Source organism: Camelus ferus, chromosome 7 (genome assembly GCF_009834535.1).
Source record: "Camelus ferus isolate YT-003-E chromosome 7, BCGSAC_Cfer_1.0, whole genome shotgun sequence".
Classification (NCBI taxonomy): domain Eukaryota; kingdom Metazoa; phylum Chordata; class Mammalia; order Artiodactyla; family Camelidae; genus Camelus; species Camelus ferus.
Window position 1 is genome coordinate 22174824 of NC_045702.1, and position 72089 is coordinate 22246912.

The following is a 72089-nucleotide window of genomic DNA, read 5'->3' on the forward strand; positions in this document are numbered from 1 at the left end:
ATATATTAATCCCAGACTCCTAGTTTATCCCTCTCCCCTACCCTTTTCCCCTTTGATAATCATAGTTTGCTTTCTATGTCTGTGAGTTTATTTCTGGTTTGTAAATAAGTTCATTAGTATCATTTTTTTAGATTCCACTTATAAGTGATATCATATATTTGCTTTCTCTGACTTCCATCAGATTTCTATGTGAGTTTCTTGTGATCTCTGACAGTCAAGAAAGTAACCAAAGAAGAAATTATACCCTAAATCACAGCTTCTCAAAGTGATGCCACATGTGTTTCTCTCTTCCCCCCTCCACTCCCTTTCTAGTCCCTTTCCCTCCCCCTCTGCTTTTTGCCAAATAATATCATGACCAGTACATATGTATCTATTTCTTATTTTAAAGATGTACCACAATTTATGGGGACACCCCTCACTTGGATAGTTTTATTGTTTCTAAATATTTACTGTTTCAAATGCTGCTCTATTATATATCCTCAAAGATGTTTCCATATCTGTCTTCTTATTTGGGTAGGAGAGATGCCTAGAGTGAACTCCTAGATGATAAGGTAATGCATTTGACATTTCAAACATGCCCCAAATATTGTACCAACATACACTTCTGCCAACAGTGGTTTTAGACTATTTTCCCTGACCACTATCAATACTGCATATATTCATATTTTAAGAATGCCAGTTTGATGGGCAAAAAGAATTGTTGCTTTAATTTGCATTTCTTTTCTTTTTCAGCTTTCTTAAGTAATAATTGACAAAATTGTAACATATTTAAAGTGTATATAACATTGTGATTTGATGTACATTGTGAAAGGATTCCCCCATTGAGTTTATTAACACATCCATCACCTCATGTATTTACCTTTTTATGTGTGTGAGAACATTTAAGTTTTACTCTCATCAAATTTCAATTATACTATACAGTGTTATCAACTATAGTCACCATGTCATACATTAGCTCCTCAGACCTTAGTCATCTTAGAATTGAAAGTTTGTACCTTTTTACCAAACTCTCTCTATCCCCTCAACCCTAGCCCCTGGGAGCAACCTTCTTACTGTCTGTTTCTGTGAGTTCAATTTTTTTTTCTAAGATCCTACATATATGTGATGCCATGCAGTGTTTGTCTTTCTCTGTCTGGTTTATTTCACTTAGCATAATGTCCTCCAGGTTCACCCATGCTGTCACAAATGACAGGATTGCCTTCTTTCTTAAGGCTAAGTAACATTCCATCGTGGATCACGTTTTCTTTCTCTGCTCATCATCAGTGGACACTTAGATTATTTCCATACCTCGGCTGTTGTAAGTGATGCTGCAGTGAACATGGGAGTGCAGGTATCTCTTCAAGACAACGATTTCATTTCCTTTGGAAATAAACCCAGAAGAGGGATTGCTGGATCCTATGGTAGTTCTAGTTTTGATTTCTTGAGGACCTTCTGTACTGTTTTCCATGGTGACTGTACCAGTTTCCATCCCCACCAACAGAGAACAATCATGTCTTTGAATGAAATGAGGAGAAATTGTTTTAGCCAGCTATATTTATTGGGTATCAGTTATGTTCCAAGTACTGATTTTTTGTTCTTTTAAAAAATTCCTTCATTTAATTACCACAGCAAACCTGTTAGTTGGCTATTATTCTCTCCTGCTTTACTGATAATGAAGCTGAGGTTCAAAGAGGTCGTTAACATGTCCAAGGCCAGAGGTTGTTAGTGACAGAGCCAGAATTGAAACCCACATCTTATGCAAAAGCCCAGCTCCCTATATTAGTCTGTGCTTACAATTAATGAACTTGCAAGGCCAAATGCAATAAATGTTTTCATTGTGGTGCAAACTGCAGTCAGTGGAAGAGAGACGTTTTAAGCAGAGGATGGTGGAATTTTGTAAAGAAGTTGGTACCTCTGTTCTTGAAGAGGGTGGGCACATGTCAGCAGACTGACAGGTCCTAAGGAGTCCTTGCAGCCCGTGTCATGATTTCAGGTTACGTTGTTATTGGTACTCTGTTTCCTTCCTTCATAAGAACAACTTGAACAGTTTGCTTTGGTAACAGTTTTCCTGCAAGTGGTGTAGTGACATTTACAGGGCGTCAGCTTCCGCCTAAGAACTAAAGGAAAACGTGAATTGGAATCTAGATTACAAGTCTCTTTGGCATCATCCCTTTAGTGGATTCATCAGAATTAGCCAGAGAACTTCAAAGTTCCAGTCTTTAGACATGAAGGGAGGAAGATGGTCATCTAAATGGTCAGATGGTCGTGACACGGAAAGAAGCTATTAAAGATCATGGTTGAATAACCTCAAAATCCACTTACATATTAGCTTTGATAATAGTGGAGTAATCTGTCACCCTCTTTTGCTTTAATATTTGCAAATGAATGTAAGAAAGTGAACATCAGAGACCTGCCTCTCCCTGCTGCAAACTGCCAAGTGACTTGTAATTAGGGCACCTGTTTGGGACAGTCCTTCACCAGTCTTCTGTCCAAATTCTTCATAGTTCTTCTGTCCTGGCTCCTTGTGTGCCTGCGCCTGACTTTTCCTGAAAAATGGCTTTCTTTTTCTTTTTTTTTTCCCTTTCCTTTCCTTTCATTTTAACCCCAATTTAAAGAATGCTTATTTCTGAATAAGCCATTTCCTTAAATTATTCAAGGAAACAGATTTTCAGACATAAGGAAATTTGCATTCTGAAGTTGTTGAGAGTTCTGAAGAGTCGTGGCTCACCTCCTCCAAGTCACCACAGCCCTGCGTGGCATTTCATAGCCTGTCCCTAAGAAGACTCATTTGAAGTCTTTTAAGTTTCATTTGCACCTAAATCTTGACCTCTCTTGGTATAAACAGAACAGAAAACCAGTGCGTAAATTAGCAAAAACTAGTAATGCATCATTGCAATTATTCTTCCCACCAATGTTCTATGATTTAAATTTTCTATTCTTATTTTTCGCTTAATTGGCTCTTGTGTTTCTAGATACTCTTCATAATAATTTCCTTAGACCTTCAGACAAAAACCTGAGACTGGATTTTACTATTTATACTGTACAAACCAAGGGCTGAGTTCTGTCACATAAATAATGCAAACAAGCGAAAGTCAACTTATTAACAAAGGCGCTACTTTTATAAGAAGTGGAAGGGAGCCAGTTGCACAGATGCAGAATGCTCACTGTCTTCTCACTGCCTGCTCTTGGGGGCCACACTTAACTCTTCATAAGAAAGTTTTATTAAAAAATTACAACTCTGGAATGATAGATTAGCATAAAATAATTAGCAAAGAGAAAAATTGCCATTAAAGAACATAGGAAAAATATATAGATATCTCTCATAGGCTCTTAACATGCAACCAGGTAAAACTGAAAAATGAATCAAACATGGACAAGGAGCAAAATTCTTCTCCATGAGATTTCAGGAACACACAGTTTTTAAGGTTCACCAACCTGATTGGTAACAAAACTGGTTACAAAGGCCAAATATAGTTTTACTGAAGAAATATAATTCTCATGGCATCAGCTGAAAGTCTGTTTCTTGAAGAATTGGGACATCTAATAACTGTTTTACTTACCTCACTGAAAATGTCATCTCCTAGAAGATAACGAAGATAATGCGCTCTCTTTTTTGGTCGCGAGAAGCCCGCAGGAGCCCACATGCCGGGCAGGGACAGGCCATTCTCACTGACCTCTCTTCCCTAAGCCCTAGCCTGGGTTCTGGTGCCCTGAACTTCCGGGACTAGCTGTGTATCCTGTTCAAGGCCAGTTCGGCCTGGGCATTTGGGTTGGGAGAAGAACACATAGCAAGGGTCCCTGAACTTGGTTTCCAGTAGATGTCATCCCAATAAAAGAAATCCTTCTTAGTTTCCAAAGAATTCCACTTATGAAGGTAATAAGATATTTTTATTACCTTATTCATTGAGTTTTCCAGATACTACTACTCATAAAGCCGTGAAGAAAAGGGAAAAAAAATTTCTTTTTCTACGTTTATGTCTACTTACTATCCCCAAGGACAGTCTGATCTCTTGTCCTGTATGTAAACCATTTTATTAGTAGATTGTGCTTTTGCTCTCTGATTAGCTTTTGGTTGTTACAAACAGACATGGAATTATTTTTTGGAAAATAAAGTATGTTCCATGTAAATATAGTAATCCATTTAAAATCTTAGTTCCTGCAGCCTGTTTGTCTAGGCTAGTCAAAGTATTCTGAATCCCCTAAGACAGGTCCACTGTGTAAATTTTTTTTTCTAATATGAGAGAAATCTTAGACATGGGTTATTTATTCCACATAAAACAAGGGAATTACTGACAGACCAATGCTGTTTGAAATGAGCACCTATAGCCTACTATTGTGGAGGAAATATTAAATTTACTTTCAACCAAAATCCACGTGTTGTTTGTACAAATGCCCATTATTCATTTAAATTAATTTCCAGACCTGAGAAAACACAGAGGAAGAGTGTCAAGTCACACTCAGATAAGCAGGGGTCTTACCAAGTATCAGACTTAACTAAAAACCCACAGGATCTGGGTCAAAACCATGGCAATGCATGGAAACACCTGAGGCCACCAGCCAACTCCCGACGTCCTTCTGTGCCACATTAAGAGGTGATCTGGTCCAGATTTAGTGTTTGAAATGTCTAAGTGACGCATGCAGTTATGAAATAGCTCCCTCTGATACTTGGATAAAAATTAGGCAGCTGACCTAACACTTTCCAATTGGCCATATCCCACAAATCCGTAAGTTCCTCATCTGTTTGCTATTAACAACCTACACAGAGTAGATATAACCTGTTAGAAGGATACCGCAGAAAACATTCTCATTATCTCTCTGCTAGTAAGTACCATCAGGAGGGTCTGATCAGCAAGTTTACAAAGGAGTCTTTACTGGGTCGTCTGTTTCTGTTTTCCCTCTCTTGCTTCTTGGGCATTCCCTGCGGGATGGAGATGGTTACAAACAAGCTGCAAATGCTTTCTTTCCCGCGACCCACCCCTGTAGCCAATGTTGTTGTGTCCTGTGTTTTTAAATACATGCTGCTCTCTGTCTGGTGATTTATCATTCATGACACACACACATACCACGTATGCAAACCTTCGGAATCACTATCCAACACGTTGCATCACTATTGACAATGATAAAATTTGGGCTTCACTAAAGAAAAACATTCTCGAGGAGCTTCCAAAGAGCCTTCTCCAGCCTTCGTTACTGATCGCCTTCATCATCCAAGGAGTTAACGTTCTCTCCCTTTAAGCCAGCCTGGGGATTATTGCTGAGCCTCCTGTTAATTTCAGCATCTTCTCTCCACCCTAAATCTTCAACATTTTCCCATACTCTCAGCCATTTAGAGTACAAGAAGATACATCATTCAAGTGTGGGCAATAATTGGAAACAAATTAGATACATTAATCATTTGTACCAGAGTTACAAAATCTTACTTAACAAATTAACAAATTGTTCGCTGATTTTCCCAGCTCTCCCTGTTTGGTGCCAAGACATCTAGGTCATGTTCCTAGCCCTTTGGTTCTTAGGGCGACAAAGTCCCTTGAGCCTGAAACTCCAGGCAAACCTCTTAGTTGAAATCAAACTAGTGAACCAGGGTCGTTCTGGTCCATTAATCCATTAATTGAACAAATTGTTATCGGACCCCTACTCTGTGGAGAGGATTATTCTAGATGCAGGGATGCAGTAGGGAACAAGCCATTCATGGTTCCTGCCCTTTTGGTCTGACCTCTTTATAAAGATACACAGAAGAATTTGAAGAAACAAATTCAACTGAAATAATTACAAATTGTGATAAGCCAAAGGATCTTTGACTTAGGCTTCCTATGGCAGTTATATTCTTACGTAACTTATCTTTCAACAAAGATAACTAGCCAGCAAAAGAAGACTGCGCTGTGGACTCCAGCTGCTGGAATTATGCTATATGGCTTAGATTAACTCTTCACCCGATTTAAGAATGAAATCAGTCTTCCAGTATCATAGAAAATCAATAAGCGTCAAGCTGCTCTGAAAATACTAACATAAGAATGTTAATGCTTTGATTATAAAGTTATATCAAATGATAGATAATGACAAATGCCTCCCAAAATGCACACTGGGGACTTTCTGAATTCACGCTGACCCTGATGTGATTTTTTTTTTCTTGGCATAATTTAATCTTTAGACAGTAGTTTCAAATTAAAGATTTTCTATTCAAGGCATGGGGTATGCATACTGTTTTCTGAAGCCCAGTCACCTTTCTTTTTCCTGTTCTTCTCTTCCCAGCTCCAGGCAAGAGAAATTTCCTGTCCCTTTGTATCTTTATATGTAAAAATGCTGCTCAAATTCTGTTTTGAACATATGGAGGCTTTAGAAGCTTCTTTCAAACTGAAACTGTATGAAGGGGATAAAGGATATTTTGTCTTCTAGGTCCTTAAACTGCCCCTTTCTGGGCTTCCTCCTGTTCTTTGACAGTCACCGTGTTAAGTGCTTGCCCTTCATCCAGTCTCTGGGTGTCAGCCCAGCCCTGTAGAAGATCCATGGGAAAGTATTGTTCTAGATCCTGCACACAAGGAGGTTATAACCTTATAGGAGAGATAAAAATAATCACAGCACCATGAAGTTGTATCTTACCAGATATTGGATTCTAAAATCAGAGAAGGGAAAAATTATGTATACTCAAAATGACACTTTTTTTAAATTCACTCCAAAAATGCAGAATATATCCATACTCAGGAGACGGATTAGAAATGAACAAATGAATCCAACACAGACAGATTTTTCTTTAGGATTAGAACAGATAGCAGATTCTTCAGCTGAGCATCAAGTAAAGTACATGGCTTATGTTTACGGGCCATATTGCACGAAAAATGCATGCAGGTTAGACTCTGTCTTGGCACAGCATTCTGTTCACACAATGAGAGACACAGAAAACTATGGAAAAAATCAGGCAAACAGAGATTTGGGACTTCCATCCCGCACTCACTAACACTTAAGGCAATATTCACTGAGTGGGTGCTAAGCAGAATTGTCTGCTTTACTTAAATCTTCCCCTCTTACACACACACACACACACCCCATTATGGTCAACAGTAACTACATAAGCCAAGCTTCAGAAAGGATAGATTATGTGATAGCAAGGGAGCAAAGAATATATGTATTCTTATATATAAAGTTATATATAAAGTTACTAGAAAATAGTAACAGTAGAATAGTGTGGCTGGGAATTCAGTGTAGAATGCCAAATATATTAGGCAAAAGAAACTGGACCATATTCAGAAGTTACATAAAGCCACTGAGGATTTTTGAGACAGAGAGTAACGGTACTATTTTGCTGGAAGGCAAACACGGTGGGTTCAGTTCTGACCCTACTGAATGGCAGCTGTTCTGGGGGCACTCAGAGCTGGGTGACACCCACATCTAGTCGCTGGAGACAGAGCCTGTTGAGCCATTTCCAGAGATACCGTTTTTATTGCTGTATCTTCAGCACCTAGAATGGTTCCAGGCAATAGTGTACACTCAATAAATAATTACTGGATTAACAGTACTTGGCTATATTGAGGTGATGACGAATATATGGTTATCAAATACTGTATGGATAAATGGATGGATGGATGTGTAGGAGGGCGGAAGGGGAAGGAACGGAGGGAGGAAGGAAGGTAGGTCATTTTGTTTTTCTAGGTAGGTTGTCCCTAGTCTGAGAATTTCCACTAAAGGTCTGTCGTGTTCACAGACAGTTTTTGTAGATGTAAGGTCAGATTCTGGGCAGCTGCCAGCATCCCAACAGGATTTTTTAGGTGCTGTCAAGAGTGAAGGAGCCGCATGTAAGCAGCCAGTGAAGAAGAGACCAGCTGGGAAGCAGTGGGCGCCCCTCGGGGCCGCGCTGTGAGCTGCGGGTCTGCCAGCCGGAGGAGTGGCGCCTGGCTCTGCAGAACTGAGCTCTGCACTGCGGGCGCTTTGGGGCTGAAAGCCGTGAGAAGGAGAGGAGAGTGCAGTAGTCTGCTTGGTTTGTCCTCTTTTCTGAGACCAGAGCGGCCGCGGGGACGGGAGGAGCGTGCAGGCGGGCGTGCGCCCTGACGGGGGAGGCGGGGCGGCGGCAAGGAGGCTGGCCGTCGAGCAGCCTCCTGTCTGGGGCGGCGACGCGCCCGTCCCGGCACCAGTGACGTCTGAGGTCAGCGCTGGGTTCGCGCTGGGTTCCTCCAAGGACGTCACGTGTGGCAGGTTCTCCAGCTGGAGAGGGGGTCAGAACGGCATTCGCTGAAAAGCGCAAGACAAGCCCTTCGGGCAGCGTAGGTTCCCGCGGCAGGACTGCGCTGAGACGGCGGGCGCTCCCCGCTCGCCGGGAGGGAGGGGAGGCCGGGAGGGGAGCTGAGCCCCGAGGGGCGCGGCCCGAGGCGGGCAGCCCGCACGCTCCTCCCCTCCCCGCCCCTCCGGCCAGGGCTCAGCCCCAATGAAGCGATCCCGAGGAGGCTCGTGCCTTTTTAAAAATTTTTAAGTGATTTATGTTTATTTTTAAAAATAGAACACAGATAAACTGAAAGAAAATGCAACTATAGTTCCATTACCCAGAGATACTCACTGTCAACATTTTGGTTTATATCCTTATTCACTTTTAAATTCTTTTTATTTACTCGGAGTTTTTCCTAGCTTTCCTGAGGTACAATTTATCCCCACTCCAAAGTACATATTTAAGGAGTACAACTTGATCATTTGATATATATTTAATGTGCAGTGAAATAATCACCACCATCAAACTGATTAACATATCCACCACCTCACATAGTTACCATTTTTTTCGCTTTTTCCTTCCTTCCTTCCTTCCTTCCTTCCTTCCTTCCTTCCTTCCTTCCTTCCTTCCTTCCTTCCTTCCTTCCTTCCTTCCTTCCCAGGCCTGCCATCTTCCTGTGACCTTACCTTATGCATTGACTTCTTCAGCCACTGTGTTCTTAGCTTTTAACCTGGTTCTGAATGTCCTACATCCTTTACTCCCGCAGAACCCTGTCTCGCTAGAGGTCATTCTTCTCACTTCTGGATGCCTTGCCCTGCACCACAGCTCACAGCGGCCAGAGGCCCCAGCCTCTTACTGTGTAGGGGTCAGCCCCCCCAGCTTCCCAAGTGCCCCTCTGGCCCTTTTGTTTGGTGACCCTGTCACTCCCGCTCAATATCTCTGGCCCTTCTGGACCACGTGCCTACTTTTGCTTCTGAATCTTACAGATGAGAGCATGTGTGAACAACTAATTTTACTCTTTTAGGCGCTTCTGATCTTTCCTGCCTGTATCTTCCTCCATCATCACCTGGCCACAGACTGATGTAGAGGAAGCTGTGACATGGTTCCCTCTTACTCCTAGTGAAAGGAAGAGAGCACTTGAATCGAAAAGCTGTGTAACCTTAGAAGGAAACATAGAAATGTTTACATCAATTCAAAAGGTTGAGTGTAGGGAAATAGGGATGGATCGGTGTAATCTTGGTTTATCTTTGTAATATATGCTATAAAAACTCACTGAGAAAGGTCACTAGTGAAGAATATTGTAGTTTCTGGTAACTGACCTGCTGGTTTTGCTGAACATAGCCCACGAGTAAATCAGAACATCTAAAGGGTGTGCTTTATGCATAATTCTTAACTTAAAAAAAATCAGAGGTCACTGTTTCGCTTGCTCAGTGCCAACTGAAAGCCAAGAGGTTAGTCAGAACAAATGTAGTTCGTGGACCCATTTGGTTTGTTTGCTCAGAGTGAATCACAGCATTAGAGACTCAGGAATAATATGCATAAACACGAAGCCGTATTTTATGGCTTTTTTAACAAGTCATTTCTAGTAACTTCATAATGCTGTTGAAGCGGATTGAATTTAATTACGCTTGTAAAGTCTACCTTTTTGTACACTAGTGAGTCAAATACTGTGTGTTTAAACAGAATAAGAGTACTTTCCTAAAAATACATGTTTGATTCATGTCGCGCCTCTGGCTATACTGCTGTTATTTTTCTGCACGTTCTTTGAAGTTCCATGAAAGAAAACACTTGGTAACTATTATATTTTATCATTTCCAACATTTCCAAACCATCATTCATTTATCTAGAGTTGACAGTACACGTGAGTGGGTGAGAAAGTGTGAACCCTGCATCCACTCTGCACCACTAGCACCTGCATGGTGCACAGGCAGTCACATGATGAGCGAGTGAATGAATAAATGAAAATAGATGAACACGTCCCATAACCATTGGACAAAACAGTATTTTCTGGCCGATACAGCCATTTTTATATCTTTATCATAAAGTAATTTCAGAGCTCTAAGATTATGGCAATATATCAGGAGATCCACTATGAGGAATTTATAAAAGTAAAAAATCAAGGAAAAGCGTATGAAACATGCTCAGTATCATTAGTCAGCAGAGTAACGTTTATTGAAACTACGATGACCGACTGCTAAGCACCCAGAATGCCTGAAATTAAGAATATTAACAGCACCAAATGTTGGCAAGGATGGAGAGCAAATGGAAATCTTATATGGTGACGTTTGTAATGTAGACGTTACAGACACTTTGGGAAACAGTTTTCAAGTTCTTATAAAATGATGCGTGTAATTAGCATATAATCCTTCAATTCTACTTCCAGGTATTTACCCAAGAGAAATGAAGGCATGTATGGACATATGGTCTCTCTTAATTCAAAATACCCCCCATTTAGAAACAATCCAAAGTTCAATTTAAATCAACAGGTAAATTGATAAACAAATTATAATAGATCCATACAACAGAATACCACTTAGCCAAAAAAAAAAAAAAAATAATCCCAGAGTGGAGTGAACTATTGCTAAATGTAACATGGATGGATCTCAAAAATATCGTGAGTGAAAGAAGCCAAACTCAGAAGAGTAAGAGTTGACACTGAAATTCCGTTTATGTGAAATTATAAACTAAGTAAACCTAATCGACAGTGATAGCAAGGAGGTGAGTGGTTGTCTGGGGCCAGGAGTAGACACGGAATTGACCACAAAAGAGCACAGGGAACTTCTAAGGTGAGGACAGTGTCTTTTTTCTTGATTGAGGTGGTGGTTGCACAGGTACGTGCATTTGTCAAAACTTACTGAACTATCCCCTGAAAATTAGTGCATATTCTTTTATGTACCTTATACTTCAATAAAGTTGATTACAAACTAAAAAAAATTAGAGGTAATTTGAAAAATTGATGCCTGTTTTTATAGTTATAGACGTTTACTTAATGTTCTATTAATTATCAGTGATGTTTTTAGCCTGTTGAATCAATTCTTCATAAAAACTTGTAATGCAGCTGTCTGATACTGCTAGCAGTCTTGCTCCTTCGTTACCTGCGCAGTAATAATAACTGCAGATAAAGCAGAAGAGAGATTATAAGTTCACAGAATGGTGTCCAGGTTCCACTGTATTAATGATGTACGCAGCGTTTTGTGTGACAGTAAGGGTAAGGCAGAAATTCTTTCAAAGGTCAGAGTTATCACTTGGGAAAAGAATGGCTTTCACCCTTTAACTCTGCAAGCGACTTTGCGTAAAACTGGTTTGGTTATGTTCGCTCAGATATGAAGCCGTCAAATATCATTTATTCATCACCTTGGAAAAAAATAGAAAGTGATTCCAAAGAACACTCACCCTAGATGCTTTTTAAAGAAAGCAAGCTCTAGCGCCAAGGATGATACCAACAGCCACCCAGCTCTCTGCCTCATCCCGTCAGCGCTGCGTATCTGCGGGGCAGCAGGATACGTGACTATGCTGAGTGAGCAAGAAAAGGATAAATTGTGCTGCGGGTGCCCTCGTAAGGCGGAGAAATACACAGTCATTTTGGAAAGACTGTCTCGAAGAGCAGTTGAAATACTGCAAGTGTTTGCCCTTAAGACATTGCCCTCAAGTTATCCGGCAAACTTACTTGCCCAGAACAGAACATTTCTGATAATGCCAAGTAGCCAAGGTGTCACAACCCGAAGAAGACAGTTTCACAGGCAGAGTGCCAGAATTTAGGGTGACCATTGGACTTAGTCATCCAATCAGGACGTTTTAGGAGAGGAGGCACTATTAACAATTGCTGGGACCAGGGCTGTCCTAGCCAACCTAGGACCACAGTCACCCTAGTATGTAGAGTTTCTGAAGAATGTTTTTAATGTAGTACCACCGAGGGCTAACCTATGGGAAAATATCCAAAGAATGTGTAAGGAACACAAATGAATGTTTCCAATGCAATGTCATTCATTTTAACCCAAGTTTGTTTTTTACCAAAGACAGGACAGAATGTGTGTGGTTTTTTAAAATATATTTACTCCAATGTAACATGGAAGACATCCCCTCTTTCAGTCTACCACCATTTTTTTCTTTTCTTGTCTTTTCTTTTCTTTTTTTTTTTTTTTTTGCCTTTTAGGAAAGAGCTGTATTCTACCTGGGGGGACGGTCTATCTCATAATTTTGAGCTCCCCCGAGACCCAAGAGTGTGAATAGCCTGCCTTTTTTCAGACACGCTGTTTAAGGAAAGAACATGTGACCCAGAAAGGAGGGAGGTGGAAGCAGTCAAGCGACTCGGGGCTTTTGCTGGAGGCTAGAGGAGGACTATTGGATCACAAATCCTGAAGGTGATTTGTGCCTGGTACTACTGGTACCCAGTTGTTTCAACATGGGGGAAGGGCATTTAAGACTGAAAACGCTGCAGTCAGAGCAACAGCAGAGCAAAGGAGAAGGGGAGGAGGGGAGAGAGAGAGAGAGAGAGAGGAGGAGGCAGTGCTAACTGAGCTCCTGGTTTATTTTGTGCTTATTATCAGTCCTGTTCCTACTTCCTAACTCTGAACTTTTCAAGTACTTGAACCAGCAAGTTCTGTTTTTCCTTAAGTTAATTTGTACTGTGTCTCTGTCCCTTGGATTAGTTCTGTTGTATAAAATTCAAAAGGAACAGAAAATCTAATACATTAATGTATATAGAATTTGGTAGATTTATTCTCAAAACTGCTACGTCTTGTCCTTTCTCCTAAATCAGCCATGTGTTCCAAGTAATCAACTGGTAGCCTTTTTTTTTTTAATGAGTAAAAATTAAGTGTTTCCTGTCTTTATTGAAATACTTCAGGTTACTGAAAATTTGGCAAAGAATTTCTAAAATATGCGTAAGTTTTCATTCTATGAACTGTGCCAATATGTATCGGCTAGTTATCCGTTGCTAAATCATCAATATACTGTGACATACTATTATTTATTCCCTCATGAGTTGTTGAGGTTTAAATTAGTAATACTGGCAAAGAAAAAGCCAATATTTGAAAAGATAGTATTTACAATGGAACTAAAATAGATATAAGGTAAAATTTCTCAGTGGGGTAACGTGATAGGGAGGGACATTCTTTGCTATTGACAGGATGGGCAACTGAGAGTGTACCTTTGGACTTAAAGATGTAGAGTCTACTAGTGGTTGCCATTCACGTTTCTAGGTGAAAAAGCCATGTATGGCTAGTAGGGGGCTTTTGCCCTGTAGGATATCCATAAATAATATTGTTTGGCCTATTTATCATTTTGTTTACAGAGTCTGGACTTGGAACAGCTTAAGACATGTGCAAGAAATGCTTATATATAAAACACTAGACTAACATTGGGAAAGTAAGAGTGATGGAGCTTTCTAGATCAGCCAGTGTGCTATGGCCATGGGTGAGGTCAAGTGATGGGCTTTAGGGGCGATCTGCCTCTCATATGTGTGACCTTTACTAAATAACTTAAATTTGCTGAGCCTCAATACTGTAGAAAGATGCAGAGTGGCTAGAGGATTGACAATGGACAGTTGTCATTTAATCTTCAGAGAAACTAGAATTCTGTCAAATGATCCAGCAACCCCACTTCTGGGTAGATATCCAAGAAAAACAAAATCATCGTCTCAAAGAGAAATCTGTGCTCCCATGTTTATGGCAGCGTTATTCACAGTAGCCAAGATACGAAAACAACCTAAGTGTCAGTTAATGGATAAATGGAAAATGGAAATGTGGTGCACACACACATCCCCTCTACACACACACACACACACATACACACACACACACACAAGAATATGATACAGCCTTAAAAAAGGAAATCCTGCCATTTGCAACAACATTGATTAATCTGGAGGGCATCAGTGCTAAATGAGCTAGCTAGACGGAGAAAGACAGTTACTGCATGGTATCACTTATATGTGAATCATAAAAAACAAGGTCAAACTCATAGAAGTAGAGAGTAGAATGGTGGTTGCCAGGGGCTAGGGGTTGGGGGAATAAGGAGAAGTTATAAAAGGAAGCAAACTTTTAGTTATAAAATGAATAGGATCTGAGGGCCTACTGAATAACATGGTGACTCTCGTTGGAAACAGTGTGTTGTATAATTGAAATTTGCTGAGAGTAAAGCTTAAATATTCTCACCAAAAAAAGAAAAAAACTGAATATATCAGGTGATGGATGTGTTTATTAACTCAATGGAGAGGAATCCTTCCACAATGCATGCTTATGTGTCAAATCGTCATGTTGTACATTTTAAATATCTTACAATATTATTGGTCCATTTTACTTCAATAAATCTGGGGGTGGGGAAGTAGATTTCTAAGGGTATAGACTAGGAACTTGATACTGACCTTGAGAATGAGCCATGAATGGATTTATAAAGGGACAGAAAAAAGTAACAATAGCAACACACACAGGAAACCAGGAGCAGCAGGAACTGGCTGTCCGTGTTACCAAGGTATCAGCGTGTACTCACAGCAAGTTTGGGAGACAGAGGTGATGCGGGAGCCTGGTGTCACCCTCAGCCCTAAATGCACAGTTCCGTACAGTGGTCTGGGCCACCTCAGAGGTTCTGCTGGTAGGCAGGGCGTCACAGGTGAAACACGATGTTCTCCCGACAGGCACTGGTTGGGGTGTGAAAGTTCTACCCAAGCACCCCACTGCGGGCAGAATACTGTACTGCCGGGTAAGCAGCCATTTTCACCAGGGTCCTGAGCACAGAGGTGAAGACCCTCGCCCCTGGTCTGGGCCCAGGGAAGAGGCTTGGTTTCTGCTCTGGGGAACCAGCAAGAACCAAGCAGGAAACAAATGCCAGTGTAGACGTTACTGATACACGGATCCTGGAATAACAATGAAAGAAGAATTCAGTGTCTTGAGCTCGAACCATTAAAAGCAAAAATGGAGAAGAGAGCCACTAAACACATCAACAGAAGAGGAGCATGACATGAAAGGGAGGGGAGGGGCAAAGACAGTGTGGTCACAAGGCAAAGTGTAGTAGCCAGGGCGGGCTGCCGGGACGGCTGAGCCTGTGGCCGGATGAGCCTCACCACCAGACCCGGCAGGGGGGCCGGAGGGGAGGATGGTCTCCAGCTGCTGCTTTGAAGCCACGCTGAATCACGCTAGCGCCCTCCCTGCAGCGCCCTCCCTGCATGTCTACAAGTGGACCACTCTCTTTTATTGTCTTCACACCTTTGCACAGACTGTTTCCTCTGCCCCGAGTGCCCTGCCCTCCAGGTTCTGTCCTCGTGGTGAACTTCCCCGAGGCTTAAGTCAAATGTTAGAGGTTCTGTGCAGCCTTCGGTGCCCCTTCCAAGGGAACTTAAATGTTTCCCCCTGTTTATCCTTTAACACAGCACACATATAACCGGGTCTGCCTTTTGCCTGCCTTCCTAAATCAGCAGTGAATAGTAACTCCAGCTCCAGGACTGCAGGAACAGATCTGTTCCTCTTTAATTCTCCCAGAGCCTGGCTCATTTCCTGGCACAAGTTAAGTGATTAATAATGTTTGAATGAATGAATGAAGAATGAAAGGAAGTAAGTCTGGAAGAAGATAGGAAGGAAGGGAGATTACTCCACTTACATGGAAACTTACACTTACATGGACAGAAGTGATTTAAAAAAACACAAGAGAGAAAGACAACGACAACTACGATGGAAGAGGAGGAGGAAGAGGCAGGAGAAGACGGGGAAGAAGCAGCCACAACAGCTGGACTGTGGCTTCAGTGTCCTGAAATTCTGAAGGAGCAGAAGATGGAGGTGAGTGTCCTCTGTTTTTTACTGAAGGTCACGACTTTGGAAAACAAAGCTGGTTGGCGAGTAACAACCGGCCCCAAAATGGAATGAGGGAACCAGAGCATTGGGCTCCTATAACACCAGCCAGAGCCCGTCCGACGAGGGAGAGAAACGGCTTCAGGGGAAGACTTGCCGAACTGATGAAGATGGCTGTGCATCGACACATGAGGAGTGGAGGGAGAGGAACGGGTAACACCGCGCAGCTCGGTGCTCCCGAAGAAAGCCGCGGGCACACAGGGAGACGTGGCGAAGCCAGTGCCCTGTCGTCTCAAGAAGGAATAACCAGAAAAATAACTTAGAAATGACTCTTGGGACTCAGATTTAGATTTGTAATGTAAAGAACATGATAAATAAAGAGAAAAGTATTTTAAAACCTATGTATTGTGTTAAGAACTTTTGGAGTGCTAATAGAAATAAAAGACATCATTATCACCTTGGTCTAACAAGTTACCTATTATATTTTTTAAATGGTTTTTAAAGACTTAACTATGTACTAAATGCATACATTTTTGAAATACCAACAAAAAAAAAAGTCCTGTAAGTTCCAAGGTAATGTTTTAGGTACAGGGATGTGCACACCTCTCTCTCTCTCTCTCTCTCTCTCTCTCTCTCTCTCTCTCTCTCTCTCTCTCTCTCTCTCTCTCTCTCTCTCTCTCTTTCTCACACACACACACAATGACATACAATAATCACTCAAAAGATAGAATGTTTTTCATCCTGCTCTTTTATTTAACATTATGGTGATAACTTCTTTATGCCAATACGTAGTCTTTGGAAACATATGTTTTGATATATATAAAATATTTTTGTCATATACATAGACCACAGTATATTGCAACATTCTTCTATTTTTGGATCTTCAGAATTTTTCTGGTTTTCCTTTTTAGTAGTAAATTGCTTGTATCCGTATAAATTAATCTTTGAATTACTCCTCTAGACTATATTCAGAGAAGTGGAATTACTGGGGAAAAAAGTACAGAACATGTTCAACATTTTAATGCTTCTGATTATAATAGTCGTATGCGTATGTTACAGAGAATTTGGAAAACATAAAAAGATACAAAGCAAAAATATAAGCTTCCAGCTCTGCTCTTTACTCCCTCAAATACATATTTTAATTCTGTAATGATATTTTAAGTTTCTTTAAATGCCCTGTTGATTGTGTCCACCCCCATGGCCCCCCCTTTTTTCCCGTCTCATCCTGCTCTGTCTCGCGTGATGGGCGTTGAGTCCACCTCACAGGGGTTTGTCCTCCTGCCCTCTTGCTCCCATGCTCTCTTAGAAGTGTTTCCTTTAGGTTGATGTTCTTTTTCTTTTGTTCCACAGCAAGCCTTCCTTCGGGCAGAGAGGCGCGAGAACACAGAGGTCAGAGCTTCTCCTGGGCTACAGCCCTTGGGTTTGAATCCCAGCTCTGCCGTTTCTGAGCAGTATGATCATGGCCCCATTATTTAAAATATCCCTGGGCTGCGGTTTTCTCCACTGCAAAATGGAGAGAATCCTAGTTAATTTTGAAGGTCATTGAGAAGATTATATGAACTAGTACGTGTAAATCATTTCCTATACAGATGGAAACTGTTAAATCTTATTTTGATCTGTATTGGCTTTTTTCTATTTATTTTTCCTTAAGGAGGAGAAACCTGTAAAGATTTATTAGTTATCAGCATGTGTGTATGAGACATTCTGTACACCTGTCCTGTTGGCAGGAGTCAGATCCTCATTGAGGTCAGGTTGATGGACATAGTTCCTAGCTCAGTTCCCATTCATAGTCACCTACTGTGGCTCTGCCACACCAACATGAACTTGCCTGCTGCCTCCAATACATGATGGGTCACAAGATGGTCACAGATGACCTGTGACAGCCCACACTCTGTAGTGAACACGGCCACCAAAATGGCTTCCGTCATTTCTCTACCTAATTCCAAAGTTGCAGCACAGCACCACCCATCACCTTCAACTTCCTGTCCAACGGAATGAGAATGGAAAAATAGAGGAAAGGGTAGGTGAATGCATAAGACAAAGACAGCAAAAGTGCCATGAGAGAATTAAAATACACACTCAAAATGATAGAGTAGTGATAGAAAATGTTTACGCTTTTGCTTTGTAGCTTTCTATATTTTCCAAATTCTCTGACTTTCTGTATCAGAATAGATTTAGAAAGAGAGGTCATGAAAGCAGCAAACAGAAAAAGAGATCTTTAAAAATACCTTTTACAATAATATCAAAAATATCAAGTAATTCTCCATCGTCGAATGGATATGTTAGTACTCCAGAGGGGGAAAAATTGTAAAACTTAATGAGAGATGTAAAAGAAGATCTAAATAAATAGATTAAAAGGCTGAATATTTTAACCGTGTTACTCTTGCCAACTTGATCTGTGGAGTTAATGAAGTAGCAGTCTTAATTCCAACAGGCTTTTCTTTGGTAAAACTAGATAAGCTAGTTATAAAGTACCTAGATGTAAGCCAAGGGGTCAGGAGCAGCCAAGACATCCTGAAAGGAGAAAGTGGGACTTGTTCTCCCATCCGTAAAAACCATTTGTAAAGAAGTTGTAAGGAGACCATAATCTGGGGATAAGAGTAAGCTAGTAAGTTAATAGAGTGAGGCAGAGAACCCAGAAAGCAACATGTGCAGTGAAGGACACTAGATTTATGGCAAAGGTAGTGAGAAGGAGTAGCCACAGTGAAAATACTGTGTTTTGAACGAGTAGTTCTGGGATCACTAGGTATACATATTTAAAAAAAGAAACATTGCTTCTGCATCACACCATATGCAAAAAGTAACTCCTAGTCGATCATTGAACTAAAGGTGAAAGGTGAAACTGTTAAGCTTTTAGAAGGTAATACAGGAAGAAAACCTAATAACCACCAGATAGAACATATTTTGGACAAGAAGGCACAAATCACGAAGAAAAAAATTTAAGAACGTCTGTGCATGAAAAGATGCTGTAAATAAAGTGGAAAGAAAAGTCACGGAAATAAAGGTGATATTATTATATGACTCTGACAAAGAAGTCTCACACCGTAAGGGGCTGAACGAGCGCTTTGTGGCAGGGAGGCCACAGGGAGAAGAGCAGGGTACCTTTCTAGTTGCTGGGCCCTCGTGTCTGCTGTGTTTCTAGCTGGCGTCGGCGTGGAGGCCACACGGGTGGCGTTCTTTGCAGAAGTTCTGTTCCTAGTCTGACGTTGTGTAGGGGCCATTCCTCCTCTGCAGTGCTCTCATTCGTTTTCACTCTTCTTTGTGTCTTTGTAAGTATGTTAGGGGGGATTTGAAGTTGTCTGGCCCAAACTCAGGCCACCTGCCATCTGAACTCTGTTTTCATTTGCCTAAGACCTTTTATAGCCTTTGCTGCGTTGACTCTTTAGCATCGGCGTAGATGTACGATTTAGACATATTTTATGTCCTTTATTTCCTGGAAATTATATCTGTAAGTTTACATATTGAAATATCGTCTTGAATAATATTTCTAATTGGATAATTACAATTCGTTCAGGTTGTAATCTAATTAATCTTCCATTCCACCCCCTGTGGGGAATGGAAGATTAATTTCACTCTTTTATAATGATTAAAAAAAAAATTCAGTGAGAGACTTCTTGGATGGAATTTATAAGCTATAGGATTATATTTTTAGATAAATTCTCAGGGGTGAGATAACTGGGTCAATGTGTATACATTGTTTTATGCTTTTAAAATATATTGCAACACTTTTATTGCTACCGACAATATTTGAAAGTACTAATGATCTTGAAATTTTATAATCAGAAGAAAAATATGACCTAATGATTAGGACTGGGATTTAATAGGGGGGAACTCTGACCTAGATGTGCCTAACTAGACATGATTTTTCCTCAAATCAAAACAAAACAAGTTTTTCCTTTTGTCTTCTCTTTCTCAACCTGGAGAGTTAGTGCACAGAGGTACAGTTTAGGCATCTGAATTGACTCCTCCCTTAATCTAATTCCTCACATCTGATTCAGCTGCGATTCTGCCAGCTTTGCTTTCAGGTACGTCTAACCCCAGCCCCTCCTTTTCCCCCCTCTTGTCGCTTACTTCTCCACTGAACAGGCGCGACGGTGACCTAACTGGTCTCCAGCCTTTCAGACTCTTCCTTACACTGCCCCCGGAGACGCGTTCTCCATCACAGAGACAGCCATGCCGCTCCACGGCCTGTCACCTGCAACAGCTCTCACTCTGCACACTAAACAGCCAACCCTTAGCATGTCAACTGGAATTTTCATACCCGACTCCAACCTCGTCACCAGTGTCCTATCCTTGCCATCTTTGACCTGTGGTCACAGCCTGACTAGTCCAGTCCCCTAAAATGCCTTTATTACAGACCACATCTCACCACCTTTGTGACTGTGCAGGTTTTCAGCACTTCTTTAGGACAACTGCAGGTGAGTGACCCCACCCTTACTACCACCCCCATGCCTGGCACAGGACCTGATCCCATGGGAGATGTTTAGCAATGACAAACTAAAATGAAGAGAACGGAACTGAACTCGATTCGGTTGATGGATGTGCAATTGTTACTTAAAGGCTATTGAGTTGTTCGCATTTAAAAGTGGAGGTGATGTGTGCTGGTGCAGAGGGCCCCTGATGGGCGGAGCCCATCTGGAATTTTGCAGGAACATGTAGATAAAGATAAAAGTCATGTTTATTACAGATGCTGAAAACACGAACTAGAAAGCTGTAGCTGATAAGTCAGCAAAAAATAATTGGAATTAAAGATAAATTGGCTAGGTCTGGTTAGAAATACAGAATCCAAAACAACAGCAAATTCTGCCGTCTCTATTTTCAAACTGGAGAACGTGACCACCTCCCAACCCCTTCACTGCTGCCGCATAGTTTCAAGCCTTTATCTCTCGCCTGGACTACGGCGGCAGCCTCCTGGCTGGTCCCGCTCCTTCATCCTTGCTCCCTCCAGACTATTCTCGACGCCCCAGCCAGAGGGATCCTGTTAAAGCATGAGTCAGATGCTGTCCCTCATCAAGGCTTCCTCCCTCTGGTCTGTTGATACTTGCTGTTCCTTCTGCTCAGAATACTCTCCTCTCAGATACCAGCATGCCTACTTCTCTCATTGCCTCCACTGTCTCAACTTCCAACACCCCATCCCAATATTTAATAGCCCCTTTTCTGCTGTACTTCGGTGCCGTAACTCAGTACTATTTGGCATATGATATGTTTTACTGCCATGCATTGTCTGCTCCCCAGTAGAGTATGAGCTCCATGTGGAAGTGGATTTTTGTCACTTTTTATTTATTAATAATGTCCCAAACCTAGGACAGTGTCTGATGGATAGCAGAGACTCAGGTATGAGCTCAATTAGGAACAAATAAGAAATTGCAGGGAGGAAAAGAATAATCTGCTTTTTGGGTCAACATATTCCTTATACAATAGGACAAAAATGACTTAACATGGCCTTTCTGGGGGTAATGAAGGTTAAATTAGGCCATAAGGGTATGTCCCTGATCCAGTGGGATTAGTGCCCTTCTAAGAAGAGACACGGGAGAATTAGCTCTCCCTGTGTCTCCACCACATGGGGACGCAGTGAGAAGGTGGCCATCTGCAAGCTGGGAAAAAGCCGTTTTTAGGAACCAAATCAGCTGGCACCTTGACCTTGGACTTCCCAGCCTCCAGATCTGTGAGAAATAAATGTCTGCTGTTTAAGCACCCAGTCTGTGGTACCGTGTTGCGGCAGCCCGAGCAGACTAAGGCAGGATCGTACCTTAGAAATCATCTAACTGAACTTCCTTGCTATACAGATAAGGAAACAGCCTGAGAGTGAAGCGACCTTCCACAGGTCACGAAGTCAGTACATGGCAGAACTAAACTCAGCGTCCAGGCTGCAGCTCGGTGCTCTCCCCGCGTACTGTGCTGACGCCCACCCCGCTCTGCGGAGTATGCAGCCGGTGTAAGGCAGCGTTTCTCAAACGTTGTTCTCACAACTCTGTTCGTCCAAAGACTGCACCAAGAGTTTTGCTATTAAAAGTTAATGATGGTGATCTTTTCACAATATTCTAAAGGGGGTGAGAAACTGTTTAATTTCATTTCTCTTTCCTAATTTTTTTGCCAATTAATTTTCTTACCCCCATAAAAAGATATTAAGGGGGAAAAACAGCTATTACTGGGAAAACTCTGAACCATGATTTTCTGAAAGTAATTCTGCCCTTGGGAAATGTAGAGGGGTAGATATATTTAATATGGGCATCTTTTCTACCGGCACAATTGATCCTGGTTCAAAAGATAGAATGAATGCTACTCTGAATTTCACTGTATTCCAGAAAGAGCCCCATGACTTCTCAAAGCCCTGCTTCCTGGACACATTTGGAAACCACCGATAGGACAGCAGGACACAGTAGCTCAAAAGGCCATTATGAGGCCATTAGACTGAATCAGCAGAGGAGAGGCGTGTGAATCAAAGAGATCTCAGTCCCTCTGTGCTCGACCCTTTTAGAACATACACATGGTGTCATGTGCATTGCCTCTTCCTGGGCCCCGGATGTACGGTGTTACTGACCAGCAACCAGAGGATGTTAAAGGAATGCAGGAGATGGTTACTTTGGGGAGTGAAGACTTTGGGGAACATAAAGCTGTTTTCAGAATTTTTAAGGGCATAGTTCTCCGTGCTAAACCAAGCTCTGTGCACAGACACTGCAAGGAAGTCAGCTTTGACTCAGTTTGGGAACAATTAGAGTTGTTATCTTGGGGAAATATTCCCTAGTAAATGTATAAAAATGTATTGAAAGGTACTGGAAATGTTCCAGACATCACCCCAGAAAATGCAGAAGAAATCCTGTTTGGGAAGGAATTTTAGACAGAAGACCTCAAAAGGTCATTCCAGCATGAAGATTCAGCCATTGAAGGAGGGCAGGAACTGGATCATTACTTATTATAATGAGTGGGTTACAGTCAAGTGCAAATGGCTGGTTCCTTTCTTGTCTTGTAAAGGGGAAGCTGGTATAAGCAGAAAGGCCTTGGGTAACTAAAATGAGTGTGTGTTGGGGGCCGGGGGAAGACAAAAGAGACTTCAAATAGAGCTTCACAATTGGCTTAAGTCCTGGCCTGCTTTTCAGCGATGAACTGTGCACAGAGATAAATTGTATTCATGGTGCTGCCCCTTCAGTGTGTGGACTGATGCCCTGGCTCTGTGAAAAAGTCAGTTACAGTCTCTGAGACCCTCAGTTTTCACTCCTCTGCTGAGATGTTCAAGAGTGCTGTGAAAACAGACAAGAAAACCACCAGGAAAAAAGCCTTTAAGGATGGCATTTCAAATTATAGCTTATTGAAATTAATATTACTACCTTAAATTCAAAAGATAATGAAACTAAAAAGTGTGAAAAATTCCTTTGATGTGTCCCTAATTACCACTTTTTTCTTTTAACATTATCATCTGAGCAGTGGAATTTTTACCTTGATGTTTTCCTCTTTAATCATCTTTTTCGTTCCTTCAGTCAGTCTTCATGGTGTTCTGTTTCTAACGTAACTATTGAGTTTTCTCTGTTTGTGGATACTGACAGGCACCTTTTCTCTTCCTGTAAAATCTTTTATCCTTTCTTTGAGAGGTCATACCTGAGTAAAGTGCAAGTCCTTAAAAAAAGACAGGGCATGTTTTGAATTTCACCCTTTGATGCCTCCACATTCTAAACTTCTCAGATTGAGAGGAATTCTGCACCGTTCCATTACTTTATAATGACTATGCTTAAGTTGATATACATTAGAATAGAGCAAGTCAAACCCAAATACAAATTTGCTTTCTGTACTTTGGGAATTTTTGAAGTGGGAAAAGAGAAAAATTTACCTTCTTTAGGTCTAAAAACTCATCACATTTGAGACATAGAAACCCCCATCTATCTCTTGAAGGGCAGTATTTTATTTTAAACACTAGAGAAGACATGTCTAAAGGAGAGTGAAAATAAAGTTATCTTGTCCTTTATATGGAAATGAAAGAGAGTGGTTTAAAGAATAATTTAGAGTGAAAAACATTTGCTGTTATAAATTTTCAAAGAGGTTCCCCCCACCCTGCTCTCCACAAATGGTGTCCCTAAGGAGCAGCCCTGAGCAGAGTGATCCCCGGCCCACTTCCCAGCAGCCTCGCCTCCAGGGCCAGCCCCGTCCCCTCCCTGGGGCACCACTGCAGGCCAGCAGCTTGTGCACTGGGCTTCTGCCCTCCACCCTCTCCAGCTAACCTCGGTGAATTCCTCGTTTTGTCCAGGGTTTTGTGAGTGACAGTAGTAAAACTGATCATCTAATTCGTATCAAAGCATTAATGATTAATAGTGGCCTAATATATATTTTCCCTCACAGTTAATATTTGCATGCCAAGGGTTTTTATGACTTCCATTGGTGATGGGACTTTTAGGCTCCTATGCATATAGACGTATGCACATGCCTCATCTTTCTCACAGCAATCATATACATTGACATTCTATTTACTTGCTGCACTCTTCTGCGAGTACATTACTTTGTTCCATAGTCAGTGTTTTAAATAATACATTTTCATCCTGATGTCAAATATTTGTGGATCTAATCCCATGTCTGTGACAGAGCCTGCTTATACACACACGCTTATCTTTTTTCTTCCTACCTTAATCCCTTTTCCTTTATTCTTTCTTTGTTCCAGTTTAGTCTTATGGGGATCTTTTGCCATTTGGAGTGAATGGCTATTTTAAAGAAATTTGAAGATAATAGGAACTTCAGAAAATGCTCTCACCAGACTCATACTTCAGCATCAAGTCCCCATTCTGTCCCCGAACTCTTCTACATGATTACTTTTCAAAATTATGTTTTCTACCTTTTGATTACTGCGCCACTGAAAATGTACGTTCATGCCTTTATCCAAAGCTCCTTAAATAGAGACGAGTGGCGCTGTAATATTTTTCTAATATGAGAGTCACAACTTGGAATAAGCAGAAGACAGACTATTTGTTGAAGAAATTAATGTTGAAACACAGTTTACTTTATTGTCGTCACACTACATTCTTCGTGTACTTGAAACGCTCAAGAGTGATTTGGGGTAAATATAATTAAAACTGAGACACATGTAAAATTGTTTCTTGGGATGTATATTATGGGTGAATTATTTGATATTAATGCCATGCTGGAAAAGCTGGGACTGTTGTCTGTGGAACTAAAATGAGGGGAAAAGAAGTGACTGTCAGCCCACGGGTAGTGCCTTTAGTTTCAGTGAGGCCACAGCACACAGGAGATGCCCTGGTTTCTTGATGGGAGAGTATGTTCCCCAAAGGGATAAATCTATTATAAAGTCTAAGCAAGTATTATATTTTTGTCTTCTGTAACACACATGAGAATTCCCTTCCGGGAACAGAACTGTGGTCTGCCCCTCCTAGCACTCTGTGTGTGGAAAGGAGAAACCATTTGTAGAAGATTCCAGTTGTACCAAATCACTACAAAAACTTAAAGACACACCACTAAAGGACTTTTAGCTTCCCTTAACAGCCTATTATAAATAAGATATTCAACTCAGTTTCTTAAAAATCATGTATTTCTGGGTTGTGCCGTCTTGTACAATCAAAGCTTATAAAAAGGCCAGGAGAAATACCAACATTATTCTTTTCCTCTTATGAAATTAGCATGCAATCATTTTTTTCTTGTAAATAATGCAGCCATTTGAAAGAGGATGCACCCTCTAGATAACAGTGAATAAAAAATTTAGGGAAAGAAAGTAAGCTTACAGCTGCTGTAATTTTCAGAAGCATTCTGTGTCCTGCCGCAGCTGGTTTTGCTGGTGCTGAGCACATCCTCCTGGGCCATCCTCTTAGTATTTATGAGCGTAAAATAAGGATTGAAGGAAGGAGCTGAGAGGGAAAGTAAATGTCTAAGTACACACAAGATTTTAATAAAAATTTGTATTGTGTGGCTGTCACACATGATTTAGACCAATGGTAGTTTTCATGTTAGTCATATATATTTATAAATTTGGGTATATAAGTGAAGGAAAAACCTGGAGTAGGAGAAAAATATCTCTCTCTCTCTCTCTGCATAAAAGGGCTAAAACAAATAATAATCCCTTAACACTTTGATGGTTTGTGGTTTGTATTATTAAGTTTAAATATCGTTATTTCAAGTATTTTCTTGGTAACAGTCCCCAGAAGAAAGCAGGTACTCTTAGATAACTGTTAAATGACTGAATCAGAACCCCTAGCCTTGTGTTTCGACTCCAAAGCCTGTATTTAAATTTCCGCAGCATTCTTTGAAAATTCCAGACTCAGAGAAGTTAACGTATTTAATTGAAAGTAAGCTAGGAACGTGTTGGCAGAACAGCGGACGTTTTAGCAGAGTCATAACGTTCTGAAAAACCTACCTGTGAGGCTGCCTTAACACTTGCTATCTCCCTGCGAGTCATCAGACGTTCTCCAGAAGCCTACCTTCCTCCACTGGTTTCCTTCCATGGGAACTTTAAAACAGAAAAACACCACGCTTTGCATTTGAGAGATTTGACGGGTCCTTGAGAACATAATTTATTCCCTTTTAACAAGTACCTGTCTCACTGTAACCTGCTGTGAGATGACACAGAGTGATTTCAGATGTAGTTATTTTTTCCTATTTCCCTTTGCCACAAAATCATTTTTCCACATACCTTGTGAAATGTCTACAAAATGATTTTCAAGGGGTCTTTTGGCATGTGCACTTATTTATCATCAAATATTTGTAAATGAAAGTTCGGGGATGAGGACAGAATATAGACAGCTAATCTTAAGGCTGCTCCGGATGACAGGCACAGAGGCAACACGGACCCTTCCAAAGGAGGAAAATGTCAGTCTGGAAAATTGCCTTTCCTAGCTCCACATGGGTCCTCACTGTTCAGAAATGAAGATGGAAATCATTTCAAGGCGTACTAGTAGAATTGGCAGCCGCTGTTTCATTGTCTACAATCCGTTAACACATGTGCATACTTTTAAAAAAGCAACAGAGATTATTTAAAGATTGTCATGTGTAGGAAGAAAGTTTCAGTATTGTAAGAGTGTTTCTGAAGTCAACATTTAAAGTTATATAAATCTACATCTGGCCACTGAAATCCAAATACAGTTTACTTTAGAAATAGAATTTCTTATCTGCTAGTTCTTAAGAGTAATTGCCTGTTTTGGTTTGAATTGTTGAATGATATCCAGGACAAAAAGAAGAAAAATTAAAAGATGCATGAAAAGACATTCATTGCTGCTGTCAGCAAGTGAGTGATTCGGTTTGAGTTGCCTCAAGTTGCCTTAGAGAACGCCTGCCCGAGCTCATGGCAGGTGCACCTGGGAGGCTTTGCTGTGCTCGTCTAGTGAGCAAGTGGGATTTATAAGTTTAACTCACAGAACAGAAGCATTAGAAGCGCGATCTGCTAAATAACAAGGCTGCGGGGCACGCATCCCAGGATGTGTGTTCACAGTCTTTTGTTTTTCCGTGTGAAAGGCTTAGTCCAGGAGAGGGAGGACCATTTAATGAGCACCTGTAATTTCCCAGGTCCTGTAAAAAAAGGTATTCTTTTCTCCAGCTTTAAAATGAAGAAACAGAGGCCCAGAGAAGTCCTGTGCTCACATGATAACTTTCTGGGGCAAACTCTGTTCTCTCTTTACACGTGGTTGCAGACCATCCCCAACAGCTCAACATCCCCTGAGCTCCAGTGACTGAGTTGCTAACTTTGCCTTCTCTTTTACCAAGATATCGGAGTGGAAATAATGAAAAATACGCATTTTTATATTTCTGTGAGACCGTGCTGATATTGTCTTTCTTCGGGTCATTTTTCTACTATTAGAGGAACTCTTTAGGTTATCTGCATAGCTGCTGAATTTTAGTGTCCTTAATGCAATCAATGTATTACTAGCAGACTGTTTTCAAAAGAGCTGGACACTTAAGTGGAAGGTTCCGACTCAAGTCTCAGATCTGCCCACTTTGCTTGTAGTAACAGCAAACTAAGTCACTTAACTTCTCTGGTTCATCCTTAAGAGGAAGAGCTTGGACGTCCAGCTCCTCCAGCTGCAGTGAATGTGGCCCAGGTCCAGGCAGGGCCAGTGGGGAGTCCTGGGCAGGGTGAGTCTCTGGAGACAGCAAAGCTGGCTGTGTATGGGCTCCCCAGTGATGGCAGGGCCCTGAGGAGTGTCCTTGCAGCATCTCCAGTCCCAGCCTTCCTAAATGGCTTTGGAGAGGAGGATCTACCAAAAGAACGGCTCCTTTTGCCTATTGTTCAGAATCAGACCAGACCTGAGATTAAATCACAGGGAAAAGAGAATCCTTAGGCTCTTCACAGTGGGCGCAGGCTTTTATGTACCTGATAGACTGTCTATCCAAGTCTGGACGACTGTGAATCTCAGTCTTTAACAAGGGCCAACATACTGATTTTATATCAGTGTATGTCCAACACCCACTTGGAAGAATATGATCATCTATCTCACTATAAGAGTGAATTTGAAATAAAAATATATTATAATAGAAAATTTGAAATTAAAGAAAGAATTTGCATTCACTGAGCTCTAATGTCTTTTCTAAGTTCAAGTAGTTAGGTAAGATCCAGAAAATGCGAAAACAAAGCAAGGGTCTCTAAATTTGGCAGGTGTTGCTTGCAGCCAGAGGATTCTAATATTTTGCCTGTTTATGTCACTTCCTCTTTGATGCCTGACCATTGCCCCACCCACCCACTTGGGTGTCTCCTCTGCCCTCCCAGGTACCTGCTGTCAGGTTGTATAATACCGATGTATGTGCTAAACATCTCTGGTTTTCACTGAAATAATCCTTAGGGTATATATAATCAAGAAAATAATATATAATGTTATAAATTAATATTGAACTCTAAGTTATATCCATATTATATTTCCTAGGCAAGTTGGGATTGTGGGACCGTGTTAAGTAGAAGCAACATCTTCTTTATCTCTGAACATCCAAGGTGTATATAGTGTCACCTACATTAATAGCCACCCTAATATTTGCCAAGTCAATCCTTGAAGCAAGCAATTGTCTAAGGAAAGAATTTAGTTTTAGTTTTCATTTGAATAATCCTTAGGACATAATCAAGAAAAGAATCCATAAGGTTGTAAATTAATACTGAATCTGATTTATGTCCTTTATTTTTATTTTTAGATAAGTTGGAACTTATAGGACCACATAATTAGTAGTGAGTTCATGGAACAGCATTTTAACTCCTTTTCCTTCAAAATATAGATTTTTCAGAGAGTTTAGTTGTTACTGCTGTTTTGGTATGATCTGTTTTTTTGCTTATGAGTTTGCAGGTATATTTTAAGGGTTTAATTTAAGAATAATTTTTTTTCACAGAAATTTAAAAGATTTACCGAAGGCTGAGCCTCTGAGCAGTTTGGTTCCTCCAAATGAGATATTGAGGTCAAAACCCTTTTTGGTACGTATGTTAGTTTCCTGGGTAGCTTCAACAGAAATTTATTCTCCCAGAGCTCTGGAGGCTAGAAGTGTGAAATCAAAGCGTTGGCAGTGTTGATTTCTTCTGAGGTCGTGAAGGAGAATCTGTTCCGTGCCTCTCTCCTGGCTTCTGGTGGTTTACTGGCAATCTTTGGCTGTCCTGTAGCGTGTACACACGCCCCCCGATATCTGCTTTCGTGTTCACATGGCCTTATCCCTGTGTGAGTCTTTGTCTCTGTATCCAAATTCCCCCTTTCCATAAGGACACCAGTCGTCCTGGGTGAGAGCCCAGCCTAACGGCCTCATCTGCGTTGAGCCTGTTTCCAGATACGGTCACATTCTGAGGATTAGGGGTCAGGATTTTGACATATGAATTTTGATGAAACACGATTCAACCCTTTACAGTGATCACGTATCACAATGAAGCCAAACAAAAAAGAAAAATTTAAAGTACAAAGGAAACTTGTATCCATATCTCTCTACAAGCTGAAAACAATGGTTTAAAGTAGCAATCTGTGAGTATATTATGGAGAGAAGATGACCTTTGAATTTTTTTTTATAAAGCAGATGGTTTGGTATCACTTCTACAAATGTGCAGTCACCTGTATCTTCTTCAAGGAGCTCAGATTTGCCCCTTTTCTTTTTATGACCACGTAAGTCATTCGCATCTTCGTCCGTTGATGCTGTAGATACGTATTGAGCATCCGCTGTGCTCGGCATTGTTCTGGGCACTGCAGATACTGCCCGGGGGCTGAAAGGGGCTCTGGCCCTGTTCTGTGGAGCTTACAGTCTAGGGAAAAGAGAGAGGTTAATCAGATAATCATATTATTAAATGTAAACCACTATTTGGACAGCCATATAAAATAAACTAGGAGTGGTGCTGTGAAAAGGTGTAAAATGGGGATTTAAGCTCATGAGGTTGTAAGTGAGGGCCAGTCAGTGAAGTCTACCATGCAGAGGTGATGTCTGAGCTGGGATCGGAAGGTTGCGTAGGTGTTAGGTCTTGGTGAAGCGGGAAGGAGCCTGTCAGGCAAAAGGAAAGTAGATTCAGGGTGCTCAAGAAAACTCCCCTCCAAAAAAAACAGAGAAAAAAACTTGAGTGTGGCTGGAGTGCTAAGATCTAGGCTGAGCAGCAGAGTGGGAAATGAGATGACAGTGGTAAAGGGTCTTTATTTGAAGACGGGAAACCACTGAAGTGTTTCTAGGAGATCTGTGGCATGATCAGATTTGAATTTTTAAAAGATTATGCCCACAGCAGCATTGAGAACTGGATGAAACTGGGCTTAAGTGATCAGGCAGGAGTCCAGCTGAGCGATGACCGTGGCTCCCACTGCGGTGTCAGTGATGCTGCTGAGAGACAGCCTCACCTTCAGCAGGTGGTTGGTCGGTGAGATGGGCAGGATATTGTGACCAAGTGGGCATGGGAATTAGGATAAGAGAGTCACCAGGAATGAGTCCTGGCTTCTGGTTTACATAAACAAGAGTAAGAACGCGGAAAGAGGAACCAGTTTTGTGAGGTAAAACCGTGTTTTTTGTATTTGAGAATGTTGAGTTGAACGTGGCTTTGAGATACCACGATGCAGAGAGCAAGCAGGCAGTTGTATCCGTCCGTCTGGAGCTCAGAAGCAGGTCTTGGCGAGATGTGCACATTCTGTGTATAACTGACAGAGCTCAGGATGGGGTGGGCTGTCACCTAGGGAGGGAAAACAGAGGGAGAAGGGAAGAGTGCCTAAAAATCATCTTTGAGACACCCCAACATTTAATTCCTAGGCAGAAGAACCTATTTCAACAGGCAGAGTAGTAAAGGGAACTTCAGGAGCCTCTGAAGTGAGTAGAGCCAAGAGATAAAGGTGGTTCAGGAGGAAGGAGCCAGATGCTGAGAGATCAGAGGATTCAGTAAACTTGGTGACAAGGAGCAATGTGGAGCCCTAAAAACTGCCGTTTAGGTGGAAGAGCAGGTGAGGAAGCCAGAACAAAACGGGCTGAAGGAGTAGAAACTGGGGAGTGGAAAATGGGCACAGCAGGTGTAGGGTAGACAAGCAAACACGCTGGAAGCTAGGAGGTCATAGTAAGAGTTGGAGATGCTTGAATTCCAGGGTGTGGAGATGGGGAAATGCAAGGTCAGTGAGACGGAGGAAGGATGTAAGGATGAAAGATGGACTGAGCTGCTGAAATGGACAGGGAACGATTGTTCAAAACAAGGAGGGAAATGATTAGAAACTGTGTTCTTAGGTGAGCGGTCTGTGTACTGTAGGATGGACAGGTCCAAACCAGTGCCTGAGACTTTAATCAGTGAGAAGGCAGGAGGGATCAGGATGACAGCTAAGGTGACAGCAGAGAAGGTGATGTGCCAGATGGCATGAGCATCCTAAGAGCAGGTTGTAGACAAGGAATCCAGGCGTGAGGACATGGAAGCAACAGTCAGATCTCAGTCCCACCAACAGACCTGGGTCCCCTGGGGTGGGAGGGAGGAGCAGCCCCACCTTGAGAAGGCACAGGGACACCACAGCCTGGAGCGTGCAGGTGGGGCACAGAGCAGCGGGGAGACTTGGAGGGGACGGATTTCAGGGAGCTTTATGGATTTTAGAAATCACAGTGGAAGGACTTCAGGTGTCACTGGGCAGGCGGCTGGGTTCAGGGAAGGGAGGAGCAGACCAAATGATAAGGGTGATGGTGTCGCAGAGAATGAGGCCTGGGTACGGGGAAGGTGGGAGGACTTTCAGTGAACGTATTAAATGATGAAAACAGGATTGCAGAGCATGTGGACACGGCGGGGTAGTGATCCTAAGGGTTGAATGGCAACTCGGTGTGACGGGGATGGTTCTCGTTCACCCGGGTGCAGCTCCCAGGAAACATCCGCAGGGGCAACCGGACCTTCATGACAGTTCTTAGACATGATTATGTACAGAGTGTGTTCATGGGAAAAGCAAAACCAGGGGCACCACACGGTCACATCCAGCCATCAATTCTGTGCGAAGAAATTCCACGAGTGACTTAACGCCAAATGGTTAAAACAATTAATTAATGGCTTGAATTATTCATTATTTCTAGCTGTTTTCCTATCGTGTAGTTATAGCCTGGGGCTGTACTTCAACAAAAAGCTACAATATTTACCTATTTGAAGTAGTTATGGGAAGTGGGGATTTGAGCTGGTAATTCTTGAAGGTGCTTGGGAAATAGGCTTGTAAAAGAGCAGACTTCTCACACACACAAGCATGCACGCCCAAAACACTACCGAGAAAGTGACTTATTAACATCCCATTAGGAAGACTTCTTTTCATTTTATAACAGGTAATTAGCCAACCACATTAGGCGATAATGAGAGTTAGTAATCACTATTTTTTTATTAAAGAAATTAGACTGGACTCATTTTAAAACAACATTTAATGCATATGTGGCGATGAATATGCAAGAGGTGTAAGTTTCTTAAGCGAAAGGTGTGCTTATCGGTCCTCCTGCAACCAAGATAATGACTCAGGAAGGGCTGAAAAGCAGAGTTACTTTTCTCAACTTACGGAAGTACGTTCTGTCTGTAACTCCTGAATGACTGAGCTGACATGACAGTTGGACTGGATTTTGTATGCTTTAGAACATATTCTGCATGGGCTGCATTTCATTTTCATAATACTTTGCCACCAGGACTGGCAACAGAAATTGTCTCTCCAGGTATGTGCTTTATCATGGTCGCTTAAATTGATTGTGGCAAATTTAAGAAAGCCACAACTGAGGCTGAAGTTTCAAACGTCTACCTGAGTGTAGATCGCTGTCCACTGTGACGTTTGATGCAAGCTAAACCCTCCTAGGCGATTTTTGCATTCTTCTGAAGATCTTAAATAGATGAAGTAACCTTTATAGGAAATGAAATATCCTGACTTCACTCTCGATGAAATTAGATAATTCTAACACGGTCCTTTCAGGCTGTGGGCGACTTAGCTGTTGTTTCCTGCCACTGATTTTCCAGATAAGCTAGCAAATGCTTGGGGAAGGTAGGAGACCTGAGTTCCCACCCCCAGACTGTGCTTCACTGATGCTTGTGCTCTTTGCTGCCAAGAGTCTTGATGTGAAGATCTTCACTGTAAATTGCCAGTAGGTGGTCTCTTCATTTCCAGGGCTTTAAATGCCATCTATATGGTAATGCCTTCCAAATTTGTATCTGCCCCACCACCCTCTTCCCTGAGCTGGAGACTAATATATTCAGCTTGCTAGGAACATCGCCCTTCAGGTGTCTGACAGGCACCCCAGTGTTTGCGTGACCTGACCTGCTCCTCTCCAGCCTTGGCCGTTTCAGAGAAAGGACCCACCATGTACCCAATTACTGATGAAAAAGACTTTGAAGCCTCTTCCCTTCCTCTTTGCCCACATCTCATCCAGGCCCTCATGAATCATCCTGTAGGATTTATTTTAAGCTTAAAAGGAGGTCCTGTCATTGCCAATCTTGAGGTCCATCCTGAATTACCTTCTCTCACCGCATCCCAAACCACCGCCATCTCTTACTCCACCACTGCAGTCGCCTCTTGCCTGGTCCTTCTTTGTCCAAACTGGCCTTCCTGTTGACTACAGGGCAGGATATTTTGTATTCTGAAATACGAATGTGATCACTCCCTGGTTCATAATCCTCTTCTGGCTGCCCACCTCTTAGAACGAAACCTTGACTCCTCACCCAGCCTGCAAGCCCCTGAGCCATCAGCTCTTACCACCCTCTGCCTAGGGCTTTTCTGCCTTGCTCACCTCGTCCGGCCGCACATGTGAATCTTCTTACCGCTTCCAAGCCCTCCCTTAGCCCTTACTCTGCCTGGAATGCTCTTCCCCCAAAGTTTCAAGCACCACGTCTCTTCATCATTCAGTTTCCTGCTTAAATGTCACCTGCTCAGAGAAGCTTTCCTCAGCCACACTACGGGAACCAGTTCGTGGTCCACCCTTGGCTCTCCCTAACAACCTGCTCTCTTTCCTTCATCACACGTATCGCTATGTGAGATTATATTCCTGTTTATCTTCTGTCTTCCCCACTAGGATGTGATCAGAAGGAGCTTGACTTTGCTCACTATGGTATCCTTAATACCTGCATGTAAAGTTGAGTTCATTAATGGCTGTTGAATGAAGAATAACAGTATACTTCTTCCACTGTGATTTGATTTTTAAACTGTAAAAATTATCAGTTGATTCCCTGATATAAGGAAATCTAATTGCTTGTATTGCCTCCCACTTTCTCTGATCCACTCTACCCCTCACACTACATCAGTCACATGATTATTTACGCATTATTATAATTAATATTGCTTACATGCTGTTCTATAACTTGAGTCTCATGGTTGTTCAGACATAGGTCTGCATTTGAGTTCAGTGTTTACCACTGCTTCTTTTACCAGAGCTGCCTTTTCCATCTCTTGGTTGTTGGACATTTATTATTTAATATTTTTTTAAAATGCCCATGAGAGTTAAAAGTCCCAGAGGTCTTGTTTGTTGGGAATGTCTGTCACCACCTGCATAGCAGTTTTTCTAGAAATGACAGTTGCTGAGTCACACCTTCTTTCCCCGAGGATTTTGCAGACAGGGTTCTTCCGTCTCTTGGTACCAGCCACCACAACTAAGAGAATAAAGGCCACCCCGATGTCCTTGTCTTTTATCTGGATGCCTATAGAATTTTTGGGTATTGGGTTTTTTTGACAAATTCACTACAATATTCTCATTTTTGGTCAATTTCTACAAGTATTCACTGTAAGTTTATACTTTCTATAGATTCAATTTTCTCTTTCTAAAAATACCTTTTATTATATCATCAATTTTTAATGGCATTTATTATTTCCAGTTGTATTTTTGTCTTCCATGATTGTTATTCACTAACATTCATCAACTTTTTTGTCCTCTTCAATTTTATTTTTCTCAAGTTAGTCCTAAATGCCACTGATTATAGTTTCATTGAAGCCTGTTTTTCTTTGTGCTGATTTTTACGTAACTTTCAGTTATGTGATGACTTTACTTTTCTCTTCCACTTCTTTCCCAGAATCTATCAGCTCACTTTTGGGCCACTTCTGTTGTTTTACCACATCTTACCGGGTACTTCTATCCTGCTGTCTCTTCCTTGGTGCCTTGTTACTTAGCGGGCATATGATGTACATTTTATCTGCTCTGTGGTACTTGTTATCTGATATGTGTACTCTCCCTCTCTCTCTGGCCTTCTGTTGGCTGAATTTTTCTTTTTCTTCTCACTTAGGACAGTATCCTTGCATGAGCCTCATGTTTTTCCTTTTTGGTGTTTACTCCTAAAAGTTGGATAGGAGAACGTTTCCTGTTCCAGGCATGTGTACAAAGTGTGGGGAAGGGACAAGGTGGTAGCTCAGGACGACACTGTCTGCAGTGTCCTCTGCATCTGTGCCCCCGCAGTGGATCTGCTCTTGGCGGCAGTACGAGACCCGCCACCTGAGTTTCTCGTGTGGTGCCAGAGCATCTCCTTGTCTCCAGCCGGCCAAGAGGGAATTTCAGGAACATGCGTCATACACAGGTTCGCTCCACTTGGACTCGTGGGCAGTCGGACTTCAGAAAGCGGGCCGTGGCTGGAGCTGTTACACCCTCACTCAGCCCTCTCCTCCCTGCCACTTCTTGTTGTCACACTGGGCACAGGGAGGCCTGGTCCGCAGACCACAGGACTGGACCTTGTTGTTGCAGTCTGGGTTTTACTGGTTTCTCCCTTTAGGGTGCCACCTAATTAGGATTATTTGCTCTCCTAGTTCTACCCTAATTCTGCAGGGTCTGGAATCCTCTTTCCATGCCCCTCGCCTGCCTGCCCTTCTCATAAAGTCTTTTTCTTCATATGTTGTGGTGTGTTCTTCAGGCATTTCCAAAATTCATTAAAGACAGAATTGCTTTTTTTTATGTAACAGCTTTTTTGATCTTCAGATGTTAAACCAGTCTTTTAAGTCCCTTGTTCATGGTGTATGATCCTTTTGACATATTCCTGGGTTTGATTTGCTAGCATTTCATTGAAGGTTTTCACATCTTTTTCAGAAGAGATATAAATCTGTGGGTTTTTTTTTTTTCTTGTGATGTCTTTTTCTAGTTGTGGTAGGAGGGTAATACTAGTTTCATAGAACTGATTAGAAAGTGTTTCCTCCTCTTCTGTTTTATTGAAGATTTTGTGAAGAATTGTTACTAATTATTCTTTAAGTATTCTCTAGAATTTGCCAGTGAACCCATCTGAGCTTAGACTTTTTTGGGGGGTACTTTAAAAAAAATTATTATCCTTATTTGTTATAAGATATTTTATTTCTTTTTGGGTCAGATTTGGTAGTTTATGTCTTTCTAAGAATTTATCTATTGCATCTTAGTTGTTTAATTTGTTGGCAGATAAGTGTTCGTAGTATTCCCTTATAATCCTTTTTATTTCTGTAAAGTCAGTAGTAATGTCCCATATTTCATTTCTGATTTTAGTAATTTGAGTATATTCTTTTTTTTTTCTCTCGAATCAGGCTAGTTAGGGTTTGTCAATTTTATTGATCTTTTCAAAGAACCAACTTTTGGTTTCATTGTATCTATTTTTCTCTGTTTTGTTTTGTTAATCTTTATTATTTCCTTTCTTACTCTTTTCTTATTCTTGCTCTTCTTTTCTCAATGTCTTTAGCTACTGTTTGCATGACATACATACCTTTTTCATCCTGTTACTTACAACCTATTTGTATTGTTTAATCAAAAGTGTATCTCCTGTAGACAGTGTATTATTGGATCTTGTTTGTTTATCCAGTGTGACACTGTCTGCCTTTAGGATCGTTTAATCCATCCACATTTAATGTTATTATTGATGTAGTTGGGTTTATGTCTGCCGTTTTACTTTGTTTTCTCTGTCTCATGTCTTTTATGTTTATTTTTCTTTACTGCTTTCATTACACTAAGTGAATATTTTATAGCATTTCTTTTTTGTTTTCTAATTTTCTTTGTTAGCTTTGGTTGGTTTCAGGAAGCAAGGAGAAGCAGAGGTCTTTACTCTCCCACTTTAAACTAGAAGTTCTCTGTCTTGGTCTTCATGCAGCAAACATTTCATAGTACCTGCCAAACCTATGGTAGATGTGTCTGAGTTCCATCACAGATCATCCTCTCCTGAGCAGCTTGGTTCAGTAACGTACTCATGGGATACTGGTAAAGAAATCCGGGCCCTTGTCATAGCTCTGTTAACCAGTTGTATGATCATGGGATAGTCAGTGACTTCATTTGAACTAATTTTTTAATATGAAATAAGGGAATTGAATTGAGGATTTCATTTAGTGTTTCTTTTGATACCAATCTGTTGAAATTTTAGGAATATAGTGATTATAAGGCCTAAAATACATATGCACATGAATGAGACACCTCTTAGAATAAGTAATTTTGTCTAAAACTGAAGCATCTGGGGGCATAGAATTTAACTAGATCCCTACTGTATTAAAACAGTGATTTGGCCCACACCACTGACCAGTAGCCCGCAGACTATCCCCTTTTGAGTAAGTGACCTAGATTTGGGGATGGGAGGAAATACAGACTTTGAAGTGATTATAACTATAAGTTAATCCAAGAGACCTCATTAGAATCAGAGTTTGTGTGAGTCCTATGTCTATGTCCAATGATTTTGCAAAGATATTTTGTTAGCAAATCCATTGTCTGTTGACTGTCTACAGCGTGTATACCTCTTGCTTATGTGCTATTGTGTAGCAAGAAGACATGATCCCTGCTCTAATGGGCCCCATTTTAAAATGAAAGAGAGAATAAACACAGAAGGGCACTTTTAATTATTAATGACAACTGAAGGGAACTTTAGCACAAATAATTCCGCAGACATTTCTATTTGGCTTGGAATTTTAATATGATTTTTGACAGATCTATTTACCTAATTATATTTTATCTAGGATAGAATTAAAATGAGCTTCTATCCTCTAAGCACTCACAGACAGACCAGGATTTTAAAATGTTTTGTGAATTATCCGTAACGAGGAAAACTCTCAGGTAGATAACCAACAGTCTAATATACATAAAACCACAAATGACAAAAAAAGAAAAAGCAGGCACATTTCTCTATCACTGAGCACAGCTGGGCAAGGAAGCACAGAGGCACTGAAGGGGATGCGTGGGGTGAATGGAGCCAAGACGATTAGTCTCTAAAAGCTTTGCACTAATGCCCTCCTGCAGCACGTTTCTTTAACACTTTAAAATTGTTCCTCGTCCAGCTGTTTCATGGAACAACATGGACTTTTATGACCTCTCTTTTTTAGTCTTATTCTTTCTTTTACTACCACTGATAAAGAGTGGATCTTGGACAATTGAATGTTCTACTTGCTTAACAATCAAAATCATGGAGATATTTTTGATAATTTAATGGATTAAAGAATCCAGACATTAGCTTGGAATTTATATTTCCAGGCTGATCTGCTAGATGAGGGTCAGCTCGACTTAACTAGCTGTCAGTTAGTCCTGTCCTGATGCCCCATTGTTACTTGCTATTAAGCTACAAATCATATCCTCCTTTTTACAGTTCTATTTGGAATACAAAATCTCCCAATTTCATCTCCATAATTACTTTTGTGAGAAATTGTCTCAATGAGACTTATATACTTAGTCATGATCATATATTATTATGTATTACATTGAATGGCTTTAGGTTTTAGTCCTCCTTTGAAACAATTTCTCAATTTACCTTTCTGGTTTCTAAATTGCTATTCAAAATTTGATATTTCGGATTTCAGATCCCCTGAGAGCCAACCAAATACGTTCTTATTGACCACTAATAAAAAGCACATCTAGCAGTAGGTGATATTTGATTGAAGGCATGTGCAGGTACTTCGTCCAACCATATGTTTGGAGGATAACTTTTCCATTTTTAAGCTTCTTGATAACAACCATCCTATGACAGCATTCCCCAAGATATGTTCCATGGAATATTATTTACATGAAATTTTAATAGATACTTTGTCAAAGTAAGTTTAGGAAGCTGAGTAAAATAAAGTAAAATAAAGTTATTTAGGACGTATAAGAGGTGTGGATAGGTTAATGTGCCTTACGAGTCTCCAGGAGGGGAAAACAATGCAATGCAATCCCCTAGCGTTTTGCATAGAGCATCTAGCAGGACTAACCTTCTGAGAAATACCCCTTCGGTGATGTCCTCACATCAGTTTATAAAGGAGGAGAGATAGATACGTGGGCTACGAAGCCTAGATCTCATTTCCTACTTTCATTTTTAGATCGTTCCAATATTCCTCATTAAAAATTCAACATTAAAACAAATAGATTAAAAAGTTTAATCCGAGCAGAAGAATGCATTACAACACAAAGGAGTTATGTAAGTCTTGGGTGCTGTAATTACTCTTCAAATAACATGTCAAGTGCTATCGTATATGAATTTTTGTCATATATCTGACACTATCCTAGAAATATAGCTGTAACTTGTTTTTCCACATAGACAAAAATGTTAAACCAATTGTAAGACAGTAGGCCATACAGATAATGTATATGTGTTCATTTAGAAAATATTGACTATACTTCTGCCATACTGTAGATTGTTGTTAGTACACAGAGCACCTAATTTCACAAGAGATTTTATAAGGTCAATGGTGTAACTTTGAGTAGGTTTGGCAAAGGAGTATGAAAATTCTAGCAGTGTTACTATGTAATTTCCCTTCATGGGTGCCAGCCAACTGAGAAATAGACCCAAGGGTCAGATGGGAAATTAAATACAGAACTCGGCTTTATTATGGGGCAATTAACATAGTTTTGCCTATAAGGAATGGAAATCACCCAGTAAAACTGGCTTAAAAATAAGGTAATTTACCATGTCACATAACGAGAAGTTCATAGGTGGACCTGCCCCAGGTGTCAGGGTTGTGGCACCACTGTTCACTTATGCTCTTGTTTTCTGTCCCTCTCTGCATGTTGGCTTCATCCTTAGGATGGAAGTAAGAGGGCTGTGTTGGTTACAGCTGTGATAGCTAGACACATAAACATCCAGAGGAAGAAGAAAGACTTTACTCTTTCTCAGGAGTAGGCAGATTTTCCTGGAAGCCCCTAGTGACTTTCTCTTGCATTTCATTGGCCAGAACTGAGTCCCATTGCCCATCCCTAAATCCCAGCAAGGGAACTGGGGTTACCATGATTGGTTTAGACAAATCAAAATATTCTGAAGCTGGGGATAAAGTCATCTTTTCTTCAGCTACTTGGGAGAAATAGGTTGTGGGGGCAGGAAAAAGCAAGAGCAGAAAAAAAATATCGAGTCGTAACCAAAAGTGTCTGTTGCCCAACACGCAGGGTCCTTGGTAGAGTCAAGTCGTGTTTTCTTCTTGTTTCCCTCTACCCTGCACTTACCCACCTTAGAGGCAGGCACAGATGGTGGAAGCCTGTGGAAGGGGGTCCTTTCTCATCTGCCTGGCACAGGCAAAAGCAGCCAGTGTGATGCTCCAGCTCTTTCTACAAGTCTGTGTGCCAGGCAGCAGGAGGGAAGGAGAGAGACCAGGGGTGAAAAGAGGAGGAGGGAGATTTTCTTGCCCTCATCTCACCAGTTATATGAGTCACTTCTCCTCGGGGAAGAGTAAGTGAAAGGATGGGGAAAATTTACTTCCTATTTGTGTCCCAGGATGCCCTGGCATAAGTTCCTGTTTAATTAAGTGATAATTCCCCAAACAGAAGGCCAGAGCTTCCTATTAGTGAAGAATGGTTCAGGCAGAGGGGGAGGGCATGCTAGTTTTAGGTACCGACAACAACCTGGTAGGCACTCATTCATCCTGAAATCTTTTAGTAATCCCTGCCCTTTATCACACAGGGAGCAGGGTCCCGGATGAGTGCTAGGAAGAAGACACGGTCCCAGTCCTAAAGCAACTCCAGGTTCTCTGACTCCACTCTGATATAACAATATAACACATGAGAGAGACACTCCAGGAGTGTTATCTACAAAATGCTATAGAAAAAACAAGGCAGGAGATATTTCTTTCCTGCCCAGAAGGTCCAAAAAGACTTCACGAAATAAATGAAACTAGTTTAGGACTCGGGAAGATATATAGGTTGTCATCAGACAGCCTGCAGGAGAAAAAGTATTTCAGGCAAAGGGAAGATTCCAAGTCAGGGCACAGATGCAAGGGACCGGAGGTTGTGTTCAGGAAGCCTTGGGCAGAGTCAGTGGTTCCCAGACGGTTGGATGCATCACTGAGGCAGAAAATCAGCCCAGAAGGGTCAGGTTATGATGAGTTTTAACCACTCAGTGTTACCGTTGAGGCAGAATATTATTTTCCTCTTCCCACCCTGATCTTGGCAGTGAAGTCTTTCAGTGGAACTTACACACTGAATGACGTATGCAGTAAGAGAAAATAATTAACAAGCCTTCGCCGTGGGCACTTGGAGATGGCCACAAAAGGAATAGAAGGCGTGAATTCTTCACACAACGAATACAGGGTGTTTGTCAAAATTAAATTAGATAATAATATAAGAGAATGAGGCGGTGGTGTCATTGCTTGTGGCAATTTTTGACTCCATTTTGGAGGCAGTAGCACCTAATTCTGACTCTCCTCCCAGGTGTCTAATTCAATCATGCTGCCATCAGATAGTTTATTGTATGCTGTGTGCTAGATAAAAATCTTCACCTTTGAGGCAGATTTGATGTGGGAAACCCTCCCAAAGCTACTAGCCTCAAAGTCAGCTGAATGAGGGACCCAGTCAGGATAAGGAATGTCATTAGAGGCTGAAACTCTGGTGCCAGTGTGGAATGAGATTGTTTTTCCCCTTGTTTGACCTGTAAACTGTGAAGCATAAAACAAGAACTGTAAACGTAAGACAATTTAAAAAGAGAATTACAACAAAGAATTTTAACCAAAAGCAGCATCAGTGAAGAAAAAGTGTCTGACTTCCCGCTGAGACTTCTCCCAAGGACACGGCTCATTTGGGGAGCTCTGCTGTCACCCTACGCTTGTTACAGCAAGCTTCGTACCTCGTGGTCTCACCTCAGCTTGTCAAGCCCTGTAGCATATGGAGGAGACAACGCTCAGCAGTTCAGAGGGCACTGAAATCCTTGTGGTCTGAAATAACCAAAAAAGATCTTTAAAGAGCTTTGGACCCAGCATGGACCTTCAAAGCAAATGCTGGAGAACCGAAACAGTATAGATAGAGTCTGGGATATGAGCTCTGTTTAGTATCATCTCGAAGAGTTCCAACTCGAAAGAACTTGCAGAGTTCTCAAATATAGAGAGAAGATATTATGTATTATTATTATATTAGATATAATTAGTATGTATGTATTAATATACAATTATATAAACATACATATTTGTGTGTTAAATAGGTATGCAGCCTTTAGCAACCTCTGTGACATTTTCAACCTGCCTCCTGAAAGTCACACGTATGAATTACTGTACACCTTTTCAAAACCATTGCTTACTTCAGGTAGGAAGAAATATCTGTTTGGAAGCGGAAGCAGTAATAATAGTAATAACAGTGGCAGTAATAATAATAATAAATAGCTTGAATAGTTGAAATGAAACCCTAATAAAGAGAGGAAGGAAGTGATAGCCAGTAGAATAAGCGCAAACAAGAGAAAAACCTCGTGGCTGAGAAAATCAGAGTATACAGTGGCTGCTGTGGAAAAGCGCTGTAACTCACATCCTACGGTTATTTGAGAAAAAGGCCAGAATGGCTTAGAAATGTTTTCCCTGAGAGTTTAAATGGAAGAACACCCTGTAAGTTGGGATTTCAATCCTCCTCTTGTTTAGCAAGGCTTAGCCGGCACAAAATCTGCACCCAAAGAAATGTGACCCCTGGCCTTGCCTTCAGTCCTGTGTTTTCAACCCCAAATTCTGCTCTTTGAGCCCAGATTGCGTGTGTGCACAGCTCTGTGCTTTGTATTTACAGACACGCAGCCAGCAAACTTGGGTGTTGAACGGGCCCTCTCCTGGGGCCGCTCTGCCCTTGAACAGTGCTGGTGGCTCCGGCCCAGGCAAGGACGGGCTGGTCCTCGGGAGTTGAGCCCTGTCCTGGCAGAGGCCCAGCTGCGTTCTGTCGGGGAGTCTGCTTTGTCGTTTCTCACAGTCACGGAGCCGGGGGTTGGCTGACCTTGGGGCCAGAAATGGATTTCAACTCTCAAAAGCAGGAAGGACACGAACAAAAGGACAGCCCTGGCCTTCCTCTGCGGCTGCCAGAAGGAGTCCCACCAGGTTCTGTCTTGCCCATTTGGAGGCTGCCAGCTGGGGGCCACCTACTGCCACTTGGAGAGGGGAATGTTTTCATGGGAATGCTTGCCTGCAGGAACCGCACGGGGACCGCCCCCGCCTCTCACAGAAATCCTGCGCTCATACCCAGTGACCCGGCCCGGAGCTCTCCCCTCGGCAGCGAAACTAATTGAATCCATTCCCCTGAGCGCCTGGACTCCAGTTCTTTGACTCATTTACATATCAGTCTTTTTAAGTTGAAGTGAGAAGACGAATTTAGGTTCCCCTGCGGTGCTTCGCAGCTTTCTCTGTGTCCTTAACAATGTAAGACAGTACATGCCAGTACTGCTGCTGCTTGTGGCAGACTCTGAATTGTTGCCGTTCCTTGGCCGCCAGTTTTAGATAAATCCTGATCTAATCTAGTTCCAGATCGAGCATCTAGGTAGGTCTTTACAAATACCAGAAACACTGACTTGGACATCTGCCAGATGTTTAAAGGCACCCACTCATATTTCTCAGGGATTCTTTAAATAGAGTACATTGTTTCCATAAACTGATAACTTAATTATCAGATTCTCTAGGAACCAAGCTGTCCCTGGATTTAAAAAAAAAGAAAAACTTAGCCTTGATAATTGGTGTCTGCTTGACCACACTATTCCACTGACAAGTGTAGAGTCTAGAAATGTTGTTCTTCTTCTTGGTCCTTCTTTGGGTCAGTGAAAGATTACTCCGCAATTAAAAATCTTATCCAATGACTCCCCTCCTAAAATTTAAAGACTCCACATTACACCTAGGATAAACTGTCTGGGGCCTTTGCACGACCTTCAGGGTTCCTCGTGCTCTGTCCGCAATTGCTTCATCCCTGTTCTTGGAATCCTGCATTGATGAGCACCTCATCCCATAATCCAGCTACCCTCTGCAGCAGAAGAGACATCCAGAGCCTGGGATTTCCTCTTGGTCAGACCTCCTTTATCCTGTGTTTGTGCCCTTCTAACAGCTTCTCCTCCATCGTGATGATAAACAATTCAATATCTGTCTTGATTAATTACCACAATGTAACGAGAATGCATTTTAAGTCCCCTCCACGGTGCTTTCTGAGCACTTGGTCATTCTGTCCATCCATGCGTCCATCTGCCAATCAACCAAGTGCTGTGTTCCAGAAAAAAGTTTTTAGCCCAGTACTTAATCATATTTTAGAGTGACTGTATTTCTTTAGCAAGCCCTCGTTATGTACTGGAGATAAAAGTTATTGGTCTCTGTGCATAGGTAGTTGGGTTTAGTGGATGAGGCAGACTGATAAACAGATTCAAATATGACAGAGGAATAGATCAGTTTTTTTAGGAGACATAAGCCACGGGCTCCTAACACGCCATGATTAGCGTGAGAGTCAGACCAGTTTCTCTAGGAGTTGAGCTGAGCTAAGTGTTAGGAGTAAGAGTTGCTGCTTTGGTTTCCAGAAGAGTCTTATCACACTCTCATTAATGCTCCCTTAACGTTTTGTGAGTCACGTAGGGAGTGCTCAGAAAACAAGTGTGAGATTCATTCTTTATCATCCATTCACTTACCGTTTGTATTTTTTTTTTTTAAAGGATTTGAGACTTCAGTAAGTGGCTATAAGTAAATTTGGGGTGGATGCGTCTAGTACTTTGGTGCTGAATCTATTGGCACACCTCAGCTCTCCTCCAGCTGGCATCGCCTTCCACGTGACATCCCGTTGTCCTGGGCCCTTCCCAGCCCCTCTGGGGACTACTGGGGACCTCCTTACAGGCATCAGCTGGGATCCACGTGGACAAAACGGGAGCTGCCAGGCCCCCAGAGGGCACAGCATCACTTCTGCAGCGCCGTGCTGGTCCGAGGACTCCACGGGCCAGCCCAGATTCAGGGCGGAGACTTCAGGTCCATCTCGCCTGCTCGTAGGAGGGAAAGGACCCGCTGGTGGCCACCTCTGGAGACTGGTGCATGTCCTCCTTCTCACATTAGTGTACCCGTTGCATCCTCCCAGGGACTACAGTGTGCATGCTGAAACTTACCCCGAACACTTAACTGAAGTGGGTTGTTGCTAACGACTTTTGCTTGTGTTGAACCCCTGCCTTCATCCTATAGTGCTCCCTGGATCCTAGAGTTAACAATCTCTGTGCTTCCAATATTACTTCTTTGTTTGATGATACAATTTACGGCCACATAAAAATGCTGCCAGAATGTGACTTTTTTGTTAGCAGAATTAACACTCTAATGAGTCATTGTTTCTCATGCTTCAAGACCCAGTTAAATCTGACTTCTCCCATAAAGTCTTTATTGATCAGCTCGAAGAAGGTAAGATTTCTTTCTTTCTAAAATTCCTAGCAATGCACTTCTGGAACATAGTCTGATTTCGATTATGGTTAGATGTGGCCATGCCTTACCTCTCTAATAGTGTAGAAAACCCACAGGAGGCAGTAAGATCTAATCATCGTTGAATTCCCCAAAGACTAAGTTGAGTCCGTTACATAGAACAAGATGCCTTTTCCTTGAGTCGGCAGGGATCGGGGTGGACCGGCCTGCCTTCTGGACCTCGTTTCCAGACAGCTGGTGGGGGAGGGGAGGGAGGGGCATAGCTCAGTGCTTAGTTAAGTCTTTACTTCTGCAGTCCTTCCAGCCAGTAATTGCAGCGTGAACAGGCGGCTGCCTTCCTAGGATGTGACTTAGAGGAGGTACAGGGTGGTTGGAAAGCTCTGTGGCACTGGTTTGACAGGGCATGTTTCAAATTAAGCTGTTTTCTCCCTGTCTTTCTAATTTCAGCAGACACTAGTGCCATCTCGGGAATCACTCTCCCTCTCTGGTACTCGGTTGCCCGTTTGTAAATAGCAAGTCTCCTATCATTGAGCATCTCCTCAGTGCCAGGCACGGTGCTAGGCATTAATGCTACCCCGCAAAGTGATAGTGAGAGGTGTGTTTTTCTCTGATTTCCGCCTTTCAAATGAAGACCAGATGTGGGACTCACCCAAGTTCTCTCAGCAGAACTGGATTTAAACTCGTGTCACATGAGTACCACATAGCCCTACCAAGGATGTGGCAAGGAGCTCTAACTCCCCCTTAGTCCTCACTGTGCTTTTTGTAAGGGATGTAGAGTACGGTCTGCTGGCTTTATTCCTTTACTCCTAGGGCAGCTCTTCAGTACCTTTTTTTTTTTTTTTTTGGTTTATCTCATTCAGAACTTCGGCTGAAGTTTCTCTTATCAGTTGTTGGATCCTCAGCTGGCAATTTTCTTTTTGCCTGATATTGTATCCTGGTGTGTTATGTGAGAGTTTCTATAAAGGTTGAGACACAATGTGGTTTTGCTAATGAGGAGATCTGTGTTGCAAAGACAGACCTATTTTTCCTCCGTTCTTTCAAAAGACCGTGTACAAAAGCCTTTCTGCTCAGGTTAGAAGCACCTTTGCTTCTTTCCGATGCTCATCCAGCTCAGTCCCATTTTGGTTTCTGAGGCAAAGTCTCAGGTTCCAGAGTATCAAGTTGCACGGGGAGTTGCTGGCCGTAGTTGGAGTGGACATTTGTAAATGTGACTGAACAGACAGTTCATTTGAAGCTGCTTCATGGTTGTATTCAAAGCACGCGTCAAACCAATAAATGTGGATGTTGGAAAACGTTTTCTTTTATAGCGCTGCTCTCTATGGCAAATGCCAACTATTTCTAAATCTAATTCTAGAGTCCTTCTTAAATAAACATTATTTAGCTTTAATTTTCAGAAAACCTTCAACTAGAACCTAATGTAATTATATCTTTCAGCACATTGGAAGCGTGTTGTTTTGGAAGAGCACAGAACTGTGGGTGGGCAGGGTGGAGATACGGATTTGGACTTTCCATTTGTGTGCCCTTAGGAAATCTATTTTCTTTCTTAGTTTTAGTTTCCTGTGCTAAAAAAAAACAGGCGATAATAACATGTACCTCATAGGTTTTCTGTCAAGGACAAACTTAGGTATGATGTCAAAGATCTCACCACATAAACAGCAGGTTTTTTCATAGAAATATTCTCTTAGTTTGGATATGTCCCAGACAGCCTTTGTGTGTTGATTTAATATGGGCAGGAAAATCTAATATTCATTTTTATTTAATTGACATCCAAAAGAACAATCCTTCCACCTTTGTATGAATTTTCGATAAGAAAAAAAATAGTATTTAACCAAGAGTCTATATTAAAGACATGTATCTGAATAAATGTTGGAAATTATTTTGTAGAAATGTGAATATAATCTGATGACATGTGAATGGTGCTCTCCCAGCCATTTTTCATCCTCCCCAAGTGAGTGAACATTAGAGACCGTGCCCTCTTCCTGACCGGGTTATCTTTCCAACGTTAGAGTAACTGAATGAAAGAGATCACTAAAACCAAGAATTTTTTTCAAATATTGTTTTGATTGTTATGATTTCAAATACAATTTTATCTTCTTGCAAGTTTGAACCATACAGTTTTGCTTAACTTATTTGAAAGCTCTGTATGACTGGTCAAATGCTCTACCTAGATCAATCTCTAACAAAGAATGACAAGAATGATAGAAGTTTTAATCTATTAGTGAAAAGCAAGAACCAGGTCCCACCTTGCTTTTGTGGCATCATAGCTATATCAACAAAGGCCGAATAAAAGTCAGACCTTTGCTGGCAGTCTTGTTTGAGAGTTGCTCGAGTATGGTATGCATGTTTAGAATTGATTGATAAAGGTTTGAGAAAGACGGTATGAACTCTTAGCTGGTCTTGTTCTCCAGTTTTCAATCTAAGGTGGATCACAGTATTTTTAAAAGAGAGCAGTTTCACAGTCCATCAAATCCTGGGCTTTCTGCTTGCCTCCTTTCTCAGCAGTTCTTGAAAAGGTGATACTTCAACGATGTTTGGTCCATGAAAGTCAAGTGCGATGCAAGGAAGAAGTACTGTGTGGCTAATAAATAATGATTACCGTATTGTGATTAAGTAAGTGTCTGATTATCAAATATGCTTAAATCAGGAGAGAGGGGCTTGACATCCTTTGATATGTCCATTAAGTCTCTTTAATGATTCACTGATGCACGTATGTTTCATTTTCAGTCTTGAGTCCAGTAATTCTGATTGCATCTGAAAGCATCCCAGTATCCTCAGGGCAAAAGATTTTTCTTGATTCTTTTTCTCACTCATTCAGCAAATACGTGGACAGTATTTACTACGTTTTACAAGAGGGGATAGAGAAGGAGCCTCCTTTTGGGGACTGCATTCTAACAGGGAAAGACGGACTCAAATGCTAAACCCAGTAACATAAAGTGTGCGCTGTGACAGCAACCAGAGAAGTGCAGTAGAGGGACCACGCAGGTGACAGCAGGGTAAGGGGGTGCCTGGGCTGGGGACTGTGGAGATGGCTTAAAATCTTTAATAGTTGTGGGAGCTGGCCTGAGTGACAAGGTGCCATTTACCAGAGACCTGGAAGAGATGTGGGGACTCACCAGGTGACTTCAGGAAAAGAGCCTCCAGCAGAGAAACAGCGGTGCAATGTCTCAAGGCAAAGTCTGCGTCTGGGAAGTTCCCGGCACAATAAGGAAGCCGGTGTTCCTCGAGCAGACTGGACCTTATTCTTTCTTTTCTCGCTTCCAATATCTTTTTTTTTCCCCCTTTGGGGGAATTTATTTTCCCAAAGACATAGCATTTGGTTTGCACAAATAATGTTTAACTATAAAAAGATCGTTCACCTTGATCAGGGCACTTACCTGTTCTCTTAGGAAGAAACACAGTTCCCATGAAAATGTTTAAACTGGACGGTTCTTACACTATGACAAGAGCACTGTAATAATGATGAAAGGAAGAGAACCAGTTAGCATGACAACTGCCCCTTCCTTGGAAAACCGCACTCAGCCTCCTTCCAGTGTCCCCACCCCACCCATCTACTCACTGTCCTGCCTCCGAGCCCTGGAAGCCTTTGAGGCCCCAGGCACTAAAGCTTCCTTTCTCTGCTGCAGCTGGTTCTCAGAGAGGAGCTGTAAGCTGTTAGCACTAAGGGGTAAGTGACTGATCGCACAATATCGTTTCCCTTAAAAGAATGACCGTCTAACAGAATTTCAGCCGCCTATGGGAGACGGGGGAGACTTTATATTTATGTTGGTTTTCTTTCTCACAAAGCAAAGGAACATCTGTTCTCATGATCAATCAGGGTACTGGTATAAACTATCCTATATAAATATGTGCCATATATACGTATATATGTATTTATATACATATCTGCATACAGACTATGTATATTAAGGAATATACACACACTAGAATTAAAGAACTTAGAATATAAGGCATTAAATCAAATTACATTAAATAGTCACCTGGCCCCTAAAGAGCAAGAGGAATTTAATTACATCAGAGAATTTGAGGAAACATTCAGTCCTCAGTTGATGGGAAGAATTAGCTGTCTCACCATACTGATTTGAAAAAAAAGCTAGTTCAGGTGGGAATCAGACTCATGGCTTATACTTTGTCATAATGCATTGGGAGGGATTAATTGGAAATAAGTTTTATTAATGAGTTAATTTCAGTTTCATTAAAGTGTATCTTCATGGAATTGCCAGGGAAAGTCAGAAACATTGTTGCTTCCTCCACCAGGTAACTGATACCGTCCCCTAGCAAGTCCATGGGATGGTATGTGCCTGGAATCTCTAATAACATGAAAGTCTTTGTAGGGAAAAAAAATAATCATATGTCTTTAAACTTCCATGTGTATGTATATGGTAGAAAGGAAATGAATTGAAGCAAAAGGTAGCTAGGAATTTTGAAATGTAGTCATTAACAGCTTCACAGTTGTGTTGATAGCATCCAGCAGGGTTACCTTCTGGGGCAGAAACATAGATCGTTCCTGCTGTTCCTGGAGAAAGAATGAGGGGAAAATGAATATATGTTCACAAGACCTCTTAACAGAATAAGTGCTCTCTAGAAAAATATGGTCCACTCCCCAGCTCGCCCTGTAACTTTCCAATGTCAGCCCTGTAAGACAGCAGTCCTGTGAAATTACCCATCGAACTGATGAAATTAAAATATTTAAATTCTGCACATGCAGGCATGGAGGAAAATCTCACTTCAATTACAGCAGTTAAGAAGTCTGAAGTAATTTTCCCAGCTAGCAGTTGGCCATTCCGTTGAGATTGAAGGAATCTGCTACAATAACGGTTCTTATTAATTCACCGCTCTTCATTTTAAAAGAATATTATAATTCCTTTGTGATGTAAATTGTTGGGGCAATATGATGGTGCGGGTGCTTTGTGACTACAGAGTTGACAGGCTAGAAGGACAAAGTATTCAAGAACAATAGCTAACATTTACTGTCTGGCACTTTTTAAATGTTCTCTGTAAGATAATTCTTATTTCTGATTCATTTTTTCTTTTTGCCTTTCCCAAAAGGGATTTAAGTTAATTACTTTTCCTAATGTGACTTTGATATTTCAGTCCCCCCAAATCTTCCAAGGAATATGCAGCTGAAATGTCATTCTGGTTCCTTTATTTCCCTGGGAACTCTGATATTAAGTATGGGTGTCACAGTGGAAAATTCCACCAGAAGAAAAAGTTAAACGAGGCATAAAATTTACATTAGTAACATCCCATTAACCCATCATCTAGAAAGCTTTCGTTACATGATTTTCATCATTTATGAAATTATTTTGGTGTCTTTTCTGGTCTTTTTTTGCCTGTAGGACTGAACCTTGTTGTGTGTTTGTCTCCATCAAAATGTTGTGGCTGCATTCGGCGCCATTCCTTCAGTGTTCTTCTCCTTTTTGCAAAAGGATGAAATTAGCTTAGTTTAATAATCGTCATTCCTGATTACTCTCTCTGTGGAGAACAGCTTGAGACACACATTATTTAATTAAAGAAAGTATTCGCATTGCCCTTTAAAACCTTCACTTTATATGACCTATTGATTGTGAAACCAATTAGTCTTACATGTAAAAATGTTACTGCTTTTTAGTACAGCGCTTGTACGTGTCATCGGGGTAGTCATCGCTGTGTAAAATGTGTGGTTCCTCACTGTCCAGCGAGAGGGAAAAGATCACTGCTAAGTCAAAGTTTTCATTTGAAAAATATTTTTTAATAAAAAATAGTTATCAGAAATGATAATCAGGTTTCTAGGATTGCATCTAAAGCAAAATAATCAGAACACTTGTTAATAATGTGCCTAGTGAAAATAATAATGGAGTTTAAAAATAATGGCAAAGCAACATCACAGCCCTAAACCGTGTGTTAAAACAAGGTCAAGAAGGCAGCGTTGAGGCAGGAGCAGAAGGAGGGAGAGTTCCTTGTCCACTTTGCGATAACTCAGATACTGCATAGTCGGGGGGGCACTGAAAATTCATTAATCAGAGTCCAGTGCCATCTATGAAGTGATATTATAGAGCCAAAAACAATATTGACTTAGTTTTCTGTTGCTGCCACACAGATTACCATAAGTTCAGTAGCTTAAAACAACCCAAATTCTGTGAAATTCCCAACTCTGTAGGTGAGAAGTCTGAGTTGGCTCCAGCAGTTTCTCTGTTCTGCCTCATAGGAAGTTGAAACCAAGGTGTTAACTAGCTGGACTTCTATCCGGAGGCTCATTTGGGTTGTTGGCAGGATTCAGTTCCTTAGGGTTGTAAGACTGAGGTGTCTGTTTCCTTACTGCTCATTAACTGGGGAACTGCCCTTGTCTGCTACATCTGCCCCTACATCTCAGAGCCACCAAGCGTGGACTCTCTCGAGCTTGGAATCTGTCTGACTTTCCCTCTGCCACATTTCTACTTTTAAGGGCTCGTGTGATTCAATCAAACTTTCCCAAATAATCCCGTAAAATCTCTCAGTTGTAAGTCCTGTAGTCACATCTGCAAAGTTCCTTTTGCCAGGTAAAGTAACATCTTCGTGGGTTCTCAAGATTAGGGTGTGAACATCTTTAAGAGGTCATTATTCTGCCTGTCACGCACATGGTATGCTTTGAGTTGTTGTCCCAGAATTGAATTCATGGGTAGGTTGGATGCCCCAAAGCACAGGCTCAGGAAGCAGCCCCCTTCACAGGAGCAAGTGCTGCCTGCTGGCCTCACAGTTCAGAGATAAGTTCTCTTCCAACAGCTCTTAATGTTATTTCCACTGAGACACCCCGCCAGCCCCATTCCCTTGTGCTCACATACTCTGAGACTCCAGTTACTGCTTTGGGAAACTATGTTGTGGCTTGTGCTTAACTTCTAGTGAAAAGTTAAAGGTGTTTTACGTAAAAACAGAGTTACCTATTTCACTAACATTGTCTTATGCATTGGAGAAAGCAGTAGTGTTTTAGATTGCTTTAACAGAATTTCTCTCCAAAACAAGAGAAAGTCATCTTCCATCTCATTTTCCCTCAGAGCAGGGAGTATCTTTGGCATCTCAAGGGGTCTGGTGAATCAGCAGCAGCCCTTCCTTGTAGAGAGGCCACACAGATGTCCTGGGAGAGAAGTGGGAGGGAGACACACCAAGGGGGCGGTGGTGGGCAAAGTCTAGCCTGTTATGAAGCAATCAGTGCTTCAATTTGATCATTTCATTCACTGAAATTTTCATATACTCTAATACAATGTGAAATTGACAGAATATATAAATCTTGTAGAAAATAAGAGTAAAGAAAGGCATTTGAGACTGAAATTATTTCAGAAACACATCAGAGGATATTTGAGTCTTGAACCAGAACTTTAAAAATAATAGAGATGGTTGGTATATAATTTAGTTTATGCTTAGAAATGCTTTTTCAACAACAACCCTCTGAAAATTATTAGGGAACCAACTGCTTGCTCTGAAAATCAACAGTCAAAAGAAAAAAATATCCTTTGAAAGAACTGTATTTTCCAGTAATCAAAATGGTCAACTGATGAGGGGAAACCCTTCTTTACAGAAGTATTACAGCTGGTAAATATAGAGGAAAATTTTTAAAAGTCATTATTTTACCGTGTTCATGAAATAACTGATGCAGAAGATGGTCATCGGTGGCTGAACTTGTTGGTTTAAAGATTGGGGGAGCACTGGACAGCAGAGGGGACAGATTTTTATTGTGACTGAAAGTGGAGAAGCTGGAGCTTTATCTTCGTCCTGATGTACTGTGATAAAAGCCCACCGCACCCTCTGTGAAGTCCTGTCAAAACGTTAAACTGATATGCACCCAATATAGGAGCACCCAAATACATAAAACAATTACTGACAGAGATAAAGGGGGATATTGATGGGAATACAATCATAGTTGGAGATTTTAACACCACATTAACATCACTAGACGGATCTTCCAGACAGAAAATAAATAAGGCAACAGAGAAACTAAATAATACAATAGAAAAATTAGATTTGGTGGATATTTTTAGAGCATTACACCCCCCCAAAAATAGGATATACATTCTTTTCAAGTGCACGTGGAGCATTTTCTAGGATTGATTGTGTACTTGGGCACAAAAGAAACCTCAACAATTTTAAGAAGATAGAAATTATCTGAAGCATCTTTACTGACCACAATGCCATGAAACTAGAAATCAACAACAGAGACACAAAGGAGAAAAAAAGGAAAGCATGGAGACTAAACAATATGCTATTAAAAACCAATGGGTCAATGAGGAAATCAAAGCTGAAATTAAAAAATACCTTGAGACAAATGAAAATGAAAACACAACCACACAAAATTTATGGGACACAGCAAAGGCAGTGCTAAGAGGGAAGTTTATAGCAATACAGGCCTTCCTCAAAAAAGAAGAGCAATCTCAAATAAACAATTTAACCCACCAACTAAAAGAACTAGAAAAAGAAGAGCAAAAAACCCCAAGAGGCAGCAGAAGGAAGGAAATTATAAAGATCAGGGAGGAAATAAATAAAATAGAGATTAAAAAAAAACATAGAAAAAAATCAATCAAACCAAAAGCTGGTTTTTTGAAAAAGTAAATAAAATCGACAAACCTCTGGCCAAACTCACAAAGAAGAAAAAAGAGAGAGCACAAATTAGCAACATAAGAAAGGAAAATGGAGAAATTACAACAAATAAAATGGAAATACAGAATGTCATATGAGAATATGATGAAAAACTATATGGAACCAAAATGGAAAACCTAGAGGAGATGGACAAGTTTCTGGAAACATACTTTCCACCAAGACTGAATCAAGAAGAAAGTGACGACTTGAACAAACAGATCACTAGAAAGGAAATAGAAATAGCAATAAAAAACCTCCCTACAAATAAAAGTCCTGGACTGGACGGCTTCACCGGGGAATTCTACCAAACATACAAAGAAGAACTCATACCAGCCCTTCTCAAACTCTTCCAGATGATTGAAAAGGAGGGAATACTCCCAAACTCATTCTGTGAAGCCACCATCACCCTGATACCAAAACCAGGCAAAGACACTACCAAAAAAGAGAATTATAGGCCAATATCACTGGTGAACATAGACACCAAAATCCTCACCAAAATATTAGCAAATAGAATCCAACAACACATAAAAAAGATTATACATCATGACCGAGTAGGGTTCATCCCAGGGACACAAGGGTGGTTCAACATATGCAAATCAATCAATGTAACACATCACATCAACAAGAGAAAGGACAAAAACCACATGATCATCTCAATAGACGCAGAAAAAGCATTTGATAAAATTCAACACCCATTTATGATAAAAACTCTCACCAAAGTGGGTATAGAGGGAACATATCTCAACATCATAAAAGCTATATATGACAAACCTACAGCCAGCATAGTACTCAGCAGTGAAAAACTCAAAAGCTTCCCACTAAAATCTAGGACAAGACAAGGATGCCCACTCTCACCACTCCTATTCAACATAGTCTTGGAAGTCCTAGCCACAGCAAGCAGGCAAGAGAGAGAAATAAAAGGGATCCAAATTGGAAAAGAAGAGGTAAAAGTGTCACTATATACTGACAACATGTTACTATATATAGAAAACCCTAAAAGGTCCACACAAAAATTACTAGAGCTGATTGAAGAATTCAGCAAGGTAGCAGGTTACAAGATTAATGTTCAAAAATCAGTCGCATTTCTTTACACTAACAATGAATCAACAGAAAAAGAAAGTAAAGAAATAATCCCCTTTAAAATAGCACCCAAAGTAATAAAATACCTAGGAATAAATCTAACCAAGGTGGTGAAAGAATTATACACAGAAAACTATAAACCATTGAAGAAGGAAATTAGAGAAGACTTTAGAAAATGGAAAGATATCCCATGCTCATGGATTGGAAGAATCAGTATTGTTAAAATGGTCACACTGCCCAAGGCAATCTACAGATTTAATGCAAGTCCCTATCCAATTACCCAGGACATATTTCACAGAACTAGAACAAATCATAATAAAATTTATGTGGAACCATCAAAGACCTAGAATTGCCAAAGCATTACTGAAGAGAAAGAAAGAGGCTGGAGGAATAACTCTCCCAGACTTCAGACAATACTATAGAGCTACAGTCATCAAGACAGCATGGTATTGGTACCAAAACAGACATACAGACCAATGGAACAGAATAGAGAGCCCAGAAATGAACCCACAAACTTTTGGTCAACTCATCTTCGACAAAGGAGGCAAGAATATACAATGGAATAGAGACAGTCTCTTCAGCAAATGTTGTTGGGGAAACTGGACAGCAGCATGTAAAGCAATGAAGCTAGAACACTCCCTTACACCATACACAAAAATAAACTCAAAATGGTCAAAGGCTTAAACAGAAGACAAGATACAATAAACCTCCTAGAAGAAAATATAGGCAGAACATTATCTGACATACATCTCAAAAATTTTCTCCTAGAAGAAATAAAAGCAAGAATAAACAAATGGGACCTAATGAAACTTACAAGCTTCTGCACAGCAAAGGAAACCATAAGTAAAACAAAAAGACAACCTACGGAATGGGAGAAAATTTTTGCAAGTGAAACCGACAAAGGCTTGATCTCCAGAATATATAAGCAGCTCATATGACTTAATAAGAAACAACCAAACAACCCAATCCAAAAATGGGCAGAAGACCTAAACAAGCAATTCTCCAAGGAAGACATACAAATGATCAATAGGCACATGAAAAAATGCTCAATATCACTAATTATCAGAGAAATGCAAATCAAAACTACAATGAGGTATCACCTCACACCAGTCAGAATGGCCATCATTCAAAAGTCCACAGATGACAAATGCTGGAGAGGCTGTGGAGAAAGGGAACCCTCCTACACTGCTGGTGGGAATGCAGTTTGGTGCAGCCACTGTGGGAAACAGTATGACGATTCCTCAAAAGACTAGGAATAGACTTACCATATGACCCAGGAATCCCACTCCTGGGCATATATCCAGAAGGAACCCTACTTTAGGATGATACCTGCACCCCAGTGTTCATAGCAGCACTATTTACAATAGCCAAGACATGGAGACAGCCTAAATGTCCATCAACAGATGACTGGATAAAGAAGAGGTGGTATATTTATACAATGGAATACTACTCAGCCATAAAAACTGACAACATAACGCCATTTGCAGCAACATGGATTCTCCTGAAGAATGTCATTCCAAGTGAAGTAAGCCAGAAAGAGAAAGAAAAATACCATATGAGATCGCTCATATGTGGAATCTAAAAAAAAAAGAAACAAAACAAACAAACAAAGTATAAATACAAAACAGAAATAGACTCACAGACATAGAATATAAACTGACGGTTGCCAAGGGGGTGAGGGGGTGGGAAGAGATAGACTGGGATTTCGAAATTGTAGAACAGATAAACAAGATTATACAGTATAGCACAGGGAAATATACACAAGATCTTATGGTAGCTTACAGAGAAAAAAATGTGACAATGAATTACACATGTTCATGTATAACTGAAAAATTGTACTCTACACTGGAATTTGACACAACATTGTAAAATGATTATAAATCAATAAAAAATGTTAAACAAACAGACAAAAAAAAGTTGAACTGGATCTAATTGACTCTCGGTAGATAACTTCCAGCCAAAAGGAAATAGAGCGGTGGTTAATGACACAATGATGGAACACACAGAGATCTAGAATGAGGGACATTTTATAGGATGAGAGATGCAGTTTCTGTGAAAAATAATGGCATCTGAAAAAAGGAGGAAGAGGAGAGAAGGACAGTTACAGGTTTTAAAAAAAGGGACTTAGGAGACTTGACTATAATGTTTGTATCTTTGGATCTGAATTTGAACATAACTATGAACATGACATTTTTAAGACAATTACAAAATTGTTCATATGGACTGGATATGATACAAGCGTATTATTACTATGTAGGTGAGATAATATCAGTTATTTTGTGCAAACAATGTGTTTTCAGAAATGGCTACTGAAGGATTTAGACGTGAAATTACATGCTGCTGGGATTTGCTTTAAAAATCTTTAGCAAAGGGGATAAATGAAGCAAATGTGGCAAAACCTCAATAATTATTGAGCATAAATGATGGGTATATAAGGATTCGTTATACCGCCTCCCTGTCACCGTACATTCGGTACATAAAACTTTTCATTAAAAGTTTTTAAAATGCATATTCCCACTTAATTGTGTACCTTAAATCTGTTGATATGTATTTTAACAAAGAGGAATGGTATTATTGTTCTGTAGTGGTGTGAGTGGATATCTCTGTTCTATTCAGTGTTGCGCTCTCAAATTGCTGGTTTCTTGCAGTATGTGGTCTAATTTCCTTGAGGCTCTGTACCTTAGGGCCTATGTTAATTGATAAGGCTCCCCCCTTTTTTTTTTTTGAGATTTCCATTAATAGGCAGCCTTCCATCAGAAGCACATTGGTTCTGCTAATATAATTTGTATGCAACTTTTCCCTATTCCAAGATCGCAGAAGCTAAATCGTGTGCTAACAAGGGAACAGGAACGTAATTGATCACATTCGCTTTGCCTTTGAGGGAAGTGTGGTGGTCGGTCTCAGAAGGCTGACTTAATGAGTCCGAAGTGATGGATGTCCAGCGCAGTCACGTGTGTGGCACCTTCTCCGGGTGAACCGGGAGGGGCGCGGAGTCTGCTGGGAGACGCAGAGGGCTGTGTTGTCTGCAGGTGTTAGGTGGAGCTGCTGTCAGAGGGAAATGCTTTCTCCATTTCTATATACACTGCAATTCTATCTGATCCCAGCCTTCCCCCAGACCCCCAGAATTTAACAGTGCTAATTCTTAGTTTGTATATATTTTCCCCAATGGTTAATTATAATCCTTTCCTTTTATTAAGTTTGATTTTCCAGACTTTAAAAAGAAAAGCAATTAACAGAATGGCTTAAAGGCTAAATGAGAGCAAATCTCATTTTCTTAGGAGACTCTGTCATTTTCTTATTTATAGTTAGAATGTCTGTTTTCAGAGAAAAGGAAGGAAGGGAAGGTGGCTATATATTAAAATCACAGCCTTCAGGGTGCGTTCCTTAAATGCGGAGCCCAGCAGAACCCCTCTTGGTGTCCGTAGCGCTCTAGAAACACCGAATCCAGTTTCTCGATATCTCTTGTTGCATTTTGTCACTCTGTTCTGCAGAGTGATTTTGTTCACAGGTAATTTAAGCTTTGGATGAGGCTCTGGTTAATTCAGTGTCTGGATAAAAGAAGAAGTAATTCAACTGAAAGGTCACCATAGAATTTTAATCATAGAAGTGTCAAAGCACAGCGAGGCACAAACCTCATTAGTGATGTAATGGGGAAAGAACGCGGCCTCAGATAAATGGTACCAGCGCCGAAAGCTGTGTGCTGTGAGCTGTGCCAGCACTAGAAACAGGTGGATTAGAAATACAGGACACCAGACTCTATCCTTTCTTGAAAGGGCCATCTCCCCTTCAGCTCCCAGCAGCCCCACCGAAGGGGGTCCCCTGGCCGGTGCCCATTTCATCTTTATCTTCCTTTCTCCAGCCCCGACCCAGTCATGCATTTGTGTCCCAGATCTGGATCCTCATTTAAAAAAAAATTCCCATTCATTTAAATTTTAGTTTATATTGTTATTAGTTTATACTTTAACACTTTATTATTTTTACTGAGGTGTACTTTTCACGTAGTCCGATGCAGACTTTGAACATACAGTTTGACAAGTTGTGACGAAGGCACACACTCGTGTGCTCCGCACCTCTATCATGATACTAGAATATTTCCGTCTGTCTAGAAAGTTCCCCCACCCGCATGCCGCATCCCAGGCCATCAGTGCCCTGCAGCCCCGAGGAAACCACTGATCTGATTTCGCTCCACCTAGATGAGTTTCATCTGCTCCAGAATTTCTTTTTTTTCAGGTGTACAGCAAAGTGATTCAGTCAGACATACATGTATATATATGCATGTATATACACACCCACATTCATTTTCAGATTATTTTCCACTACAGGTTATTACAAGATGTTGAATATAGGTCCCTGTGCTATACAGTAGGTCCCCGTTATTTATCTATTTTATATATAGTAGTGTATCTTTGTTAATCCCAAACTCTAATTTACCCCCTACCCCCATCGAATTTCATGTAAATAGAGTAATGTATACTCTTTGAAGTCTGGCTTGTTGATTTATCACAGTATTTTTGAGCTTTGTCCATGTTGCTGAGGAGTGATTCCACTGAATAAATACACCTCAGTTTATGCATCTGTTTTCCAGTTCATGGGTTTGGGGAATGTTTCTAGTTTTTTTTTTTTTACTATTATGAGTAAAGCAGCTGTGAACATTCTTGCATAAATCTTTGGGTAGATCTATTTTTTAAATTACACCTAGGAGCGGACCTGCTAGGTCAGAAGGTGGGTGTGCGTTTAAAGTTATGAGAAACTGCTAAGCAGTTTTCCAAAGGGGTTGGTACCTGTTTGCTTATCCACCAGCAAAGGAATGTAGTTCCAGCTGCTCTGTACCCTCACCAACATTTGGTGAAGTCAACGTTTTAAATTGAATTTTATCCATTCTGGTGGGTATGGGGGGGTCCGTCCTTGTGGTTTTAGTTTGTATTTGCTTAACGACAGATGATACTGAACACTTTTTGAGCTTACTGGCTATTACGTATCTTTCTTCGTTAAATGTCATTATTTGTCTATTTTTTGTTAAGTTTTTATTATTGAACTATGTAAGTACTTTATTTTGGATCTAAGTCCTTTGACATATATTCCATGCCAGTCTGTGCCTACCTATTTACTTTCTTCGTGATATATTTTGATGAAGGGAAGTTTTTCAATTTTATCGAAGCTCATTTTAACATTCCTTTCTTTTATGATTACTGTTTCCTCCATATTATCTAAAAAGCCTTTGCCTCCCTAAGGACACAGTATTCTCCTTGTTTTCTTCCAGAAGTTTTATAATTTTAGCTTTTGCACATGGGGGACTGACTCGTTTCAAATTAACTGTTACGTATGGCGTGAGCGAGGGATCAAGATTTCATAATTTTCTCTATAGTTATTCAGTTGTTTCAGAAATTCTCGTTTCTGAAAAATGTAAAATTACTTTCTTCTTCCTGTTTCCTAATTTCCTTCCTAATTCCTTAGGTGTCTTTATTGAAGATCAGTTGACCATTATAGCTGTGTATTATTCTTAGACTATCCTGTCCCATTGATCTATTTTGTGGCAATGTTACGCTACCTTAATTAGTGAACTTTATAGTAAGCTCTTCATGTACTAATGTGGAAATATTTCCAAAATAGACTGTTGATAGGAAAAGACTGAGGGGAAAGTAACATATATGTTCATGTATGTTCATATATGTTGAATATGTGTTAAAAACCCTGAAAGTGGGGAGGGCATAGTTCGAGTGGTAGAGCTCATGCTTAGCATGCACGAGGTCCTGGGTTCAATCCCTAGTACCTCCATCAAAAAAAATAGTAGTAACTAAATAAATATACCTAATCACCTCCCCCCCCCCAAAAAAAAACTTTAAAAAAAATCCCTGGAAGAATGTACAAGATGTTCATCACAATAATTAGAACACAGGCATGTCTCACCTTATTCTACACATTGAAGGTCTGTGGCAACCCAACATTGAGCAAGTCTATTGATGCCAGTTTTCCAACAGCATTTACTCACTTCATGCCTCTGTATCACATTTTGGTAATTCTTGCAATATTTCAAATATTATTATTATTATATTTGTTATGGTGCTCTGCAATCAGTGATCTTTGAAGTTACTGTTGTAATTGTTTGGGGGCACCATAAACCATGTGCGTATGAACTTCACTGATAAATTTTGTATGAGTTTTGACTGCTCCACTGACTGACTGCTCCCATTTCACTCCTGTCCTCAAGCCTCCCTGTTCCCTGAGACACAACACTATTGAGATTAGGCCAGTTGATAACCCTACAGTGGCCTCTGAGTGTCCAAGTGAAAGGAAGAGTCACACCCATTTCTCTCATTTTAAGTCAAAAGCTAGAAATGGTTCAGCTTGGTGAGGAAGGCGTGTCAAAAGCTGAGATGGGCCGAAAGCCAGTCCCCTTGCACCAAACAGTAGCCACGCTGTGAATGCAAAGGACAAGGTCTTGGAATAAATTGAAGGGCTACTCCAGTGAACATACAAATAAAGTGAGACAGCCCCAGTGCTGACAGGGAGGAGGAAGTGTCCGTGGCCGCCACATTCCCTTAAGGCAGAGCCTTATCCAGGGCAAGACCCTAACTCTCTTCAGTTCCATAAAGCCTGGCACAGATGAAGGAGCTGAAGAAGAACAGTGTGAAGCTAGCAGAGGGCGGTTCACGAGGCTTAAGGAAAGGAGCCGTCTCCGTAACATAACATTGCAAGTGTAAGAGCAAGTGCCGATGTAGAAGCCACAGCAGGTTATCTAGAAGGTCTAGCTATGTTAGCGAATGAAGGTGGCTACTGGGAACCACGGCTTTTCAGCGTAGACAGAACAGCCTTCTGTTGGAAGAAGATGCCGTCTAGGACTTCCATAGCTAGAGAGGAGAAGTCAGTGCCTGGCTTCACAGCTCCAAAGGACAGGCTGACTCTCCTGTTAGAAGCTAATGCAGCTGGTAACTTTAAAGCCATTGCCTATTTACCATTGCAGAAATCCTAGGGCCCCAGAATGATGCTAAATCAACTCTGCCTCTGCTCTATAAATGGAGCAACAAAGCTGGGATGACAGCACAGCTGTTTACAACATGGTTTACTGAATGTTTTAATTCAGCTGGGACAACTGTTGAGACCTACTGCTCAGAAAAAAAGATTCTTTTCAAAATATTACAGCTCATTGACAATATACCTGGCCACCCAAGGGCTCTGATGGAGATGTGCAGTGAGATTCATACTGTTTCCATGCCTGCTAACAGAACATCCGTTCTACAGCCCATGGATCAAGGAGTTATTTTGACTTCCAAGTCTTATTATTTATTAAAAGGCCTTCATAAGTCTGTGGCTGCCATAAACAATGATTCCCCTGATGGACCTGGATGAAGTAAACTGAAACCTTCTGGAAAAGACTCACCATTCCAGATGCTATCAAGAACTTTCATGATTCATAGAAAGAGGTCAGAATATCAGCATTAACAGGAGTTTGGAAGAAGTTGATTCCACCCCTCATGGATGACTCTGAGAGGTTCCGGACTTCAGTGGAGGACGTCCCTGCGGATGTGGTGAGGTTCTAGAAAACTGGAATCAGAAGTGGAGCCTGAAGAGGTGGCTGCATGGCTGTAACCTTGTAATCAGATGTTAACAGGTGAGGAGCTGCTGCCTATGGGTGAGGAGGGACAGTGGTTTCTTTCATCTTGGTGAGATGGAGCTACACCTGGTGAGGATGCTGGGAAGAGTGTTGCAATGACAACAAGGGGTTTAGAACATTACATAAACTTAGCTGATAACGCGGCAGCAGGTTTTGAGAAGACTGACTCCCATTTTGAAAGAAGTTCTGTGGTGAGTGAAATGCCATCAGACAGCATTGTGTGCTACAGAGAAACCGTTCCTGAAAGGGAGCCTGCTGAGGTGGCAAACTTCACTGTGTTCTCATTCTAAGAAATCGCCACAGCCGCCCCAGCCTTCAGCAGCCACCACCCTGATCGGTCAGCAGCCGTCAACACTGAGTGAGGCATGACGTTCCGCCAGCAGAATGACTACGACTCTCTGAAGGCTCAGATGATGGATAGCATTTTTAGCAATAAAGTACTTTTAAATTAAGGTATGCACATTGTTAAGATACAATGCTATTGCACACTTACTAGACCACAGTGTAGTGTAAACATAACCTGTACATGCACTGGGAAACCAAAAAAAAATGTGTGATTCACTTTGTTGCAGTGTTTGCTTTATCGCAGTGGTCTGGAACCAAACTGACAATATCCCTGAGGTGTGTCTGTAGTTACCTGGGACAGGTGGGAGCATGTGGTGACGAGCAGGAATACGCAGAAGAGTTCTCACTGTATCTTCAAGCAATTTGACCGTATTAATTACTCAAAACTTTAATTTAATAAAAGTGAATAGTATGGGAAATACACTATTGTCTCAGGATAGAAAAAAACTTTGAGGTGGCAGCTCTTTGGAATTGTATTTTTAAGTCCAATTATATTTTTTCAGTCCTTGAATTTTTTTAATGTCTGATTTATGAATTCAACAAATATTTGAGCACCTATTGTGTGTTGAGCAGTATTTTAACCCCTAGGAATGCTGGAGTGAACCAGACTGACATGTTTCTTATGTTCAGGGTACGTACATTCTAGTGCAGGAAAAAGATAGTAAATGATAAATAAAACAGATGTTTAAACTGAATGTGATGAGTGCTGTGAATGAAATAAACATGAGAGAGGGGCAAGGCAAACATGAGAAGGACTTTTAGAGAAGATAACTTACGAGCTGAGACTCAAATGCCAAGAATGATCCAGAGGCGTGAAGAACTGAGGGGGCAGGAGGGGAGGCCCTTTCCAGGCCAAGTAAAGTGCAGAGGAAAGGGCCCTGAGGATGGAAATGGCTGAGGAGAAACAGGAGGAAGGCAGGCAGGGCGTAGGGCATCATGAGAGTGACACAGGGTGAACCTGTGGAGGTGGGCATGGGCTCGAGCAAGCGGAGATGTGTAGGAAATGATGAGGAATTTAGATTTTACTCCAGGTGCAGTGGAAAGCTGTTGAAGTTTATTGGAAAGTTATTGAAGGAATGAAATGATCTGATCGAGGTTAAAAACAAAATACCATTCACTTTGTTGGGGTCAGCAATGGGAAAGAAAGAAAATCAGGAATTTTATCACAAAAGCCAAGAAAGGAAAGTGTTTGTAAAACAAGGTGCCCAGTTGCTCCAACCCAGAACCAAAAACCATCCGCTAGATTTAGTAACAGAACTCCTCTCTGGTCTGAGCTGAGCAAATTCTACAGAGTGGTGAGCACAGAAAACAGACTGGAATACACTGGAACGTGAATGGATTCTATTTTATATTCCCAGCACACCTCCCCCCAACACACACACACACAGCGCGCGCAAATGAGAAGTAGAGAATTAGAGAAAGAAAAATGTGGACAGTTCTTTTGAGTGTTCTGTAAAGGCAATAAACACACGGAGGTGTTGTGTGTTCCCCGAAGGGCAGATCTCTGTGTTAGTTTAGCGCATTTGGAACATATTTAAATTCCTCATAAGGAAAACTGCTTTATAACAAGGTGCTCTTGGTGTTTTAGTGACTGAATTTCCATGAATAAATTCGAAATGAGTCTATTTTATGTAATCCCCACCCCGTTGGAAGTCATCTTATTGGAAGTTTCCCCTGAAGGTTCTAAGCTGGCTTCTAGGTGTATTTTTGGAGTGGTGTACATTCCATCCCCCTCTCGGATTGTTCCAGAACGTCCGTGTGTAGTGACGGAACGTCTCCTGCCCCTTTGCCACCCTGCTCACCCACGTCGGCTGTGTCAACGGCCCTTGACTGATTTAGCCCCATTGTTAATACTCCTGTAAGGAATTGTGCCCTGAGCCTTGATGCTCCGGCACTAAGCTCACACCAAACGGGTGTTCCAGAGGTTCATGCTGATAATTGTCAATGGCATTTGTAGAATATCACGAAGACAACGTTGTCCATCAGATGCATGGCTGCCACTTAAAGTATGCGGGGCTGGCGAGGGAGCTTATTACTTAATGAAAAATAATGATTCATAAAAGTAAGTATTTTAGCACTCTGCTCTTCCTTGCTATTTGTCACCTCTCTAAGAGACGGATTTTAGTGCAGAAAATATTACCGTAGCTGGACACTTTGTCTTCTATAATGGGCACCATCTTCTCAAGTTGATTGTGCACGTCAGCTTCCAGACTGTGAATTTGACTCCCTCTTTCTACCGTCTGCCTAGACGCTTGTTGTGCTTAATGATTATGGAAAATTCTGGGTTCTTTTTCTTCCCAGCCTTGTCCAGTATGCTTTCTCTTCTCTTCTCCACTGAACTCATGTGTGTTCTTCCAGTTTTCTGCCTCTGAGGGAGGCTTCAGTTCTTGCCCCTTCTTCAGCCACAGTTGCGAGAAACCTAATTGTCATCAGCGAGCTGCCTGCTGCTGAAAGCTATTAGCGCCAGTGTTGTTAATGACCGACCCGGTTGCACGTGGTGATTTAAGAGGGAGACTTACTTCTCGCCCCTCCCGAGGGCCTTGTTCTTAAACGAGATTCCTAAGCTGTTTACTCTTCTAGCATAAGGGGTATTAACCACTACCCACCGCACTTCATATATCAGTGCACGGAACTGAAGTAACGGGGAGCTGAAAACGTATCACCGCATTTCAGGCACACCCTGAAGGAGCTCAGCCCCCCTCGTTTTAGCCTCGGGAAATTGGATAGCACCGCCATTTGCTCTGAAGTTATAAATACTCTTTTCTTCTGGGGACTAGAGGATGAGAGGGGTACACTTAGATTTCTTTTAGGAACTAAACACATTAGAAGTAACCTGCAAAATCAATACCAATTACTTGCAAGCAAGGGCTGAAAAATCACTGAAGCCATGGAGTGTGCACATGGGTGGTGATGGCTTAAAACAAAGGAGATACTGGCGTGGCTGAAAACACTCACAAAACAGGAGCCAAGTAACCAAGGTCTCTTCCACTTATTTTGACATTTGGATATTAATTTGTGCAATCCAACGATTGTTGCACTTAAAAAGAAAAATAAATACAGCAGCCAATAACGCAATGTAAGAAGGATATTGTAGTGACTCCCTGGCAAGGCTGAGGTTTGCGTTGTCTTCCTGGTAAGCATCAAGGCATTCAGAGGGTATGGGGGGAAGGGTGCCTTATCTACAAAACCCAGCAAACCTCTCTTAAATTCCCAGGCTTTCTGCTTGCCAATGTTGTGCGTTTAGTGTCTCAAGATTCTATTTAGCAGCAATTCACTCTGAAAGGCTTGGTGAGCCTTTACCGGTTTAACTGCATAGTCCCTCCTGTATTCAAAAGACTGAAATAATGCCTTTCAAATTCCTGGAATGCTTCAGTTTGTGTCTCAGATTAAACAGAAAATAGGCTGTCTTCCTTTCTCATTGTCTTCTAGTACCGTGGGGAGCAGGCAGCGGGGTACACGTGTCAGTTAAGATATGGACCCAGAAACGTAGCTTTCTCAGCCTGGTCATAATGGAGAAGCCCCAAGAAACTATTAAGGCTCTTAAGTCGTTTAAGTCCATGACCAGTTTGTGCATGAGTGTGAGTGGGTGGGTGGAGGGAGATACTATAGAATTTCTCAGGGTTTACAGCCCTGCTTACCACACAAGCCAGGCAATATGGAGACGACGCCAAGTATTAAGTCTCATGTTAGGAGGGAGAAGATGGGATATCTGTGTATCCCCAGTGTGAATACCACCAAAGGCAACTCCGGGTCCCCCTGGACAATTCTCTCAACTTCACTTTTGCCTTCTCTGGACCTGAGAGTGGTACGATCCATAGTCCTTTGGAAGATTTGTCTCAAAATACCGTGTCATCCACAAAGCCCTTTCTTACTAGCTTCCTTCTTTCTTTTTCAATATCAGAGGCTCTAGTTAATATTTAGGAAATAAAAGAAGTAAATGGCTGGCCACACAGTGCCTGAAAATAAGAGCTCTCAGTAATTGCTGAGGGAACCGAAACAGGGGAGTGTGTCACAGAGCCCTGATGTCTGTCCCACGCTTCCCATAAAGGGAAGGCAGACAGGGAGAAGGAAGCTTGGCTTCAGCTGAGCTCGGGAAGTGTCCCGATTAGGTTTGGGAGATTGAAGTAACTTCACAGGATGTGCAAAGCACTGGTAAATTCACTTGCTACCGATTGTGCTGAAGGTGAAATATTGCTTGAAGAGTCTAATGTGTTCTCAACCTAATATTCACCTAATTTTTTTTTTAGAGCTTTCTTTTGTGGGGAGGTAATTAGGGCTGTTCATCTTTTTTTATATAGGTCCTGGGGCTTGAACCTGGGACCTCATGCCTACTAAGCATGTGCTCTACCACTTGAGCTATACCCTCCACCCCACCTAGTATTCACCTAATTTGTAATTTTTTAAAAGGCATTAAAATATTGGAATTTGATAGTTATGTTTACTTTTATCCTTTGAAACAAAAATAATTCTCATTTCCATTAATGTTCAGTTGTTCAAAAGAAAATTGAAAGAGACAAACAGTATATGTTTGTGTCTATGGGTTTTTGCAGTTGATAGACCGACTCAGCGGGGCCTCTGATGAGTGTTCTCAGCTGCACTGGGTGGGTTGGTGATGGAGTATTGACCCAACAATTAACTGAGGGAAGGCCTTCCGCTTCCCTCAGCTGATGTGTTTCACGCTATAATTGCACCTAACACATCACTTCACAACTTAAATTAGTATAGTTGGGTAGAACTTTTAAGAAGTTTATAACAAAGCTATAAATGGAGTTATTAAATATTATAAAAGGTGTCTTGAGAAGAGAAAATAAGGTTATCGTTACTCAGGAAAAAATTTTTGAAGTGATAATAATAATCTTTAATAAAGTGTAAAATAAACATTATAAAGGGGTTTGAGATTTTTACTGGAACATAGAAAGCAGTAGAAATTGTGAAAAAAAATGTGCAGACACAGGCGCACAGTATTGTAAACAAGGTTTATCATCCACTCTGAGGGGAAAATGGATACGCAGAAAATGGAGAGGTGGGCTGCAGCTGCTGAACAGGTAGGTGGCAGAGGTGAGGGATGCCCTGAGCAACTGTGAGCAGCAGGCATCTCTGGGCCGGACAGGCCGAGACAGAGTCTCTGGAGAGATGGTATTGAAGGTGTGATGTGACATATGACAGAAGATCTAGAAGAGGCAGAGGCACCTTGAGGTTGGCCTTTTTGACTTCAGGTCCTGGTTTTTGCAGAAAAGTAGTAGAAGCACCTTGGGGCCAGATTACAGGGAGCAATTCATCTCAGGCCAGGGAGCGGAAAGCATTCTCTTTTGAGCCAAACGGTGGAAAGCCATGGAAGGCTGACAAGCGGGAATATGTTATAATGCGAGTTCCACAAGGAGCAGTATGGCAGTCACGTGCGGGCGGGAGTTAGAGAAAGACCAAACCCAAGAAAACGTTTTCACAGTCATAGAAGAGAATTAATTGGACTTTTTGCCTGAGATTTCCAAAGAAACAATAAAAGGGATACAAAAGGAAACTGGAAGCTCTAGTTCAACAAAGTTTTAAAATTTGTAAGTGATGCTATGATCCTATAATTTATCCAAATTTGTCAGAAATCTGTCTTTCTGATTCTGTAATTGTTCCATCCTATTTGTCACTAGTTTAACTTAAAGATCCCCTTAAGTCTCAACCAGTCAGCTTGATTGTGACCAAGAATTAATTCTTAATTTACAGTTTACTGTTGGCCGGAGAATGGAAAGTGAAAAGCTGTAGCCCATGGTCTACGTTTGATTCATAGACATATCAAACTGAAATTTGACAACTGTAAAAGAACCACTCTGTGTCTTTACTCCAAGGATTTCTTTTAATGTTTTAATGTCAGAGGTATCAGTGAGACTTCAAACCCAAATCACTGGCTGATGTAACTAGCAGCCTTCAACAGACGGAAAACAATGGGGTGAATAGAAATTGCTTGAAATTTTTTCTAAAGTTTCGGTGAAATTTAAAAAACCCAATTGGTTTCTTCCAGCCATCGTTACAGTCTTGTCAAGAAGTAAGAAAGAATATCATTAAGTGGATCTGTCCTTTAAGTAAAAACTGAATACATTTTAAGGGCTGAAGTCCTTGTCAGCATCACTTCAGTAATTACTTACTACTGGTGAGAAATATCTTGATGCCACGTGTGTTCTTCATTCCACCGCCCTTGGTGGGGAAAACAGGTAGATACGCAAGGGCTTTTGAGTCAACTGACTTCTCCTGAACCCTGACAAGCCCTCCGTAGCTGCGTGGTTTGGACAACCCACATAACCTCCAGGAGAAAAACCTCACCGAGTGGCTGTGTAAATTGTACATAATAAATGTACCATGATTAGCACAGAGCCTGGCACATAGTAGGTACTCAATAAATGTTTGTGAAATAAATGAATATTTTCACTCTAAGTAGCACAGGCCACAAGATTGACTAAACAAATTAAATTGTAAAACGTCTCAAGTGCTCACTTCTGTGTGTTCAGTGGAGAGAAGAGGAGAGAGAGTTGTAAAATGATTAAATATGTTATTTACATTTGGGAATTTTTTTTTTCCCCAGGCTTTGGATTGGAAGTTTGGGGATCTTAGTTCCACAGGAAAAAAAAAAAATAGACAGCTTCTTCTTTGCTGGCTTTATCCTCACAGAGCCCAACCAAGGAGGTGAAGAGAAAGTGAATAAGAAAGGATGGGGGAAGATTGCTGGGGAGGTTGCTGGCCCCCTGTCCTCCGAGCTGAGACAAGTAACCCCATGCCTCCTTGGCTTAAACCCGTCATTTATTTAATTGAAGATAAAGCACATTTCTGTTACTGGAGAGTAAAGGGGGTGGGGGATATTTCCTTAAAGAAAGCATCCATCCTACTCTTATTGTTTCTAACATGAGCTGTGCTTCCAAGACAGGTGATTCATACAAGGGGAGGAGAATGGATGCACTGGGGTTAAAAATTATTTCTTGACTTAGGTCATTGATGAATGAGGAGAGAAAGCTGAAAGAAAGAAGACAAATGGACGAGTGTAGGATAGTTATTGAAGATCTGAAGATGTGCTCTTTACGCACGGCCCTGGGAGCACAGATGTGCTCTCAGGCCTTGCTCACTGTTACTCAAGTCCAACAGAGTCATACCCGCTGCAGGGCTGGCTCCTTGATGCTCAAAGACAATACAGGTTTTAGGGAGTAGACAAAATTGGACTCAAGTCCAAGTTACCTTGTTTCCTAGTCCAGTGGGCTTGGGCATCTCATTTAGTATCTCTGAGCTCCAGAGAAGGCAATGTGAGGAATCACGGAGTACTGACTGCACTCTTCCACTCGGCGACACATGCAGCTCCCATTTTACTTGGGATGATTCTTAAAATCAATGCTATGTCCATTGTCGGTGGGGAGTGATACAAAAAATAATGGATATCATACAATAAATGGAGTCTTAATTTGATGAAACACATGAAGTTAATAAAGGCACAGTGCTCATCATAACATCTGGGGTGTGATAAGCAAAAGGTGTGGGGGTGATGCTTGGTGCTGCCCTGTGCTCCACCACACAGGACAGACATCCGTCTTCCTCATAAATGCTCACTTCACTGCTACGCCAGCTCGTACTGATGCCGTTCAGAATACATTCTGTGAAAGAGTGATTATGTCTCAAATGTCCTAGTTCCTCTAATCAGCTGAAGTGTCATCATTTTCTAAGGTAAAAAATAGTCAGGTTATGAGTACTGGGGGTCTGCGATGGGCTCGGCACGCTGCTAGGCACAAGTTTTTATTATTTTGTTCTAATATGACTTTAATATGATTTAATTCCACCACCACCAACAGCACCATATGGCAAGTTCTCCATTTCCTCTAAAATAATTTACTGAGGCTTTAGTGTGTCCAAGTGACCAAACTCTCTATGCTGAGTTTTTCTCAAGGTTTCTTCAGGACATCAGAACATAATAGAGATTTTTTTCAGGTGGCCCTCTACCAACTGGATGTGAAATCGGATCACCTGGAGGCAGGCACAGATGGGGCTGAGCGGCAGATGGGAAGGTTCCGTTTAGGACATGCACAGTCACTCTGGCAAAATCAGTCATGCCACGGGAGCCAATTTCAGTTTGGTGAAAGAAGATGAACTGAAGTAGACAGTTGAGTTTCTGGGAAATGAAGATGGGCTCACACTTTAGAAATAGTCTTGACTGAGCATCGATAAGACAGATGAGCTAATGATGCTGAAGTAGGAGTCTTAAAGTGCCACGCTGTCGGCCACAGCAGTTCTCTTTATGTGGTGCTTACCCTGTGCCAGGTACTTTACACACATACCTCATTCAGTTTTCACAGAAACCCCGTGAGACACAGGCATTTTCCCCATTTTACAAATGATGAAACAGAAACATTAAGTAAATTGATCAAGGTCCTCTAACTCTAGGTAACAGAGCCAGGATTGGAAATTGTCTGACTTGAAAGCTCGCACAAATCGTGACCTCTCTACTGTGCCGCCTCCCAGTGTTAAATGGTGTGTGTGCAAGAGAAATTAGAAGAGCAAATGGTCGATTTGCAGAAATCCCAGGTCATTTCCACAGTAACTGCTAGAACAGGTCTATGACGTTCTGAATAATGCCTGGGGTACCTGCCTGAATCCCAGCGGGAAATACAGAGCAGTTAGGCGGCCCCCAG